Source organism: Mytilus californianus, unplaced genomic scaffold (genome assembly GCF_021869535.1).
Source record: "Mytilus californianus isolate M0D057914Y unplaced genomic scaffold, xbMytCali1.0.p SCAF_89, whole genome shotgun sequence".
NCBI lineage: Eukaryota > Metazoa > Mollusca > Bivalvia > Mytilida > Mytilidae > Mytilus > Mytilus californianus.
This window is the reverse complement of record NW_026262744.1, coordinates 465,853-535,585: the sequence shown is the minus strand read 5'-3', so window position 1 is coordinate 535,585 and position 69,733 is coordinate 465,853. Positions and strand designations below refer to the sequence as shown.

Below are 69,733 nucleotides of genomic sequence, written 5' to 3'. Positions count from 1 at the left end.
CAATCTGGAACAAATGACCGATTTAAGGTAATATCAAATACAATTATCAAAAAAAATGTCTAATTTACAGTAAAATGTGTAAAAATTATCAATACACCGATGGCAGGTTTAGTGTTACAGTCTATACAATTATCTTTAGAATATGGACGATTTAAGGTAACATCTGAATGAATTTCCAAAAAGTGGTAAAGTTAATTGAAAAATGTAGCATTTTTTTAAATAAAGCTGTGGTCGGTTTGTTTACTTATAATACAGTTGTCAATACATATAAGAAAATTATCTTTATCAAATGACCGATTTAAGGTCAAATACAATTATCAAAAAAGTTGTCAAATTTACAGTAAAATGTGGGAAAATTATCAATACTTCGATGGCAGGTTTGGTGTAAATTAATACAAATATCTATAAAATATAGTCGATTAAAGGTTTCTTCTAATTCAATTACACAAAAAGAGGTTTAATTAACTGGAAAATGTAAATTTTCAACAAAGCTGTGGTTGGTTCATGTTTACATCTACTACAACTGTCAGTACAATTTAGAAAATGATCTGGAACAAATGACCGATTTAAGGTAATATCAAATACAATTATCAAAAAAGTTGTCTAATTTACAGAAAAATGTGTAAAGATTATCAATACACCGATGGCAGGTTTGCTGTACATACTATACAAAATCTGAAAAAATATGGTCGATTTCTAAAATTATCAAAAAAGGTGTCAAAGTTACAGTCAAGTGTAGAAAAATTATTATTTAACCGTTGGCATGTTTGGTGTTACAGTCTATACAATCATCTTTAGAATATGGTCAATTTAAGGTAACATCTGAATAAATTATCCAAAAAGTGGTAAATTTAACTGAAAAATGTAGCATTTTTTTAATAAAGCTGTGGTTGGTTTAAGTTTACTTATAATACAATTGTCAATACATCTAAGAAAATTGTTTTGATCAAATGACCGATTTAAGGTAACATCAAATACAATTATCATAAAAGTTGTCAAATTTACATCAAAATGTTAAAAAATAACCAATACACCGATGGCAGGTTTGGTGTAAATTCAACACAAATATCTATAAAATATGGTCGATTAAAGGTTTCATCTAATTCAATTACACAAAAAGTGGTTTAATTAACTGAAAATGTAAATTTTCAACAAAGCTGTGGTTGGTTCATGTTTACATCTACAACAACTGTCAATACATCTTAGAAAATGATCTGGAACAAGTGACCGATTTAAGGTAATATCAAATACAATTATCAAAAAAAATGTCTAATTTACAGTAAAATGTGTAAAAATTATCAATACACCGATGGCAGGTTTAGTGTTACAGTCTATACAATTATCTTTAGAATATGGTCGATTTAAGGTAACATCTGAATGAATTTCCAAAAAGTGGTAAAGTTAATTGAAAAATGTAGCATTTTTTTAAATAAAGCTGTGGTCGGTTTGTTTACTTATAATACAATTGTCAATACATATAAGAAAATTATCTTTATCAAATGACCGATTTAAGGTAATATCAAATACAATTATCAAAAAAGTTGTCAAATTTACATCAAAATGTTAAAAAATAACCAATACACCGATGGCAGGTTTGGTGTAAATTCAACACAAATATCTATAAAATATCGTCGATTAAAGGTTTCATCTAATTCAATTACACAAAAAGTGGTTTAATTAACTGAAAATGTAAAATTTCAACAAAGCTGTGGTTGGTTCATGTTTACATCTACAACAACTGTCAATACATCTTAGAAAATGATCTGGAACAAATGTCCCCAAGGGTGACTGGGGAATAGAAGTATGGTCACCATTGGTCTTCCTCCGACCGGCGGTAAAATCCTCGTCAAAGTGGGGCGTCCGTTTGGCTGTACGGGATGTACAAATTTGCAGCCACGTCCGGTCAGAATGGGGACGTTAAATCCGATGCCTCGTGTAAAGAGAGTGCCACGCTCTTTGCACGTTAAGAACCCTTGCAACAACTCTTTGAGGGGTCCGTAGGTGACCTGTTACAAGGCTAAATTTCTGTCCCTATCCAATATACCCTCATTTCCCATGGCCGTCTAAATTTCTCCGACCTTAATCCCTTAATCTAATACAGAACCTACCTATTGTATTTATTGTGAACTTGTTCTCGTCCTGAATATGCATGAAATATTTGCCATTGGACGTTAAGCAACCAACAATCAATCAATCTGGAACAAATGACCGATTTAAGGTAATATCAAATACAATTATCAAAAAAAATGTCTAATTTACAGTAAAATGTGTAAAAATTATCAATACACCGATGGCAGGTTTAGTGTTACAGTCTATACAATTATCTTTAGAATATGGACGATTTAAGGTAACATCTGAATGAATTTCCAAAAAGTGGTAAAGTTAATTGAAAAATGTAGCATTTTTTTAAATAAAGCTGTGGTCGGTTTGTTTACTTATAATACAGTTGTCAATACATATAAGAAAATTATCTTTATCAAATGACCGATTTAAGGTCAAATACAATTATCAAAAAAGTTGTCAAATTTACAGTAAAATGTGGGAAAATTATCAATACTTCGATGGCAGGTTTGGTGTAAATTAATACAAATATCTATAAAATATAGTCGATTAAAGGTTTCTTCTAATTCAATTACACAAAAAGAGGTTTAATTAACTGGAAAATGTAAATTTTCAACAAAGCTGTGGTTGGTTCATGTTTACATCTACTACAACTGTCAGTACAATTTAGAAAATGATCTGGAACAAATGACCGATTTAAGGTAATATCAAATACAATTATCAAAAAAGTTGTCTAATTTACAGAAAAATGTGTAAAGATTATCAATACACCGATGGCAGGTTTGCTGTACATACTATACAAAAATCTGAAAAAATATGGTCGATTTCTAAAATTATCAAAAAAGGTGTCAAAGCTACAGTCAAGTGTAGAAAAATTATTATTTAACCGTTGGCATGTTTGGTGTTACAGTCTATACAATCATCTTTAGAATATGGTCAATTTAAGGTAACATCTGAATAAATTATCCAAAAAGTGGTAAATTTAACTGAAAAATGTAGCATTTTTTTAATAAAGCTGTGGTTGGTTTAAGTTTACTTATAATACAATTGTCAATACATCTAAGAAAATTGTTTTGATCAAATGACCGATTTAAGGTAACATCAAATACAATTATCAAAAAAGTTGTCAAATTTACATCAAAATGTTAAAAAATAACCAATACACCGATGGCAGGTTTGGTGTAAATTCAACACAAATATCTATAAAATATGGTCGATTAAAGGTTTCATCTAATTCAATTACACAAAAAGTGGTTTAATTAACTGAAAATGTAAATTTTCAACAAAGCTGTGGTTGGTTCATGTTTACATCTACAACAACTGTCAATACATCTTAGAAAATGATCTGGAACAAGTGACCGATTTAAGGTAATATCAAATACAATTATCAAAAAAAATGTCTAATTTACAGTAAAATGTGTAAAAATTATCAATACACCGATGGCAGGTTTAGTGTTACAGTCTATACAATTATCTTTAGAATATGGTCGATTTAAGGTAACATCTGAATGAATTTCCAAATAGTGGTAAAGTTAATTGAAAAATGTAGCATTTTTTTAGATAAAGCTGTGGTCGGTTTGTTTAATTATAATACAATTGTCAATACATATAAGAAAATTATCTTTATCAAATGACCGATTTAAGGTAATATCAAATACAATTATCAAAAAAGTTGTCAAATTTACAGTAAAATGTGGGAAAATTATCAATACTTCGATGGCAGGTTTGGTGTAAATTCAATACAAATATCGCCCCCAAGGGTGACTGGGGAATAGAAGTATGGTCACCATTGGTCGTCCTCCGACCGGCAGTAAAACCCGTGCTAAAGTGGGGCGTCCGTTTGGCTGTGCGGGATGTACAAATTTGCAGCCACGTCCGGTCAGAATGGGGACGTTAAATCCGATGCCTCGTGTAAAGAGAGTGCCACGCTCTTTGCACGTTAAGAACCCTTGCAACAACTCTTTGAGGGGTCCGTAGGTGACCTGTTGTAAGGCTAAATTTCTGTCCCTATCCAATATACCCTCATTTCCCATGGCAGTCTAAATTTCTCCGACCTTAATCCCTTAATCTATTACAGAACCTACCTACTGTATTTATTGTGAACTTGTTCTCGTCCTGAATATGCATGAAATATTTGCCACTGGACGTTAAGCAACCAACAATCAATCAATCAATCAATACAAATATCTATAAAATATCGTCGATTAAAGGTTTCATCTAATTCAATTACACAAAAAGAGGTTTAATTAACTGGAAAATGTAAATTTTCAACAAAGCTGTGGTTGGTTCATGTTTACATCTACTACAACTGTCAGTACAATTTAGAAAATGATCTGGAACAAATGACCGATTTAAGGTAATATCAAATACAATTATCAAAATAAATGTCTAATTTACAGTAAAATGTGTAAAAATTATCAATACACCGATGGCAGGTTTAGTGTTACAGTCTATACAATTATCTTTAGAATATGGTCGATTTAAGGTAACATCTGAATGAATTTCCAAAAAGTGGTAAAGTTAATTAAAAAATGTAGCATTTTTTTAAATAAAGCTGTGGTCGGTTTGTTTACTTATAATACAATTGTCAATACATATAAGAAAATTATCTTTATCAAATGACCGATTTAAGGTAATATCAAATACAATTATCTAAAAGTTGTCAAATTAACAGTAAAATGTGGGAAAATTATCAATACTTCGATGGCAGGTTTGGTGTAAATTCAATACAAATATCTATAAATATAGTCGATTAAAGGTTTCTTCTAATTCAATTACACAAAAAGAGGTTTAATTAACTGGAAAATGTAAATTTTCAACAAAGCTGTGGTTGGTTTATGTTTACATCTACTACAACTGTCAGTACAATTTAGAAAATGATCTGGAACAAATGACCGATTTAAGGTAATATCAAATACAATTATCAAAAAAGTTGTCTAATTTACAGAAAAATGTGTAAAAATTATCAATACACCGATAGCAGGTTTGCTGTACATACTATACAAAAATCTGTAAAATATGGTCGATTTCTAAAATTATCAAAAAGGTGTCAAAGTTACAGTCAAGTGTAGAAAAATTATTATTTAACCGTTTGCATGTTTGGTGTTACAGTCTATACAATCATCTTTAGAATATGGTCAATTTAAGGTTACATCTGAATAAATTTTCAAAAGTGGTAAAGTTAATTGAAAAATGTAGCATTTTTTTAAATAAAGCTGTGGTCGGTTTGTTTACTTATAATACAATTGTCAATACATATAAGAAAAATTATCTTATCAAATGACCGATTTAAGGTAATATCAAATACAATTATCAAAAAAGTTGTCAAATTTACATCAAAATGTTAAAAAAATAACCAATACACCGATGGCAGGTTGGTGTAAATTCAACACAAATATCTATAAAATATGGTCGATTAAAGGTTTCATCTAATTCAATTACACAAAAAGTGGTTTAATTATCTGAAAATGTAAATTTTCAACAAAGCTGTGGTTGGTTCATGTTTACATCTACAACAACTGTCAATACATCTTAGAAAATTATCTTTATCAAATGACCGATTTAAGGTAATATCAAATACAATTATCAAAAAATTGTCTAATTTACAGTAAAATGTGTAAAAATTATCAATACACCGATGGCAGGTTTAGTGTTACAGTCTATACAATTATCTTTAGAATATGGTCGATTTAAGGTAACATCTGAATGAATTTCCAAAAAGTGGTAAAGTTAATTGAAAAATGTAGCATTTTTTAAAATAAAGCTGTGGTCGGTTTGTTTACTTATAATACAATTGTCAATACATATAAGAAAATTATCTTTATCGAATGACCGATTTAAGGTAATATCAAATACAATTATCAAAAAAGTTGTCAAATTTACATCAAAATGTTAAAAAATAACCAATACACCGATGGCAGGTTTGGTGTAAATTCAACACAAATATCTATAAAATATGGTCGATTCAAGGTTTCATCTAATTCAATTACACAAAAAGTGGTTTAATTAACTGAAAATGTAAATTTTCAACAAAGCTGTGGTTGGTTCATTTTTACATCTACAACAACTGTCAATACATCTTAGAAAATGATCTGGAACAAATGACCGATTTAAGGTAATATCAAATACAATTATCAAAAAAAATGTCTAATTTACAGTAAAATGTGTAAAAATTATCAATACACCGATGGCAGCTTTAGTGTTACAGTCTATACAATTATCTTTAGAATATGGTCGATTTAAGGTAACATCTGAATGAATTTCCAAAAAGTGGTATAGTTAATTGAAAAATGTAGCATTTTTTTAAATAAAGCTGTGGTCGGTTTGTTTACTTATAATACAATTGTCAATACATATAAGAAAATTATCTTTATCAAATGACCGATTTAAGGTAATATCAAATACAATTATCAAAAAAGTTGTCAAATTTACATCAAAATGTTAAAAAATAACCAATACACCGATGGCAGGTTTGGTGTAAATTCAACACAAATATCTATAAAATATCGTCGATTAAAGGTTTCATCTAATTCAATTACACAAAAAGTGGTTTAATTAACTGAAAATGTAAATTTTCAACAAAGCTGTGGTTGGTTCATGTTTACATCTACAACAACTGTCAATACATCTTAGAAAATAATCTGGAACAAATGACCGATTTAAGGTAATATCAAATAGAATTATCAAAAAAAATGTCTAATTTACAGTAAAATGTGTAAAAATTATCAATACACCGATGGCAGGTTTAGTGTTACAGTCTATACAATTATCTTTAGAATATGGTCGATTTAAGGTAACATCTGAATGAATTTCCAAAAAGTGGTAAAGTTAATTGAAAAATGTAGCACTTTTTTAAATAAAGCTGTGGTCGGTTTGTTTACTTATAATACAATTGTCAATACATATAAGAAAATTATCTTTATCAAATGACCGATTTCAGGTAATATCAAATACAATTATCAAAAAAGTTGTCAAATTTACAGTAAAATGTGGGAAAATTATCAATACTTCGATGGCAGGTTTGGTGTAAATTCAATACAAATATCTATAAAATATAGTCGATTAAAGGTTTCTTCTAATTCAATTACACAAAAAGAGGTTTAATTAACTGGAAAATGTAAATTTTCAACAAAGCTGTGGTTGGTTCATGTTTACATCTACTACAACTGTCAGTACAATTTAGAAAATGATCTGGAACAAATGACCGATTTAAGGTAATATCAAATACAATTATCAAAAAAGTTGTCTAATTTACAGAAAAATGTGTAAAAATTATCAATACACCGATGGCAGGTTTGCTGTACATACTATACAAAAATCTGTAAAATATGGTCGATTTCTAAAATTATCAAAAAAGGTGTCAAAGTTACAGTCAAGTGTAGAAAAATTATTATTTAACCGTTGGCATGTTTGGTGTTACAGTCTATACAATCATCTTTAGAATATGGTCAATTTAAGGTTACATCTGAATAAATTTCCAAAAAGTGGTAAAGTTAATTGAAAAATGTAGCATTTTTTTAAATAAAGCTGTGGTTGGTTTGTTTACTTATAATACCAATTGTCAATACATATAAGAAAATTATCTTTATCAAAATGACCGATTTAAGGTAATATCAAATACAATTATCAAAAAAATTGTCAAATTTACATCAAAATGTTAAAAAATAACCACTACACCGATGGCAGGTTGGGTGTAAATTCAGAACAAATATCTATAAAATATGGTCGATTAAAGGTTTCATCTAATTCAATTACACACAAAGTGGTTTAAGTAACTGAAAATGTAAATTTTCAACAAAGCTGTGGTTGGTTCATGTTTACATCTACAACAACTGTCAATACATCTTAGAAAATGATCTGGAACAAATGACCGATTTAAGGTAATATCAAATACAATTATCAAAAAAATTTCTAATTTACAGTAAAATGTGTAAAAATTATCAATACACCGATGGCAGGTTTGCTGTACATACTATACAAAAATCTGTAAAATATAGTCGATTTCTAAAATTATCAAAAAAGGTGTCAAAGTTACAGTCAAGTGTAGAAAAATTATTATTTAACCGTTGGCATGATTGGTGTTACAGTCTATACAATCATCTTTAGAATATGGTCAATTTAAGGTAACATCTGAATAAATTATCCAAAAAGTGGTAAATTTAACTGAAAAATGTAGCATTTTTTTAATAAAGCTGTGGTTGGTTTAAGTTTACTTATAATACAATTGTCAATACATCTAAGAAAATTGTTTTGATCAAATGACCGATTTAAGGTAACATCAAATACAATTATCAAAAAAGTTGTCAAATTTACCACAAAATATTAAAAAATAACCAATACACCGATGGCAGGTTTGGTGTAAATTCAACACAAATATCTATAAAATATGGTCGATTAAAGGTTTCATCTAATTCAATTACACAAAAAGTGGTTTAATTAACTGAAAATGTAAATTTTCAACAAAGCTGTGGTTGGTTCATGTTTACATCTACAACAACTGTCAATACATCTTAGAAAATGATCTGGAACAAAATGACTGATGTAAGGTAATATCAAATACAATTAACAAAAAAAATGTCTAATTTACAGTAAAATGTGTAAAAATTATCAATACACCGATGGCAGGTTTAGTGTTACAGTCTATACAATTATCTTTAGAATATGGTCGATTTAAGGTAACATCTGAATGAATTTCCAAAAAGTGGTAAAGTTAATTGAAAAATGTAGCATTTTTTTAAATAAAGCTGTGGTCGGTTTGTTTACTTATAATACAATTGTCAATACATATAAGAAAATTATCTTTATCAAATGACCGATTTAGGTAATATCAAATACAATTATCAAAAAAGTTGTCAAATTTACAGTAAAATGTGGGAAAATTATCAATACTTCGATGGCAGGTTTGGTGTAAATTCAATACAAATATCTATAAAATATAGTCGATTAAAGGTTTCTTCTAATTCAATTACACAAAAAAAGGTTTAATTAACTTGAAAATGTAAATTTTCAACAAAGCTGTGGTTGGTTCATGTTTACATTTACTACAACTGTCAGTACAATTTAGAAAATGATCTGGAACAAATGACCGATTTAAGGTAATATCAAATACAATTATTAAAAAAGTTGTCTAATTTACAGAAAAATGTGTAAAAATTATCAATACACCGATGGCAGGTTTGCTGTACATACTATACAAAAATCTGTAAAATATGGTCGATTTCTAAAATTATCAAAAAAGGTGTCAAAGTTACAGTCAAGTGTAGAAAAATTATTATTTAACCGTTGGCATGTTTGGTGTTACAGTCTATACAATCATCTTTAGAATATGGTCAATTTAAGGTAACATCTGAATAAATTATCCAAAAAGTGGTAAATTTAACTGAAAAATGTAGCATTTTTTTAATAAAGCTGTGGTTGGTTTCAGTTTACTTATAATACAATTGTCAATACATCTAAGAAAATTGTTTTGATCAAATGACCGATTTAAGGTAACATCAAATACAATTATCAAAAAAGTTGTCAAATTTACATCAAAATGTTAAAAAATAACCAATACACCGATGGCAGGTTTGGTGTAAATTCAACACAAATATCAATAAAATATGGTCGATTAAAGGTTTCATCTGATTCAATTACACAAAAAGTGGTTTAATTAACTGAAAATGTAAATTTTCAACAAAGCTGTGGTTGGTTCATGTTTACATCTACAACAACTGTCAATACATCTTAGAAAATGATCTGGAACAAATGACCGATTTAAGGTAATATCAAATACAATTATAAAAAAAAATGTCTAATTTACAGTAAAATGTGTAAAAATTATCAATACACCGATGGCAGGTTTAGTGTTACAGTTTAAACAATTATCTTTAGAATATGGTCGATTTAAGGTAACATCTGAATGAATTTCCAAAAAGTGGTAAAATTAATTGAAAAATGTAGCATTTTTTTAAATAAAGCTGTGGTCGGTTTAAGTTTACTTATAATACAATTGTCAAAACATATAAGAAAATTATCTTGATCAAATGACCGATTTAAGGTAATATCAAATACAATTATCAAGAAAGTTGTCAAATTTACAGTAAAATGTGTTAAAATTATCAATACTTCGATGGCAGGTTTGGTGTCAGTTCAATACAAATATCTATAAAATATGGTCGATTTCTAAAATTATCAAAAAAGATGTCAAATTTACAGTCAAGTGTAGAAAAAATATTATTAAACCGATGGCAGGTTTGGTGTTACAGTCTATACAATTATCTTTAGAATATGGTCGATTTAAGGTTACATCTGAATGAATTATCCAAAAAGTTGTAAAATTAACTGATAAAAGTAGCATTTTTGAAATAAAGCTGTGGTTGGTTTATTTTTACTTATAATACAATTGTCAATACATATGAGAAAATTAGCTTAATCAAATGACCGATTTAAGGTAACATCAAATACAATTATCAAAAAAGTGGTAAAATTTATAGTAAAATGTGGGAAAATTATCAATACTTCGATGGCAGGTTTGGTGTAAATTCAATAGTAATTTCTATAAAATATGGTCGATTAAAGGTTTCATCTAAATCAATTACACAAAAAGTGGTTTAATTTACTGAAAATGTAAATTTTCAACAAAGCTGTGGTTGGTTCATGTTTACATCTACTACAGCTGTCAGTACATCTTAGAAAATGATCTGGAACAAATGACCGATTTGAGGTAATATCAAATACAATTATCAAAAAAGTTGTCTAATTAACAGTAAAATGTGTAAAAATTATCAATACACCGATGGCAGGCTTGCTGTACATACTATACAAATATCTATAAAATATGGTCGATTTCTAAAATAATCAAAAAAGGTGTCAAATTTGCAGTCAATTGTAGAAAAGCTATTATTAAACCGTTGGCAGGTTTGGTGTTACAGTCTATACATTTATCTTTAGAATATGGTCGATTAAAGGTAACATCTGAATGAATTATCCAAAAAGTGGTAAAATTAACTGAAAAATGTAGCATTTTTTTTTATAAAGCTGTGGTTGGTTTAAGTTTACTTATAATACAATTGTCAATACATCTAAGAAAATTGTTTTGATCAAATGACCGATTTAAGGTAACATCAAATACAATTATCATAAAAGTTGTCAAATTTACATCAAAATGTTAAAAAATAACCAATACACCGATGGCAGGTTTGGTGTAAATTCAACACAAATATCTATAAAATATGGTCGATTAAAGGTTTCATCTAATTCAATTACACAAAAAGTGGTTTAATTATCTGAAAATGTAAATTTTCAACAAAGCTGTGGTTGGTTCATGTTTACATCTACAACAACTGTCAATACATCTTAGAAAATGATCTGGAACAAATGACCGATTTAAGGTAATATCAAATACAATTATCAAAAAAAATGTCTAATTTACAGTAAAATGTGTAAAAATTATCAATACACCGATGGCAGGTTTAGTGTTACAGTCTATACAATTATCTTTAGAATATGGTCGATTTAAGGTAACATCTGAATGAATTTCCAAAAAGTGGTAAAGTTAATTGAAAAATGTAGCATTTTTTTAAATAAAGCTGTGGTCGGTTTGTTTACTTATAATACAATTGTCAATACATATAAGAAAATTATCTTTATCAAATGACCGATTTAAGGTAATATCAAATACAATTATCAAAAAAGTTGTCAAATTTACATCAAAATGTTAAAAAATAACCAATACACCGATGGCAGGTTTGGTGTAAATTCAACACAAATATCTATAAAATATCGTCGATTAAAAGTTTCATCTAATTCAATTACACAAAAAGTGGTTTAATTAACTGAAAATGTAAATTTTCAACAAAGCTGTGGTTGGTTCATGTTTACATCTACAACAACTGTCAATACATCTTAGAAAATGATCTGGAACAAATGACCGATTTATGGTAATATCAAATACAATTATCAAAAAAAATGTCTAATTTACAGTAAAATGTGAAAAAATTATCAATACACCGATGGCAGGTTTAGTGTTACAGTCTATACAATTATCTTTAGAATATGGTCGATTTAAGGTAACATCTGATTGAATTTCCAAAAAGTGGTAAAGTTAATTGAAAAATGTAGCATTTTTTTAAATAAAGCTGTGGTCGGTTTGTTTACTTATAATACAATTGTCAATACATATAAGAAAATTATCTTTATCAAATGACCGATTTAAGGTAATATCAAATACAATTATCAAAAAAGTTGTCAAATTTACATCAAAATGTTAAAAAATAACCAATACACCGATGGCAGGTTTGGTGTAAATTCAACACAAATATCTATAAAATATGGTCGATTAAAGGTTTCATCTAATTCAATTACACAAAAAGTGGTTTAATTAACTGAAAATGTAAATTTTCAACAAAGCTGTGGTTGGTTCATGTTTACATCTACAACTACTGTCAATACATCTTAGAAAATGATCTGGAACAAATGACTGATGTAAGGTAATATCAAATACAATTAACAAAAAAAAGTCTAATTTACAGTAAAATGTGTAAAAATTATCAATACACCGATGGCAGGTTTAGTGTTACAGTCTATACAATTATCTTTAGAATATGGTCGATTTAAGGTAACATCTGAATGAATTTCCAAAAAGTGGTAAAGTTAATTGAAAAATGTAGCATTTTTTTAAATAAAGCTGTGGTCGGTTTGTTTACTTATAATACAATTGTCAATACATATAAGAAAATTATCTTTATCAAATGACCGATTTAAGGTAATATCAAATACAATTATCAAAAAAGTTGTCAAATTTACAGTAAAATGTGGGAAAATTATCAATACTTCGATGGCAGGTTTGGTGTAAATTCAATACAAATATCTATAAAATATAGTCGATTAAAGGTTTCTTCTAATTCAATTACACAAAAAGAGGTTTAATTAACTTGAAAATGTAAATTTTCAACAAAGCTGTGGTTGGTTCATGTTAACATCTACTACAACTGTCAGTACAATTTAGAAAATGATCTGGAACAAATGACCGATTTAAGGTAATATCAAATACAATTATTAAAAAAGTTGTCTAATTTACAGGAAAATGTGTAAAAATTATCAATACACCGATGGCAGGTTTGCTGTACATACTATACAAAAATCTGTAAAATATGGTCGATTTCTAAAATTATCAAAAAAGGTGTCAAAGTTACAGTCAAGTGTAAAAAAATTATTATTTAACCGTTGGCATGTTTGGTGTTACAGTCTATACAATCATCTTTAGAATATGGTCAATTTAAGGTAACATCTGAATAAATTATCCAAAAAGTGGTAAATTTAACTGAAAAATGTAGCATTTTTTTACAAAAGCTGTGGTTGGTTTCAGTTTACTTATAATACAATTGTCAATACATCTAAGAAAATTGTTTTGATCAAATGACCGATTTAAGGTAACATCAAATACAATTATCAAAAAAGTTGTCAAATTTACATCAAAATGTTAAAAAATAACCAATACACCGATGGCAGGTTTGGTGTAAATTCAACACAAATATCAATAAAATATGGTCGATTAAAGGTTTCATCTAATTCAATTACACAAAAAGTGGTTTAATTAACTGAAAATGTAAATTTTCAACAAAGCTGTGGTTGGTTCATGTTTACATCTACAACAGCTGTCAGTACATCTTAGAAAATGATCTGGAACAAATGACCGATTTAAAGTAATATCAAATACAATTATCAAAAAAGTTGTCTAATTAACAGTAAAATGTGTAAAAATTATCAATACACCGATGGCAGGCTTGCTGTACATACTATACAAATATCTATAAAATATGGTTGATTTCTAAAATAATCAAAAAAGGTGTCAAATTTGCAGTCAAGTGTAGAAAAGCTATTATTAAACCGTTGGCAGGTTTGGTGTTACAGTCTATACAATTATCTTTAGAATATGGTCGATTAAAGGTAACATCTGAATGAATTATCCAAAAAGTGGTAAATTTAACTGAAAAATGTAGCATTTTTTTTTATAAAGCTGTGGTTGGTTTAAGTTAACTTATAATACAATTGCCAATACATATAAGAAAATTATCTTTATCAAATAACCGCTTTAAGGTAACATCAAATACATTTATCAAAAAAGTTGTCAAATTTACAGTAAAATGTGGGAATAATATCAATACTTCGATGGCAGGTTTGGTGTATAAATTCAATACAAATATCTATAAAATATGGTCGATTTAAGGTTTCATCTAATTCGATTACACAAAAAGTGGTTTAATTAACTGAAAATGTAAATTTTCAACAAAGCTGTGGTTGGTTCATGTTTACATCTACTACAACTACCAGAAATTCTTAGAAAATGATCTGGAACAAATGACCGATTTAAGATAATATCAAATACAATTATTATAAAAGTTATCTAATTTACAGTAAAATGTGTAAAACATGTTAATACACATATGGCAGGTTTGCGGTACATACTATACAAATATCTATAAAATATGGTCGATTTCTAAAATTATCAAAAAAGATGTCAAATTGACAGTCAAGTGTAGAAAAATTATTATTAAACCGATGGCAGGTTTGGTGTTACAGTCTATACAATTATGTTTAGAATATGGTCGAATTAAGGTAACATCTGAATGAATTATCCAAAAAGTGGTAAAATTAATTGAAAAATGTAGCATTTTTTAAATAAAGCTGTGGTTGGTTTATGTTTACTTATAATACAATTGTCAATACATATAAGAAAATTATCTTTATCAAATGACCGATTCAAGGTAACATCAAATACAATTATCAAAAAAGTTGTCAAATTTACAGTAAAATTTTGGAAAATATCAATACTTCGATGGCAGGTTTGATGTAAATTCAATATAAATAGCTATAAAATATGGTCGATTTAAGGTTTCATCTAATTCAATTATACAAAAAGTGGTTAAATTAACTGGAAAATGTAAATTTTCAACAAAGCTGTGGTTGGCTCATATTTACAACTAATACAACTGTCAGAACATCTAAGAAAATGATCTGGAACAAATGACCGATTTAAAGTAATATCAATTACAATTATCAAAAAAGGTATCAAATTTACAGTCAAGTGTAGAAAAATTATTTTTAAACCGATGGCAGGTTTGTGGTTACAGTCTATACAATTATCTTTAGAATATGGTCGATTTAAGGTAACATCTGAATAATTTATCCAAAAAGTGGTAAATTTAACTGAAAAATGTAGCATTTTTTTTTAATAAAGCTGTGGTTGGTTTAAGTTTACTTGTAATACACTTGTCAATACATCTTAGATAAATTATCTTGATCAAATGACCGATTCAAGGTAACATTAAATACAATCATCACAAAAGTTGTCAAATTTACAGTAAAATGTGCACAAATTATCAATACACCGATGGCAGGTTTAGTGTACATTCTATACAAATATCTATAATTCACTGAAAAATGTTGCATTTTTTTAATCAAGGTCTGGCTGGTTCAAGTTTATTTCTAAGACAATTGTCAATACATATTAGAAATTTATCTCTATCAAATGACCGATTTAAGGTAACATCAAATACAATTATCAAAAAAGTTGTCAAAGGACAAGGTATGATAAAGACCATTGTTGGCTCTCTCTTGAAAATAATCCACATTGGCAGTAATTTAAGCTTGTCAAATTTACATCAAAATGTTAAAAAATAACCAATACACTGATGGCAGGTTTGGTGTAAATTCAACACAAATATCTATAAAATATGGTCGATTAAAGGTTTCATCTAATTCAATTACACAAAAAGTGGTTTAATTATCTGAAAATGTAAATTTTCAACAAAGCTGTGGTTGGTTCATGTTTACATCTACAACAACTGTCAATACATCTTAGAAAATGATCTGGAACAAATGACCGATTTAAGGTAATATCAAATACAATTATAAAAAAAAATGTCTAATTTACAGTAAAATGTGTAAAAATTATCAATACACCGATGGCAGGTTTAGTGTTACAGTCTATACAATTATCTTTAGAATATGGTCGATTTAAGGTAACATCTGAATGAATTTCCAAAAAGTGGTAAAGTTAATTGAAAAATGTAGCATTTTTTTAAATAAAGCTGTGGTCGGTTTGTTTACTTATAATACAATTGTCAATACATATAAGAAAATTATCTTTATCAAATGACCGATTTAAGGTAACATCAAATACAATTATCAAAAAAGTTGTCAAAGGACAAGGTATGATAAAGACCATTGTTGGCTCTCTCTTGAAAATAATCCACATTGGCAGTAATTTAAGCCTAGGAACGGGGCATTTGAAATATGGTAATTTTTTGGTGCTATGCGCATGCGCTTCACTGCATGTGCATATGTAAATTTAGTTCTGTATGTAACCTTTTATATCATAATTCCTTCTGTAGTGAGTTACTGGAATTCAACTTCTGTTCTACTGTTCAGATTTTTGCCAAATTTTAACACAATTTATATTAATAGAAGTAAAAGACTGTGTTGAATTTATGTTGGGATCAGACAACTTTTTTGGGGGGTAAAACTTGATTTTTTTATATGAAAATCACTGATTTTGAGAATTATACCATGTATGGCCTGAACTTCGGTACTACTCACCAGTTCTTCTCAATATCTTATAAGAATGATTTGTTAAATATATTACAGACATCTTTCAAGTTCTATAAATACTTGGTAAGTATTTTGGGTGAAAAGGTTGTTTTTTTATACGAAAGTTAATGATTTTAAGAATTGCAATATTTCCAGACAATGGCGATATGGCATCTGTTTAACTTACAAAAAATCTCTGCAAAATACCAGAATGTGTGTTTATATGAAATAATGTCACCTTCTTTGAGTAATGTAAATTGAACACAAGTATTTTCTATGAAATATTGTTTATATATACAAAAATGAATGATTTTGAGATTTGTAAGATTTCGAAACATTAGCTTCTGTTTGACTCGCAAACAACCTCTGAAAAATATCAAAATGTTTATTTTAGGACTTTATAACTATTTAGAATAATAGAAAACCAAAGGATATGATACATAAGTACAACAGCAAAAAAATGTTTTTATAAAAACTTTAACTGACTGTTTTGTTTTCATGTACGAAAAGAAAATGGCTGAATAGAGTAACAACAGCAGATGGAAAAATAATCTGGTATGGAAATTGATCCTTCATTGTAAGCATCCTGATGTAAAAATTCAAAGACAATACTCCCTTATTGTCTGCACCATAAGATTGATTGATTGTTGGTTGCTTAACGTCCAGTGGCAAATATTTCATGCATATTCAGGACAAGAACAAGTTCACAATAAATACAATAGGTAGATTCTGTAATAGGGGCGTCCAGGATTAAGGTCGGAGAAATTTAGACTGCCACGGGAAATGAGGGTATTTTGGATAGGGACAGAAATTTAGCCTTGCAGCAGGTCACCTACGGACCCCTCAAAGAGTTGTTGCAAGGGTTCTTTACGTGCAAAGAGCGTGGCACCCTCTTTACACGAGGCATCGGATTTAACGTCCCCATTCTGACCAGACGTAGCTGCAAATTTGTACATCCCGCACAGCCAAACGGACGCCCCACTTTAGCAAGGGTTTTACTGCCGGTCGGAGGAAGACCAATGGTGACCATACTTCTATTCCCCAGTCACCCTTGGGGGGAAATGCACCATAAGATGAATAATTATTGCGTCTTTGACAGGTAAAATATGTGCAATGTTGGGACTTTGTATTAACCTCTATTATTTTATTTTATGTTATCAATAATTCAGGTTTGTAAAATATTTTATACTCCTCCGTCAGTGTTGTTCTTGTCATAGCAACTCCTCTTTAACAACACAACATTATTTTATGAATTTGTGTGGATAATTTTAACATACTGTGAAGATGTCTAAAGGTTATGAACCTTTAAATTTAGAATTTTGGCCTAATATACTACGCCTCTAAAACCAAACAACAGAATATCATCAAACTTTGCAGATAATTAGGACATTCTAAGTAGATGTGCATAATGGCAAACAAAATTTTGAACATATTGTTATTCTAGGAATTATGACCCTTTGAACTTAGAATTTTGGCCTTAATACACCACTGCAATAGTTTGTCAGTGCATCTCTGAAACCAAACAGCAGATATGTGGATAAAAGTACCTTTGTAACACCACACCTATCAAGTGTTATCATTTAATATGACATTAAAATTCATTGGTTTTCCTGTATTTCAATGTAAACATTTTAAATCTATGATCTACAAATGTTTAATGAAAATTAACTAGTCTATATTGTTTTTTTTTATATTTCTAGCATGCATTTTGATACATGGGTAAGGATGTACAGATTAAAAGAAGTAGCAGAAAAGGAACCAAGGCTCCATATATAGAAAGCAATATGTCGACAACTCTTAATTGAACAATGATTCACATTTAAACAATTTAAGATCTATAATTTGTATATGATTGATTGATTGATTGATGGTTGCTTAACGTCCAGTGGCAATTATTTCATGCATATTCAGGACGATTTTGTATATGAAGAAATACATTTGAATTTAGATTTTTAAATTAACTTTAATGAAGATTATAATGTATTTAATTGATCTTAGTTCAGTTGAATTGTCCAACTATTTGCTAAATTCATTCAGCCATAGCTGAACCATTGCAAACATTTAACATGCTTGCAGCTCTTGAATATTACATACTCAAAAGGGTATATCATAAAACACATTTCATAGTGTGTAAAAATAATTAATGCATTTAATAATGCTTCTGCCTAGAATCCTGGTATACTGCTTGACAGTAAAGCCAGGCAGATTACCTCAAAAGATTATAGTTCATTGGGTAGCTTTGATATTCTTGAATATTATTTTATTTATTATTATTTATTTATCGAAGGTACCAGGATTGTAATTTAATACGCCAGACGCGCGTTTCGTCTACATAAGACTAATCAGTGACGCTCATATCAAAACAGTTGAAAAGCCAAACAAGTACAACGTTGAAGAGCATTGAGGACCCAACAAGTTCTTGCAAGATGTTGTACTCAGTAAAAAAAAATTAGAAGACGATGGACCTAATTTGATTGATTTATGTTGCAAATAATTTTTATTGGTTAAGGTGGATCATCGGTATATATTTCTTCGGATATTTTTTTTTGTTTGCTCTACCTAAATGAAAATTTTACTTTGTTTTTTTTTCAAAATAACAACAAGTATGGGTCATTGTGCTTTTATCAAGCTACAAGGCATGCTAAATTGCACAAATCATCATAAATTATTCATGAAAACACATTTTTTTAAAAACAGAAATCTATGTTAAAGAATTTTGAGATAAAATATGAGAAGAAACTTTCTTTTCTTCAGGAAAGGTTTAATTATGTGCTATTTTTGCTTTACAATCAATTATTACTAAATATTTGGGATTGAAGAAAAAAACTTCATTGTTGTTTTATAGATTATAAAAGTTCTTTTGACAACTTGAACATAATTTTTTTATATTATAAGCTTGCAAAATGTGGTATTATGGTTAGATTTTTCAGTTATTAAATTTTTATATGATAATTCTATGAGCTGTGTAAAACTTGAAGGTGAATTTTCTGACATATTTTCTGTAGAAAAAGGAGTATTACAAGGTGAACCATTATCACCCATACTTATTTCAATGTTTTAAACGATTTTGAAAATGAGTTTATTAATAGCTTATATCTGCCAGTATACATAAAAGAATTTTCGTTGTTTTTATTGATGTGCGCAGATGACACTGTTATATTTTTTAGAGACTATTGATGGGTTGAAAAATATGTTGAATTCACTACATAATTATTGTAAAAAGTAGAAACTTATTGTAAACACAAGCAAAACGAATGTCGTGGTTTTCAGAAACGGTGGTTAATTAAGAAGCGATGAAAAATGGTTGTATAATGGCGAAATTATTGAAGATGCTGATCATTATTTGTATCTGGGTGTTATGTTACATTATATTGCAAAGTTAAATCCGACTCAATTAAATATTGCTGCCAAAGGACGAACATGTTTATCAATGCTGTATGGTAAAATAAAAAAATATGTGTTTAAATGTACAAAACAAATGTATTTCTTTGATGTCTATATATCACCACTTTTGTTTATGGAAGTGAAATATAGGGTTTTATAATGCATCTGATATAGAAAAACTAAATATAGAATTTTGTAAAATTATTTTGACTGTTAAAAAATCCACTGCTACCGCAATGGTTTATTCTGAGTTGGGAAGATTCCCTTTATTGATATCTCGTACAATAAAAACATTAAAATATTGGATTCGTCTATTACGGACGAGAAATTGTATTCTTAGTGTTATATATAATGATATGTAGGATGAGTGTGAATCAGGAAATAATGCATAATGGGTCAATAATGTTAAACGTATATTACTTAGCTTAGATAATGGGCATGTGTGGTATGCACAAAATGTTTTTAGCGAAGAAGCATTTATAATTTTATTCAAACAAAGGATACTTGATGGGAACCAAATTATAGCCTTGCAACATGCCATCTACAGACCCCCCAAAGAGTGGTTGCAATGGTTCTTAACGTGATAAAAGTGTGGCACTCTCTTAACACGAGGCATCGAATTTAACGTTCCAATTTGAACGGACGTGACAGCTCTTTAATACATCACGGAAAGCCAAACGGACGAACAGCCCACTATGACAAAGAATTGACTGCCGGTCGGAAGTGACCATATTTCAATCCCCTAGCCTCCCTTTGAGAGACTAATTTTATAATACATTGTTTTTTCCCAGTTAAATACGTATACTTGCACCTCTTCATACTACGTACGACAGATTTATTACTTTACCTGTGTGACGTACAAAAAATAATTGTCATGTCCGGTTTATACATTCGATTACCACAAAAACGATAGGGAATGTCGTATCCGCGTGCTACCGACGAGTTAATAATTGGAATTGTGCTTGGCATTTGTGGAATAATAAACTTACCGATTGAGAGAGTAACAAAATTAAAATTTAAAACATTATTCAAAAATGTATGCATTATTATTGTAAAATCTCTGTAATTCACTTCGAATTCGTCAAACAACAAACTAAAATATGACTTCCACTGTTCTTGAAACAGTCTAATTTTAGCCGCCCCCACCTTCAGCATCTTCACAACGTCTGTCTGGAAAAAAGCAACACTTTTCATGAAATGAGAATAAACGAATGATGTTCTGGTGCTAGGCATATTCATAAAGCCTTCTTTCTTACTGCATCACATGCCTTACTTGACTTCTGTCGAATAAAAGACACCAGTGACTGATCATTGGATGCCATCACATTCCATTACCAGACCCGTTGAGCCTCATCTGTTGCTCAAAGAAAAGTCTTTGAAAGGAATTTTCATTTGGATATGCCTTATATACCTCTTCCTGACAAGTAGCCATCAAATCTTTCACTTCGCTGTTTCGAATATCACCAAGTGTGACACCTTTCTAAAGAATGTCCCTTTCAACTGTTCTTTTCATCTTTGAATTTTCACTGTCAAGTGTCTGAATGTGTTTCTTTTGTTGGCGAAGTTTAGTGGTTAACATTTCTTGACATGTCTGTGTGTTTATACGTCGAATGCATAAGATTTGTACCTTGGATTTGTCTGTTTTTTTGTCTGTTGGTCAAGACGTTGCTTTCTTAACTTCAAAGACTTTCTATATTGTGAGCATGCCTTTCAACGGTAATGTTGAACAAGCAAATAAAAAGATGCATCGTTGAATGGTACAAAATTCACCCTCTATACCTGCACCAACTACTGTCGCATCTTGAAGTTCTTCATCTGGATTTCCTATAGAAACTTTGTATGTTGAGAGTTTATTCAGAAGCAATACTACATCTTTAGCAGAGGTGAAACTTGATGGCATTCCTTCCCATATCTCGTGGTCAGCCGACACTATGATCTGATGTACACTTATACTGACTTGAAAGTTTCTACAAACGTTAATAGCAGATTTAATGACAGTTTTTTCTAGAGTTGTTGTAAAATGAAAGGATCTGAATATCACTACTTGTAGAGTTCAATATATACGGTGCAGGTAAACTACATCACAGTGCCTCATAACGTATATCATATGTACTTTGTGGTGTTTCTAATTCACGTTGTTCTAGCAATGTTGTCATTTGTAGATGGCAATCAATTTGTCTATACTGATCACTTAAAAATTATTCCATTGCCATTTTTACACATGTAAACCTGATTGCTGCATAATGTCTGACCATTGTTTTCGGTGTCAATAGTGTTCAAAAATTTATAACGAAATATGGTCACTTGGTCTTCTTCCGACCGGCAGCAAGTCGCTTGCCAAAGTGGAGCGTCCATTTGGCTGTCCGGGATGTATCAAGTTCGCAGCCACGTCCGGTCAGAATGGGGACGTTAAATCCGATGCCTCGTTTAAAGAGAGTGCCACGCTCTTTGCACGTTAAGAACCCTTGCAACAACTTGAGGGGTCCGTAGGTGGCCTGTTGCAAGGCAAAATTTCTGTCCCTATCTAATAAACCCTCATTTCCCTGTGGCAGTCCAAATTTCCCCGACCGTCATCCCAGATGGCCTCTACTATTACAAAACCTACCTATTGTATTTATTGTTAACTTGTTCTCGTCCTGATCAAGTATGAAATATTTGCCACTGGACGTTAAGCAACCAACAATCAAACAATCAATCAATCGATACAGTTGTAGTACAGGTAGCGACCGGTATTGAAAACACCTCGTTTTCAAATTCTTCCTTTGTTTTCCTAGTTTGCAATCATGTTTTTCTTTATATATTTGAAATCAAAGTTGGATTAGTAATTTATATTTTGTAGACCATGGACCATTTAGCAAAGTTTCCAATAACAAAATATCTGTTTGCAATCTGCTTCTATTAAATATGGCCCCCAAGGGTGACTGGGGAATAGAATTAATCACCATTGGTCTTCCACCGACCGGCAGTAGAACCCTTGCCAAAGTGGGGCGTCCGTTTGGCTGTGCGGGATGTACAAATTTGCAGCTACGTCCGGTCAGAATGGGGACGTTAAATCCGATGCCTCGTGGAAAGAGAGTGCCACACTCTTTGCACGTTAAGAACCCTTGCAACAACTCTTTGAGGGGTCCGTAGGTGATCTGTTGCAAGGCTAAATGTCTGTCCCTATCCAATAAACCATCATTTCCCGTGGCGGTCTAAATTTCTCCGCTCCATTTTTAAGTTTGTATTTCAAATGCCCAGACCTTTCATAATATCAAGCTTGCACATCCACACAATATCACTAAGGGGCCGATTTTGCTTCATTATGGCATGGGCATTTCTTATGGCGTTTCGAGTCTATTCCTCTCAGCTTCCCTCAATTTCTGAAGAGCTTTTCCTGCATTAGTTACACAAAGAACATCAGTATCGGTCATTTTTGCAGCATTCTCCAGTTCCAACAGCTTTCAGGTCCGACGGACCTTCGGAAAGACCTGTACAAGTCTGTATTTGAGCGGGGGAGGCGGTGTGTCACCGCGGCTACTAGCCTGTACCTCGAGAACCGATCTCCGTTCTTATTTTTTCACCTTTTGATGAAATGCCAATTGTTTGGTGTTCCCTCCCTACAGTTGTATTTCAGCTATGGTTACAACCAGAAAAGAAGAATAAAAACGAAACTTTACCCGTTGTGGTAATGATCATAAAAGTTGAATGTATAAATATAAGAATGGCGTTTTAAAAAAAATATACATCTAAAATATAAAGGTTTGTTTTTAATATAAAAAAAAAATATGAATAACCGATTCTCATAACTATTCTATCATTGTTGATTTTGAAAGAGTTATAATAAATTAGCATTTCGGTTTGAAACACACACACATTAAGAGAGTGTCGTAAGTGTCCGCTCTAAGAATTGATGGAGATATTTTGAAGTAACGCCGGGTGCCGAAAAGTTTTTTGTTTACCGTGGTGTTGATATAAAAGGGTGTATCATCACTTCTCACCATGTATCATATCTGCCCAAACATTCCTTTTTGAGTGGAAGGCTCGGGCCAGGATGATGATGATCACATTGCAGTTGGCCTTATAACAAGAACCTTTCTAGTAAACAACCAAGATACCCTTTCGTCCACTCGTCATCTAGACCTTTGTTTGGTATAACTGTCCTCTAACATTACAAATATAGGATTTCAATAAATAAAATTAGATATAATATCTGATAACTTTAAATGAACAATATTTATTTGAATTATTAAGGAATTATAACATCAGCTCTAACCAATAAACACAGACAAGTAAATAAAACAAGAAAAGGTACCAAAATCAGTGGGACCGCTTCCTGGTCATGTACTCTGCTTGATAGTTATTCACCTGTCAGTGAAATCAAGTATATTCCAGCAACTAAGTAGCGTCATGTGCCTTTGTAGATGCAAACGAAAGGTTGGAAAAACTAATGTTGAATATTGGAAAAAAGAAATGTTTAATATTAAAAACGGATGTTGAATGTAGAAAACAAAAGGAGAATTATGATATAGAATGTAAAATGTTGACAAAGAATATTGACTGTTGAAAATTGCATTTTCAATGTTGTAAAACCAAACGGTAGACACTCGGGAATTTCTGATAGGATCTGAGTGTTTTGGGGTAGAATAAGAGGCGTGTCTATCAATAAATTGGTTGTTGGTTAGAACGTGAAAAACTGTTACTGCGGCACATGTTCATTTCTATATAGAAATGTCTTACTATTTCAGGAAAACCTCTTTTTTACTGCTTAAATGTACCTGATGTCAGCTTTGTAGGTGACCTGCAGTAGATCAATCCTTGCCTGTAAACGTCGGTTTATAAAGCCGTTTAGTCCTTCATTTGATGGCTTTAATTGTTGTTCGTAACTATAATATTGAAATAGTCTTCTAATCGAAGCTGTATCATGTAAACGGTGAAGTTGATGAGGATTATGCTGTTCGAAACTATTCCTGATTCTTTAGTTTTCTCTTTAATGTAATACATTTAGGCTCTGGCCTTATCCTCTTTTGAATTTGGTTTATACACATCGTCTTTTTCTGCTGGTGGATGGTCTACTATATTAGGGCGTTCATTTGTGTCATTAAAGGTTAAGTCTACAAATTAGTTCATACGCTTATATACTTCGGCTTGTGTATTTTTAATGATGGATCCGGTACTTATCTTCATCCCGGAAACGGCGTGTACACGATGATCTTTGTGGAAGTGACCACTTCCCACTCATTCTTGAACAACTCTTTACTTCCGCTCAATAAAGAATCCCTCGTTGGAAACTGGACAAGGCTGATTGGCCTTTGTTTGAAATTCTTTCCAGAGAGGAATTACAGTCAAAGTTGTTTGAAGCTGTTGAAGATTCAATTTTAACTTTTATACAGTTTGCTGACATAACAATACCTAAGACCTCGACAAATCCGAAACATCCCAGCAAACCATGGTTTGATGACGCCTGTGATCAAGCCATATGTGACCATAGGAAAACCATATATATCTGTCACTTTCTTCATTGATGATTATAATACACTTAACAAGATTCAACAACTTTTATAGATAACTGGTTTAGATGTAACCTTTACTCAGTCACTTTCTGTATTGATAACTTTACTATATTTTTACAATGAATTCAACAAACTTTTCTGCATAGATGTAGTAGATTGATTGATTGTTGGTTGCCTAACGTACAGTGGCAAATATTTCATGCATATTCAGGACGAGAACAAATTAACAATAAATACAATAGGTAGGTTCTGTAATAGGGGCATCCATGATTAAGGTCGGAGAAATTTAGACTGCCACAAGAAATGAGGGTATGTTGGATAGGGACAGAAATTTAGCCTTGCAACAGGTCACCTACGGACCGCTCAACGAGCTGTTGCAAGGGTTCTTAACGTGCAAAGAGCGTAGCACTCTCTTTACACGGACATCGGATTTAACGTCCCCATTCTGACCGGACGTGGCTGCAAATTTGTACATCCCGCACAGCCACACGGACGCCTCACTTTAGCAAGGATTTTACTGCCGGTCGGAGGAAGACCAATGGTGACCATACTTATATTCCCCAGTCACCCTTGGGGGTTAGATGTAGTAGATGTTACCTTCAACCAACCATAGGTTTATTGAGAATTTTACAAATTTTTCAGTATATTTTATCTTTTTTTTAAATTTGTATTATATGTAACCTTATATCGACCCTTCTATAGATAATTTTGCTGAATGTAACAGCAAACCTGCAATTGCTCTATTGATAATTTTGCTACATTTTACAGTTGATTTGAACATCATTGTATTAGATATTACCTTAAATCGGTCATTCTTTATTGAGAATTGTATTACATCTTACAAGATTTACCACTTTTAAGATAATGAGTCAGATTCTACCTTTAATTGGCATTTTTATAAGACAATTTTATAAGATGTAACCTTAAATCGATCACTTACTTTATTGATAATTATAATACAAGATTCAACCGCTTTGATAGATAATTTTTGAGATGTACCCTTTAGTCAGTTACTTTCAGTATATTTTATCTTTTTTTTAAATTTTATTATATGTAACCTTAAATCACTTTCTTCAGATAATTTTGTCGAATGTAACAGCAAACCTGCAATTGCTCTATTGATAATTTTGCTACAATCTACAGTTAATTCGACCATTTTTTATAATTGTATAAATATTACCTAAAATTGGTCATTCTTTAGATAATTTTGTTGTATGTAACAGCGAAACTGCAATTGCTCTATTGATAATTTTGCTACATTTTACAGTTAATTTAACAACTTTTTTTTATACTTTGAGAATGGAAATGGGGAATGCGTCAAAGAGACAACAACACGACCATAGAATAGACAACAGCCGAAGGCCACCAATGGGTCTTCAATGTAGCGAGAAACTCCTGCACTCGGAGGTGTCCTTCAGCTGGCCACTAAACAAATATGTATACTAGTTCAGTGATAATGGACGTCATACTAAACTCCGAATTATATACAAGAAACTAAAATTAAAAATTACAAGACAAACAAAGGCCAGAGGCTCTTAACTTGGGACAGGAGCCAAATTGCGGCGGGGTTAAACAAGTTTTTTTGAGATCTTAACGCCCCCCCCCCCCCCTTTATACCTCAAGTCAATGCAGAAAAAACAAACGCGCCACAATACGTACAGTACAACTCAGTTTAAGAGAAGTCCGAGTACGATGTCAGAATATGAAACAAAAGAAAATAAAAAAGGACAATAATACAAAATATAAATAACAACAGACTACTAGCATTCCAGCTCCAGACCTCAATTAAACTGCATGAAAGATTATGTCTTCATCATATGAATATCAGGTACAATCCCTCCTGTTAGGGGTTTAGTATTATACCATCATGAAATAAATGAGAAGAGCATAACCCGTGTCATGCAAACAACTGGTTTTAGAATAAATGGGTTTAATTCCGACGCAAAGACCCTATAAGTGAATATATTAAAGCCAAAACATGCAATCTTTAATGACCTGACAATGGTATCGTAACTATCCCTTCTAAATAAGTTTGTTTAAAGATTTTGTTAGCTTTTGAGGTGAATACTGACATTTTTGTGCTTTGTAAAGAACATTACCATAAAAGATTGAATGTGAAATACCTGAACATATAAGATGTCATAAAGTGAAAGAGATGGCGGTAGTTGTTAAATCTCATATGTAGTAACGTAGTACTAGTATAACGATATCGGAGATCTATATTTTAATTAGATTGCAGATGGTCATTTTTCTAACGATAAACTCTCACAAAAATTGACTATTGATGAACACTTCCAAAAGTACAAATTGAACAGAAAACAAACAGATTTGTTTATTTTAGATGAAATATCAATGCTTTCAGCTAAACTGTTTAACCAGATTGAATTTATTCTGAAAAAAATCAAAGATAGTGATCTTTATTTTGGAGGTAAACAAGTAATAGGCGAATTTTTTCAGCTCCCTCAGTTTCATATTTACTTAACCAAGACCCTGGAGAATTTTGTTCAAATTTTACCCCTTTGACACTCAATATAAGTACACTATTTTCTTTTATCTTAGACTTTGTTACACTTGGAAACATGGCTTTAAGCATTTTGAATATGGAGGATTACAAATTTCCATAGCATTTGGGATTTCACTGGACGCTTTGCTGTATATTCTCTGTATGGACATGTTGGGACCTCAGTAATTTATTTTCATTACTATCCAGATAGCCTACAAAATGTTTGTTATTTGTAAAAAAAACAAATCTAAAATATTTCTTGGTTAAATGTAACCTTAGAATAGGTGTTAAATATTACATGCATATTCAGGTGAAAATCTAATCTGGTATATCAATGCATGAAATTAAACCACTGCACTCTTAGAAATATGTATATAAATTGGACATAACCCCCCATCCCCACCTCCACACACACTTTGCCTTAAATACCCAATTTACGAATGTCTATTACCTGACATATTTTATTAAAAGGAACCTGACAGACTCTAATACAATGTAACTGTTTGAAATTTTCAAAACCAGGTACAAAGATTGCATGCAAATTCAGGACTAGAGATTGGTTATAACACATAAATAAGAATTCCATATAACATTTAATTTAATAAGGCTATAATGGAAATTGTAGCAGTGGAAATTGCATCAGTTATCATTTGCCCCCACAAAGCACAAACATCAACCAAATGTCAACGATATAATATATCATTGCACCAGCTTACTTATATAGTCAATAACATTGGGTCAATCGAAATTTCAGTCACAGTCTGTACAGAAGAAAGACCAAGGAAGAAGCACAGAATATTCCATAATACAAACACAAATGTTTGCCATCATATAAAACTTTATTATAATCAAAGGTTTTGCCCGTTTAGTATTATGCGAGCTTTTGACTTGATCTGGTATAGTTGGGAGATTGAAATCATTGGATTGATATTGACGAATGATTGGTAATCATGATACACGTTCTCCTATGTGTAACATTATTGAAGATCGGGGCGCATACAAGAAAACGTAAATTGAAAACAGAATAATAAATGTATGTACAAAGAAAGTTTGGTAGGGTGTTGCAGGAGCTGCTTTAATGATCAAGATCAAACTGACCGTGTAAACGAAGCCTTTGACCAGAAACATTTAACAGTGAAACCCTGAAAATAACATTGGGTATGATTACTAATAAACTCATCGTATGTACCAGGATTAAATTTTGTATAAAGGATACATCCCTTTGTCCAATCCTATTAAAAGAAAATTGTAAAATGAAGGTTTTTTCCGTATGGGTGGGATTAAACCATGATTATATATATATACAGTTTTAATAAAAATGAATTTATATATTTCTTCATTTTTTACATCATTTTGGTTTTTATCATGGTTTATTTAACATAAAACATGGTATTTTTGTATTTTATTGATATCTGTACCATTTTATTAAACAGACATAAAAGCAGTAACAAAAAATCCCACGTGGGACTAAACCATGATTATGTCGTTTACAGTTTATCTTTATCTATAATAATTTTAAGATAACCAAAAACGGCAAAATTTCCATAAAATTAGAAAAAAGGGCAAGAACCCAACAACGGGTTGTCTGATTTATCTAAAAATTTAGAAACAGATGATAGATCGTGACGTTATAGACAATTTTACCCCATGTCAGATTTGGTGTAAATGCTTTCGTTTCAGAGATATAAGCCAAATTCTACATTTTACATTTTCTTCATCTAAAACAATGTGATATATTAGAAAATCGATTTTATACCGTAAAGATATAGCTCAACTTTATAATCAAACAGTGGTGGCCGACAAAGAGCAGAGTTAGATTCAAAATTTACAAAAATTGCCATATTCGAAAATGACTTTCTTTCAGAGCTCACTTCGTCGTTAGAAAAAAATGCAGAAGAAAACGTATCACTTGCCGATTAATGTAGGGTTCGATCAAAGAATCCGAGGAGCAATGAAAATTAGACAGTTCAGCAGCAAATATCTCAAAACCTCATTAAATATACCCTATTTTGATTAATCATGGAAAGAACTTTCTAGAAGCTGGTAAAACTCAACGCTACGAAAAAATCAAAACACTCACAAAGTCGACAAGGCTTCATGGTTTTTCGAATCTTTTGGACTGAAACCTTCTAGTTTGAAACTAACCACTGTATCAGGGGAACCAAACAGTTACATCTAGCGAATAAAGATGATGCAACCCGTGGGAGCATGGATCTGGAGAAAATGAAGGCAGTAACATTCATTTTAGACAAGTTTAAAATCAGTGACCAGGCTAACCACGAAATAGTAAGGAAAACCAAAGATCTGCCACGGCTTCATTCAATCGTGCGTTTGACGAGATGACGAATAGTACGTTCGCAATATATCGTACAACAGGCAATATTCCAGGTGCATATGTCAGTCTAAAGTCAGCGCTGGGGAAATGTTATAAGAAATTTGAAACATTGCCATCAGAGACAATAAAAATTAAAATATCAGGAGACGGTACACGAGTTACAATATGCAATAAGCAATAGTTTAACTCGCAATTTAGTCTATTAGTAAAAAAACGCAATTATAAATGCATTAATTTCTGAATTTACAGTAGGTAAAAAGGTTGTCAGTTAATAGTGAGACACAAGTTTTCCCAGACAATAAATAATTCTTTTGGTTGCTGTCTCATTGAACAAAACTGTATTTTATTTCTCCTTTTATCCAGAAAATATAACTTTTGAAATAGAAACTGAATAGTATATGGATGGAAAACAAATGCCAAATCATGTAAAATAATTCAAGTGGCCATTTAGGTCAGGGGTTGGTGAGGTAAAAGATGAGGCAAAGGCATGAGCATTTACCACGACTGCCACTTGGTATTATGATTTCCAAAATTTACAAATCTCATAGCTACCTTCTGTATTAAAGACAACTGCATATATTGCAGTTTGCATATCATGAATTGTGTTTGCAGCAAAATTCACTACAGACAGTAAAAAAAAAATTAATTCAGCTCTATTAAAATTCATTTTCTGAAACATTTTTTATTTTTATTCCTCAAATGTCTATGAGATCAAATTTATAAAACATTTATTAGCATTGTTAATTTCAATATACTAGTAATTGTTGACATGTATACATCATGTACATGTACAATCATCATGATCATTAGCTGATCAGCTTTATATTTTCATTATTTATATATTAATATTCTTCTTCGGTGTTTTTTTTATCTGTATTCATCATTTGGACAGGTAGGTAAAGTAGGTCCTTTTGATCTTGGATTTTTTTTATGGATTTTGACAGCACTAAAGCATATAGTTCCAAATTATAGTTGATCTTGGCTTCTTAAGTGGATTCTGACAACACATTGCATATAGACACCAAGTGTAGATGATCTTGGGTTCTCTCATTTGGATTCTGACAGTACTTTGATTATACATGTAGTTCCAAGTATTGTTGATCTTGGCTTCTAATGTTGGTTGTTCTTAAGTTTCAGCACTTTACATATAGTTCCCAATTGCAAGACAAGATAATACTGGCTTCTCCTGTAAATTCTGTCAGTACTTTGCCAATAGTTTCCAAGTAAAGTTGAACATTCCAGGATCTTTCACAACAAATCACTCCTTCCTCTTACATGTACTTGGAGCCTGAAATTAAATGTCAGAGTAATTCTGTCAGAAAATCAACCATGATTGACATTTAAAAGCATAATCTAATTCATATTTTAAATAAATGGGGAATGTGCCCATGGGATACAGATGATGCCCCCGCTTGCATATAAAGTTATAAAGGAACATAACTAAAGAACGGTAAGAGTGACACTACCCAACTTTTTACTTGATCTGAGTTTTGTTGTAATAAGTAATGTGTATAAGTTTCATAACATTTGGATGAGGCAAACTAAAGTTAGAGAACGGAAACAAAAAATTCAGCAATTTTTCCATTTGTAAATTTAAAGGGCATAGTTCTAGAACAGTAAAAGTGACACAACCAAAAATAAACTGCTTTGCTGAGCGCAGCCGGATACTCCCGCAGAGGTCCAACCCTAAACAGTTGGGGCAAAAATGGACACAATATTCAAGCTTGATACAGGTCTGAATTTGGATTGTAATTAAATATTTGACATATTATAGGTTTCTGAATAAATGTAGTCAAAGAACTTGAAATTGGTTTTATGAATTGAATTTATATTCAATTAAAGATTTCTTGCTGTTGTGCAATACACTATGCTGTTGCGCAATACTTAGTAAATCTGTTGTCAGACTATAAACAAATACAATTTATAAAATTCTAAAGGGAGCTTACATCAATAGATATAATCAATTCACCAAAGTTTCATCAGAATTGCTGAAAGCATTTTTGAGTTATTGTCTGAAAACTGGAAAATCCCCCCTTTTTTAATGAATAAAACCCCATAACTCGGACATATAAAATTTAAAATTTATAAAATTCTAAAGGGAGCTTACATCAATAGATATCAACAATTCATCGAAGTTTCATGAGAACTGCTGAAAGCATTTTTGAGTTATTGTCCGAAAACTGGAAAATCCCCCCTTTTTTTTATGAATAAAACCCCGTAACTTGGAAACGTAAAATCTAAAATTTATAAAAATTAAAGGGAGCTCATGTCAATAGATATAAAAAATTAACCAAAATTTCATGCAAGTCGGTGAAAGCATTCTTGAGTTATTGTCCGAAAACTGGAAAATCCCCCTTTTTTAATGAATAAAAACCCCATAACTCGGAAACGTAAACTCTAAAATTTATAAAAAACGAAAGGGAGCTCACGTCAATAGATATAAACAATTCACCAAAGTTTTATGCAAATTAGTTAAAGCGTTTTTGAGTTAATGTCCGACATGTTGACGACTGACGGACAACGGTATACTATAATACGTCCCGTAAAGGGGCGTATAAAAATTCAAATTTGATCTGTGTTTGTTGGTAATAAGTATTTTGTATAAGTTTCATAACATTTGGTTGAGCCAAACTGAAGTGAGAGAACGGAAACCAATTTTGGGACGTACGTACAGACAGACAAGGGTAAAACTTAATGCCCCCTCCGCTACGGCGTAAACAAATGGTGAATTTGTGGCAACAATAATGAGCAAACAAAATAAAATTACATGCACAGCAAGTGTAAATAGTGATTTTGTTTTTATATGTTGAATACAGACTTTTCGGGCATGCTGTTTCGCTGCCAGGGACAAGTTATTTCTCTGCCTAAAAATTCTGAAATGCAGCTGAGCTACATTTGTACTCCTCGTCAACCAAATTATGCTGAGGTGTCTTGTACCTTGTTTGGAATATGGGATACACAAATTTTGTATTTAAAAATACTAAGCACAAAACAATAATGTATGTGTTATTTGGGTTTAATTGTAAACAAATTGTGATCAAGACGAATCCATCAATAAAATGTATTGCCTCGTACTGTAGTGGTTATAATTTACAAATTAGGCCATTTATATTCTCAAGAAAACAAACAAAACAATCGAACCCCTTGAGCGCGTGGACAGGGGTGAGGGATCAGGAAGCGAGAAAAGGGGGTATCATGTGCAGGTCCGTTAGTTAGCCTGGTCTGAAGTGAAAATAAAAGTAACTAATTTGGTAGAAGTAAATCTTATGACGATTATAAATAGAAACACCCTTTGATCTCGTGTCAGTCACTTTATTTTTAAACAATAAAAATAAACTTAATATATCTTTATTTTATTGCGTTATACTCATGCTTATTTGGCGGCATTTTCCTTTGATCTATTGTTTTTTCTCTTTGATCTTTACGATTTGGGCCAAATCTCACGCATTTGCATTATAAAAAGTTGGCAGAACTGTTATAGAACTATACTAACAAAAGCATGATTTAGATTAAAGGAAGGGTACAAACAGACTCAGGGTGGGAATGTAAAAGGGATGAAAGTGAATTGGAGCGAACATGATTTTGGGTGAAAGGACTAGAATTCGAAAAGAGGGGGGATGAATAATCTGGGAAATATATTTTGCCATTTTTTTGTCTGGGAGCAAGGGGGATGGAAGTAGAAGTTAGGGGAGAAAATTTTAGAGTAAAAGGGAAGAGAAATGGGAGTTGGGGATAGGGAGTGGGAATCATATGAACCCCTGTCCGAGGGAAGATTTTACTATAGTCATTATAGACGTTAACGATAAATATTTTACTCTATTTGACCCTAACGTGGCTACGAAATTAGATTTTACGAATGACTCATTTGACGCTAACGGTAGCGCAGATGCTGAAAATGACCATCCTCCCCGCCCCTTTTGACTGTTCTTCTTCCTGGTACGGGAAAGACTCCGGTGCTGGAGTGTGGAATATCCCGGAACTGTGGCGCTATGTACATGCAAATGGATGTCAAAAATTGTGTTATAATAAAATAAAAATATTTGCCACAGTTCAATTACAATTTAAAATAACATAGTTGTAGCTTAATGTTAAACATATTCACATTATTTCTGAGGGCCCTGTATCTGTTTGACACGGATATTTTCAAAACAGGCTATAAATGTTCACAACTTGCCAGTTTACAGGTTAAGGGTCAAGTAAACACATAAATAAGATACCAGCCATAACGATTATACATAGAACAGAAATTTAGCCCATGCAAGGTTTCAGCCGCAGTGATTTTCTACAGTAGCGAGTATTTTGAGATAACCCTTCACTTTGTATTTTTCGTGATACTGATAACATTTGGCTGTCTAATATATTAAAATCTATGTTTTCTTATGTAATGACTCTACCTTCATCGTTGTCTATTCGCCACTATGTCTGTTATTCATGCACATGGTCGTATTTATCAGTGCAGTATGCTGATCAGCAATGGCGACCCTGAAATTTCTATTGTCCGATTATGGCGCCAAATTAGAGGGAAGCAACTCGCGCCAGACAAAATTACCGTATTTCACCAAAATAATCAAATTTCGTTTTTTTATAACAAACAGTAAAATGTTAATCACATGTATATTCAGCTATCGTCCATTGATATAATTACAAACATTATTATTTAAAGACATCAATAAAAAATTCACAAGAAAGTAATTAATGGAGTGCATTGAAATCAGACCTCATGGGGTAGAGGGGTTAAACAAAAGCTCGTAACTTTTTTAAAAGCCTGGTGACCCCTATTTTATTTTACCTTAAAATGCTCGAAAAGTTCATAGCTTTGACATATCCGTTTTTAAAAAAAACTACCGGGGAAATTTTACGAAAAATCGATTTAACCAATATATTTTAGCCTTAAACTGAAATTTGAAAATGCCAAATTTAGACATAAATCTGAAAATAAAAGGATTTTTAAGTCTAAAACAACCAAGGGGAACGTTTACATTTCAATTTTAATTGTGTTTTCACATAATAATCATACTGACATGGTTCTAAAAGTCTTTGAATTTGATGTAGTCGTTATTGTTGAAAGGGTTGAAAGTTTGGAAATAGGGTCAAAATCGCACATTTCGCTTCCATTTGAGGGGAAAACGAGCCTGGTGACCCCCTTTATTCTTTGCATTTTTTGCATAAAAAAATCTACAAAATATGTGAAAATAAAAAAAAATCTACCGGGGGTCCTTATTGGGGTGAGCCACCTTAATTAAACCATGGAAATCGTATAATTTGAGTGCAGAATAGATATAAACCAAATCAAATTCTATCACTGGGCTGAGGAAAATGACAAAAGAGGGCAAAGGCACCGTCACACGACCACGAGGCTAAATCACTCGAGGATTTGAAACTTTATGAGCATCCATTAGTATTCAACACTTCTACTTCTCAGGGCCTCATTAATAAGACTAAATTTGAGACAATCTTATAATTTAAAACGGAAAGTCCCCAACCAAATGACAAAATCAAATGATAAAACACATCAAACGAACGGACAACTACTGTCATAATGACGTGGTACAGGCATTTTCAATTGTAGAAAAATGGTGGATTTAACCTGGTTTTATAGCGCTAAACCTCTCACTTGTACGACAGTCGCATCAAATTCCATTATATTCATACCGACGCGTGAACAAACCAGACATAATAGGTAAAATTGTCAAAATAGGGGTACAGCCATCACCGTGTATCAATCTCAATCAGAACAAAAACAAACAAATATTTTACAAAGACACACCAAAAAAAATGTGTAAAATTTAACAACCACATTCATTGCTTACTTATATATGTATTTAAAATCAACCTAATTATTTGAAGTCCTGTGACTGAATGGCAAGGTTCACATCAACTATAGTGTAGAGACGCGTGTTTGACGTCAAGACACGTTGCAATACTGCCTCACACAACATCACATCTTAACACCTACACTACATATACAAAAAGAAGATGTGGTATGATTGCCTATGGGACAACTCTCCACATGATACCAAATGACATATGAATTAACAACTTTAAGAAGAGATCGTGACAAAACCTGAAAATTTGATGAGTTAAACTGGTGTATTGTTCTGCCCTGAAACACAAGCTTCTCCAAATACATACTTTAGTAAAAACGCATGGCAGCTTGTTTTAAAAAAGTATTATTGATTTTTTGTTGGTTGCTTAACGTCCAGTGGCAAATATTTCATGCATATTCAAGACGAGAACAAATTAACAATACATACAATAGGTAAGTTCTGTAATAGGGGCGTCTGGGATTAGGGTCGGAGGAATTTAGACTGCCACGGGAAATGAGGGTATATTGGATAGGGACAGAAATTTAGCCTTGCAACAGGACACCTACGTACCCCTCAAGAGTTGTTGCAAGGGTTCTTAACGTGCAAAGAGCGTGGCACTCTCTTTACACGAGGCATCGGATTTAACGTCCCCATTCTGACCGGACGTGGCTGCAAATTTGTACATCCCGCACAGCCAAACGGCCGCCCCACTTTAGCAAGGGTTTTACTGCCGGTCGGAGGAAGACCAATGGTGACCATACTTCTATTCCCCAGTCACCCTTGGGGATTAAAAAAGCATTAAAAGGTAACCATTCTGTATATCGATTACATGTCATCGACATCTTCTCTTGGTACTAATTTTTCCAAGAATATAAAAATGTTTGTTGTTGTCTCTTTGACACATTCCCCATTTCCATTCTCAATTTTAATCATATTATTTCAATTCTTTGAAAAAATTACAGATTGGGAATTATGATCCACCAAGGCACAACCTAAACAGATTCATCATCCGAGTCGCCACCAAATTCACCTTCCAAATTACGCAAAAGAAAAAGAATATTTCGTCCCGCATCTAGAGCTGAATAGGTCTAACATCTGGACGTTATTTTGAGCACTGGAGAGGGTGTCAACGACATGATCTAGTACAGGTCGCAGTCAGCTTGTCCTGAACTACCACCTCGTATATCTGCTCCGACACCATCGTCACCAACAACTACGTCAGCAACTCCGCCACCAATGTTTGTAACCACATCAACGCAAACACCAACACACAAGGACCTGCCGGCATTTTTACTTCAGCAGTCTCTACAAGCATTTGAAAAATATCTGAGTCATCAATGAAAAATTTAGCACTGCTGTCAGCAACAAAAGGAAGATGGCAGTTTGGACAAAAAGTTCAATGATGGTGTCGGTTCTTGGTGTTGCCCATAGATCTGTAAAGGAGTGCAAAGATAAGTGTAAAGTCGGGGAAACACCAAGAAAGAGGCTAAGGAGATTTTTGTCAACAAGAGAGACCAGGCAAAAACTGGGGATGGACCGCAGGCCAAACCTTTAAGTATGGCAATTAACAGGACAAAATTAATTAATTAACTCATCCTAACCGTTGGAAAAGCCAAAACCCTAGTATACACTTCGGATAATACTTAGTTTTTGATGGACCTTGGATCCTACGGCAGCATCCCAGATTTCAGACGATTTACCGTTTTTGACTTTTATATTTATTAGTCAGCTCTCTTGGATTTGAGTTTATTTTTGCTCGAAGCAGGCACAATAGAACGTACAAAATTATATATTATAATATCAAACCACATTTAGTAATTTTAGTAAGGAACAGAAAATGGGATTTGAAAATCTCTGCATCCAGATCAATATTCTGATACATTTTCATTCAGGCTTTATTTTGTTTTGTAGATTTCTCTCTTCTAGTGACTCCGTTGCTATCATTCTTTGTGATGACAGAAGGGTCCATATTGTTTTTAACACATAAGTGTCACATTTTCCCAGTAACTCATGGAAATGGTTTATCAAACGTTGATAGGATTGATTGATTGATTGTTGGTTGCTTAACGTCCAGTGGCAAATATTTCATGCATATTCAGGACGAGAACAAATTAACAATAAATACAATAGGTAGGTTCTGTAATAGGGGCTTCCGGGATTAAGGGTTCTTAGCGTGGCACTCTCTTTACACGAGGCATCGGATTTAACGTCCCCATTCTGACCGGACGTGGCTGCAAATTTGTACATCCCGCACAGCTAAACGCCCCACTTTAGCAAGGGTTTTACTACCGGTCGGAGGAAGACCAATGGTGACCATACTTCTATTCCCCAGTCACCCTTTGGGGTAACGTTGATAGGACATTGTGCTCATAAATTTTTCAAGCTTCACACATTATACCTATAAAAAAGCCTGTAACACATTTGTTTTATTCATTTGCCTTTTACGTAATGAATGTTTGTTTACACTGTAGTATTATTATTCTGTTATTTGTATATATGTCAATTGCTCTTTAGTTTTCACAAATTATTTTTATTAATGTGTATTATGTTACAATATGGCAGCAGGAAGACCTGTATTCCACAAGGGGTATATTTGCCCAGTACCGACATGTGGACGGGTCCATTTAATGGATTCCGTCAGTACCAGAGACACTGGCACACAAAACATGTGAGAAGTATACGGGAATTCAGCTGTATCGATACTTTTTTACGAAGGCATCCAGTGAAGAAGCATCTCTTGAATTTTCATCACTTCACATCCCATCATGCTGTTTTAACCATGACATCCTTGCAAACTAAAATAATGGTGAATCTAAAGTTCATTAATCCAGGGAAATGCTTACCACAACTATATAAGGATTAGGAAGTGTATGAGGATGCCCGGCAATACGTCCAACATGGTGAAGGTGTTCCCCGGGACATGGATTATGAGTTAGTAGAAGAAAATAGAGATATTGTCATGAAATTGGTGCCAAAAAGAAAAACTTTTTATTTTGCACTTTTTGTATTTATATTTATTTGTATTTACAATACTAATGATATGGAAAATTGCATTGTTATGGCTCTCATGTGTACAATTCTTACCAGATTTATATGAAACCATTGTGTTTTCATTCAAATTTCAGTGTATTTTCTATCAAGCAATTTTTTTTCTCAAGATAATTATAAAAAGTGTTGAACAACACAAAAAAAATATGTATTTGTTGTTTAAGTCTTGACCGGTTTCAGTGAGTACTCAATCAAATATACTGTTCCACAAGCAACATGATACAAATTATTGAACTAATTTTGAAGTACATATATTTTATGTTATGAAGACATACTGTTATTTTTTTGTTTCAGAAACTATAAATGTGATCTTTTGCAACTGAAGTTGAACAAGTATTGTTCAAATGTTGAGGAAAGCATTTGCAAAAAGATATTGCAGGAGATGAATTTATGGAAATGATCATAGTATCCTAGTATGGGGAAAGTAGATCAAATGAAAGGAGGCAGTCAGAGCAACTGGCACACAACTTGGAAAGTTTTGTTTTGTGATTGTGAAGGTAAAATTAATAACAGTTTTATAAGATAAAGGTAAACTTTGAAAGTAATGTTTGTCTGGTATTGATTTAGTATTTTAATGAACCTCGAATTACCGTAGTCTCAATGGTGAAACTGTCAAAACAACACTTAGGCAATCATATAATTGATTGATTGATTGTTGGTTGCTTAACGTCCAGTGGCAAATATTTCATGCATATTCAGGACGAGAACAAGTTAACAATAAATACAATAGGTAGGTTCTGTAATAGATTAAGGGATTGAGGTCGGAGAAATTTAGACTGCCACGGGAAATGAGGGTATATTGGATAGGGACACCAATTTAGCCTTGCAACAGGTCACCTACGGACCCCCCAAAGAGTTGTTGCAAGGGTTCTTAACGTGCAAAGAACGTGGCACTTTCTTCACACGAGGCATCGGATTTAACGTCCCCATTCTGACCGGACGTGGCTGCAAATTTGTACATCCCGCACAGCCAAACGGACGCCCCACTTTAGCACGGGTTTTACTGCCGGTCGGAGGAAGACCAATGGTGACCATACTTCTATTCCCCAGTCACCCTTGGGGGGAATCATATAATTACCGTCAATCCAGATTAAAAGACAAAGACGATTAAAAATAAATTAACGAAAAACAGAACAAAATAATTGTTAGATAAATTAAATAATTTTAAGAGAGTCTATACTCGATCCTGGAGTGTAACAACCTCTCGTGTACAAGGAACCTATAAAACTCATTTAAACATGTGATCGAATATTTCATATCTAATACATTTTTTTTATGTAGAACCGGTATAATTGCACCTCTTGATAGAGGATTGCTGCTCACATGGAAGCTATTAAACCAAGAGTTCCAAATGGTGAAGTTGAAGTCATCCCTTCGTAAATTTTACGGACGCCACCACGAGTTGGTTGACCGTTATGGAATAACTGTTTCACAGATGATATCGGATATGTTCATTATGTCGTAACTACAATATCCTCCCTTTTCACTATTGTGACTTACCGAATTAGACTATTTACCGGATTTGTAATAACATAAGCAACACGACGGGTGCCACATGTGGAGCAGGATCTGCTTACCCTTCCGGAGCACCTGAGATCACCCCCAGTTTTTGGTGGGGTTCGTGTTGCTAAGTCTTTGGTTTTCTATGTTGTGTCATCTGTACTTTTATTTGTCTGTTTTTCTTTTTATTTTTGGCCATGGCGTTGTCAGTTTGTTTTCGATCTCTGCGTTTGACTGTCTCTCTGGTATCTTTCGTCCCTCTTCATACTATACACGACAAATTTATTATTTTACCTGTGTGACGTACAAAAAATAGTTGCCACGTCAGGTATATTCACACGATGAACAAATAACAAATACGTAAAGGGATAAATTCTCTAGGTGTAAAGTTGACTTGTGCCACTTCGGTCTGCTAGCGACGGGTTTATAATTGAAATTGTTTATGTCATTTGTGGTATGTTAAACTTATCGATTGAGAAAGTGACAGAATTTGAACATAATTGCATTATTCAAAAAATGTAGGTAATGTTGTTATTGTTAATTCTCTATAACATGCTTAAGGGTTATGACCCCTTCTGCAGCCATGTGAATTACGATATTTTCAAACTGTTAAAGTATCAAAACAGCAAAGATAATAAATAATAAGAAATTGGCCATTTTGTACAACTGAAAAACCAAGCAAGTGATAAGTAGTACATCTTAACATTTACCAAAATCTGATTTAACAATACCAGTTATGACGAAACACTGAAAAAATATGGAGAATCTGTCCATCCCTATTGGTAGGAGTAATACAATCTGACCACCAAGGGTGACTGGGGAATAGAAGTATGGTCACCATTGGTCTTGCTCCGACCGGCAGTAAATCCCTTCCTAAAGTGGGGCATCCGTTTGGCTGTGCGGGATGTACAAATTTGTAGCCACGTCCGGTCAGAATGGGGACGTTTAATCCGATGCCTCGTGTAAAGAGAGTGCCACGCTCTTTGCACGTTAAGAACACTTGCAGCAACTCTTTGAGGGGTCCGTAGGTGACCTGTTGCAAGGGTAAATTTCTGTCCCTATTCAATATACCCTCATTTCCCGTGGCAGTCTAAATTTCTCCGACCTTAATCCCAGACGCCCCTATTACAGAACCTACCTATTGTATTTATTTTTAATTAGTTCTCGTCCTGAATATGCATGAAATATTTGCCACTGGACGTTAAGCAACAAACAATCAATCAATCAATACAATCTGATACAAATGAAAATAGAGGGGTCACAGCTGATAAAAGAAAAAGAAGTTGCCACAAAGAAAAAAAGTTAATATTAAAAAACGTCCATCATCAGCACAGGATAGACTTTTTGCACTATGTGAGAAAATGGATAAGAAAACGAGGAGTTCAAGAAATTGTTACTCGAACAGGGAGAAAGAAAATTGCAAAAAGGTTTTTCAAGTTTTCCGTTACCAGACAATGACTCAACGATCAGACTTTCTGCACATCTACCGTTCATGATAGTGCGCCCAGCGCAAGATGACATAGTATACTGAATGGCTGATGTATTCATACCTAATTGATCGAACAGCTCAGTCTTAGCAAGAGTCCAGTTACTTTGGTCGTCCAATATAGCGTACACATAAACGGCTTTATCTGGAAAGTTCTTTGGGTACACACGGACCTGAATGGTTTTTCCACATGATTTACCACTAAATCCACATAATGACGTGCAGTTGGATGACACTGTATGATCATTAGCATTTTGCGTTGTTTCAGATGATTTCTCCCCGCCGTCAGGAGAACTAGATTTTGCAGATAAATGCATAGCGGTTATATGATAATTACTTCCACAATGTTCACATTTTACCGTTACGGTACAATTTCTTGACATATGTGTTGTCGAATGGCAGCATTTGAAACAAATCTTATTGTCCTTCAGATACTTTCTACGTTCTTCATAAGTCATTGCTTTAAAGGCTCGACAAGTATTCAAATGATGATTGGCTTTATGAATAGGACAACGTACAGCCTCTTTCTCTTCTTTCTGTTTAATATTAACATCCGTTTTTCGGTTAAACACTGACGTTGCGCCATGGTTAACTTTCCGTGTATCATTTGTTTTTCTAGAATATGATGCTTCAGTATTACTTTAAATAAACGCAGGATCGTTTTTGACAGCACTAACCTCTCTGATAAATTGCACAAAATACGAAAAAGGTGGAAATGGTACGTTGTTTTTCAGTTTGTATTGTGATGCACGTGTTGTCCACTTCTCTTGTATATTATACGGTAACTTGTCCACGATTGGTAAAACACCAGAAGAAGAGTCGAAATATGAGAATAAATTCGAAAATGTCTCATTCTCTTTTGAAGATTCAATTTGTGTGAGAATATCCAATAGCTCATAAAGTCGGCTATGATCCTTGTTCGTTAATTTTGGAAAACTTCTGTAGTTTTGTTTTAATTGCCGCTTCTACCATCTCAGGTCTACCATAGCGTTCGTCAAGACGCTCCCATATACGACGAAGACCAGTATTTGGATTGTTCACATTTGACGCACGAATAGTTTTTCGAAAACTTAGAAGATTCACGGCCGAGCCATTTTACTATTAAGTCCATTTCTTTGAAAGCCGTAACTGAAAGTTCTTCTGTAATACTTTTAAAAGTAGCCTTCCATGAAGCGTAAGTTTCCGCACAGTTCTCAAAATTCTGAAACCTAGTAAGTAATAAATCTTTCTTTAATAACAACTCGGACACTACAGACTGATCATGTTTTGGTTGCAGTGGTGGCTGAGTAAATTCAAAATCAGCTGCACACGGATTTAATGTTTGTTTTTGCCGAATTTCTGGTTTAATACCTTCAGCTATCGATCGATCCAAAGTATCGACTTCAAATTTAGGCAAATTCCTTGGCGTAAGATTCAAGTTAAACTGGTTCCGAGGTGCCGGAGTATGTGAACTGAAATTGTCATGATTGTTCGGAATAACTTGTGGAACATTGTTATTCTTGTCTTGAGATTTGAGTTGTTCTACTTCTTTAAATTGTTCATAAACATATTTCTCTGTAAGTGTCATTTTTACTTTTTCTAACTGATCTTTGTCATCTTGTAACGACAACGATCTTTTATCACTCTCAGCTTCTTCTAAGACTTTGACCTCGGCCTCTGCGACAGCGGTATCTGTCTGTTGTTTTAGCAGTGCTAAATCCGCATCAACTTCAGCCTCTTCGCGATCCCTTAGAGCCTTAGATATTGCTTTTTGCTTGATTAGTTTTGTTTGTTGTTTAGCATATTGTAACTTTGTTCGCTGAACTTCAGCATTTACACGCTTCTGCGCCATAACTGAACTCGAAATTGAGCCACTTCTACCACTATTGTTCGAACGGACAGACTTAACAGGAGCTACCGACATTGTTTCGGCAGCTGTTAATTTCAATGTCTTAATTTGTTGTATTGTATTGTCAATTATTTCAGTGCACTTTTTAAACTCTGTTTTAAAGGTGGATAAGGTTTCGTTACTGTCTTCAGTGTTCTTGCGTGTCAAAAACTGAATATAATTATCTGAGTTTTCACAGTATTTTTCACGAGACTTCAAAATGTTTTTCTTTAGTTTGTGTAGAGGTTTTAACTCCTTTGAGCAATCTGTAAATTCTTCAAGTAAATTTTCTACAATTTCCCACGACTCGTCAATTCGATTAAGGTATTTTACCTTGTGTGTATCAAAGTTCTTGACCTTTCTCTGTCATCTTATGTTCATGGGTAGTTTCAGGCGGAAGTGGTTGTGATTGCGCCATTTCATAAAATTGTTTGTAGGAACTACAATGTCTGCATATTATTCTGTATCAAACTGTGTCTTTACAATCTTTTTACTGTTCTGCCTCAGTGCATAGTATAACCATAAGCCAAAAACAGGTATAATCATTTATTCCGAAAACCATGAAATAGTATGAGTCTACATATATGTGCTGTGATGTTGGTAAAAAGCTACCAAAACAAAAACCTTAGCTAACTCATCATACTCATGACTACAAAAATCATAAAACTAACAGTTCAAATCTATGTATCAAAATGAATTTTCAATCAAATCATTCAAAAATTATAGCACCAAAATGGCTTTCCATACTTTTGTAAAAACCGTGACAAAATTAACAATCATCATATTTCACTTTTGGCTGATATACACATACACAATATTTATTTTGATGTGAAAACATATTAACTTTCATCATACAATCATTAAAAACTATAAATTATAAACTTACATTGTGAGTCGGCGAAGTTTATGATACTTTTAAATGCGTGTGACCACGTTCATGCTTTCAATTTAGGAAACAAAAAAGTGAGGAGGAAAGTAACGAACTTCAAAGTACAAAAAATCTAGCAATCAAAAAAGTCCGGGAAAACGTATGAAAAATCGATATAATTTCTTTTAAACAATAAAAAATCAACACTGGTAACAGTACAACGTCACCAATAAAAGTTAAGTTAGTGGCAAGAAGTCAGCAGATTGCATCGTAAGCTGGAAACCAATATACGACCATGTCAATGGCCGACACATCTGGTATTAAGAAGGCTGTCTTGAATGACTTGTCTATGGTTGAAAAATTGGCTAAAGGCAAGTCGATACTAATCAGAAATTACAGTGTCAGTAATGGCATAAACAACAAATCCAAAGTATCGAATACAAGTGAGGTGCTAGTAGACCGAGAAAAGGAAAGGCAGGCCAGAGATTTAATATACCCGCCAACAGCTACATTCATGACGATAAGAGAGGCAGCTACAATGCCAGATTGTAGCATGCTATCAATTAAAGGACTGGTGGTAGAGGTATGCTTTATGTTTTCTATCTAAATAGAACCATGAAAAATGTGTGTTCATATTTCTGTATCGCTGTTGTTGTCGATTTTATTTACGAAATTAATTGTTTCATTGCAGATTGCACACACTCCGAGAATACCACGCTGGCAAGGCATGTTAAAGACGAATTTCTCTATAAAGATGCATCTGGGACAGAGTGATTTTCAGAGACCATAAAGACAGGAGGATCCGAAATCATTTCAACATCAAAGGACACGGACAGCGAGTGGGAAACAAAACACAGGGACACTGTCTGGTGTCATTGTAGAATCGTCAAAAGTCTGACATGGGAATAAATCATTTATTAATGTAAATATTAAGTCCGTAATTCAATCCAACACGCAATTTAGGACGATTTCGATCTGTATAACATTGATTAATAATGTGTAAACCTTACCTTAGCCGGTGGAATAAGCCCAAACTCTAGTAAACCTGAGATTATCATACTAAGACTTCTTAGGATAATAGTCCCAGAGTAAACACGTCGGATAGTACTTCATTCGTATAATAAGTAAAATCTCAATTATACTGAACTCCGAGGAAAATACAAATCGGAAAGACCCTTATCAATCATGACAAAATCAACAGCTCAACCATATCAAACAAATGGACAACATTTAATAGATCAGGCGTAGTAAAAGTTGGATTTAAACAGCACCTTTTCATACTATAAACTACAAAATTATTTTTCCTTACCTGTGAGACGTAACAAAAAATTCTTGCCACTTACTGTACTGTGACATGCTGTCGTCGTCAGATATAGTTACAGTACATTTAAAAAATACTGTAACTGTCGTTAGACACATAATATGCTATTTTTGTCATTCATATAGACTCCTGGGCCTACTTCGATTGTCTAACTCGGGTAGACTCGAGTTAAAAGATCAGTGTTCATGCGCATGTGCGAAACCTTTACGAATCGAAGTCAAAACTCTTACACCGAGTTGTATCATAAGGGAAGTGAAAAAAATTAGTATCTACTGAGCTTTAAAATAAAAAAAAATACATATTGTTTCAGAAAGAAAAGACCTGATCCTGTATGCTTTAGAAAAAAAGTTTGTTAGTGAAAAAAATTGTGAGAAAAAAATTTGTTCTTAGAAAAAAAAAATAATTTCTGTTTTATTTATAAACATCACCGACAGTTGATACACACACGAACAATATTTGTTTTTTCCAAAATAGAGGCAAAACTAAATTCCCCTTGTCAGTCTCTTTCTTTGGTTGTATTATGTCAAAAACCAGTTATTTTGTATCAATGTTTATTGTTGCAATTACTTGACGCCATCTTGAAACTCGACTAAATCTGCCCCGACCCATGGTTGATGTCGAGTTAACTCGGGTAGAATCAAAAGGTCAAACTCGGGGGGTTACTAAGAAGCAGTGGCAGAAAACCAAATGAAGGTAAAACTATCAGCACCTATTGTAAAATTTATTACAAATTTCTATAAACTGAAACAACGCGTTTTCTATGTTGTGTCTTCTGTACTATTATTTGTCTGTTTGTCTTTTATTTTTAGCCATGCATGGCGTTGTCAGTTTTATTTTCAATCTATGAGTTTGACTATCCCTCTGGTATCTGTCGTCCCTCTTTTACATTATGCACCACAGTCCAAAATTAAGTTAGAAATACGTTATTGCACTTATGGTTGAAGCCTCTCGTAGATACCGTTCTAACCTTAACCGCTTTCCGACAAAGGTAACAAATATTTAACCTTTTCGTCTGTATCTTATTTCAGTATCTTTCACTGAGATGCATTCAAATTTCATTGGATCCTATGCAGCAATGCTACACTGAACAGTAATGAAACTGCCCTAAAGATATTGCACGCCAAAGGAGTATATCAAATGAGTTTTTCAGGAGAGTGAATACACCTTGTTCTAACTGAGAAAGTGAGTAAACTGTTTTGCACTTCTTCTGATTTCCTATATTGATCAATAAGTCCAATTTTAATTACTTCTATTCCTTGACCTGTATCAGATAGATATGGTGTGTTAAATATGTCATCACAATCTAAATTTAAAGCAGTATCAATCTTGATAATAGTGATTTTATATGCATGTTACAAATGTTCAGTGTTCGACATCCGTCGTCATTTACAGTTGCGACCCGTTAAATATTTTTTTTCAGTTAAAAAGTATTTAAGTGAATAAGATTTCAATTGAAAAAGGTAGTTCGGCTTGAACGAAAACATGTGTTAGATTACGATTTTTGTTTGCGCCTTGAGCCAAAAAAAATATTCCGACTTACAATTAAAAACACAGCATCCCAACTTACCTTTTTGAAGATAAACGGTTGCTCCCTAATGGGGGAATAAATATATTCATTCTTGTTTTCCTTCCAATCTTTTATTTTAGTATACAAAATTGATGTGGTATGATTGCCAATGAGACAAATCTCCGTCAGAGACCAAAGGACATAAAAGTCATAGCGACTGATATGGTCTTGCCTTGTCGGGTACAAAATAAGTCTAGTCATTTCTAACTTCACTTTATTCATCTTACTGCTATTGAAACAAAAACAATATAATAATATTATAAAAACAAATAATCACTCAATTAATTCAAATTTTGGTGGGTAAAAACCTCATTTCTGCATTTTTATCTGGAATTCTTTATATATACTTATATTTGCTTTTTTTAAGCGATTGGTGAACTGTTTTCGTTCTGACATGTCCAATATAAAGATAAACACGCCAAATGGTTTAGAAAAAATGCTTTGATTGATTGTTGTTGGTTGCTTAACGTCCAGTGGCAAATATTTCATGCATATTCAGGACGAGAACAAGTTCACAATAAATACAATAGGTAGGTTCTGTAATAGATTAAGGGATTAAGGTCGGAGAAATTTAGACTGCCACGGGAAATGAGGGTATATTGGATAGGGACAGAAATTTAGCCTTGCAACAGGTCACCTACGGACCCCTCAAAGAGTTGTTGCAAGGGTTCTTAACGTGCAAAGAGCGTGGCACTCTCTTTACACGAGACATCGGATTTAACGTCCCCATTCTGACCGGACGTGGCTGCAAATTTGTACATCCCGCACAGCCAAACGGACGCCCCACTTTAGCACGGGTTTTACTGCCGGTCGGAGGAAGACCAATGGTGACCATACTTCTATTCCCCAGTCACCCTTGGGGGTAAAAATGCTTTGTGATTTAAAATCGAAATACATGAGAAACATACAGGATAGGAAATCATTATCTTCAATGGTATCAATCATAGTGAATGAAATGATGCCCTAGAGTAAAATCACGTATGTATTTTAATAAAGATTTATTGCTAAATCAAGATATTTCACCTAAAGAATATAGGCATGCATGGCTACAGTTATCATTCTTATGAGTAGTGAAATAAAAAAAGAAAGGTGGATTTCTGCATAACAATTGATGAAAAACAGTACAATGGATTAAAACCTTTGTAAGATGCCTTGTCTCTCAATTTTTCTGTAAAGTCACATGCCTTTTCAAAATAACAAGTAGTGACTCGCCTGGTTTATTCATATAATAATGGTCATGAAGGACTCTCTCTAATATACATTATTTATATTTAGTCTAGTCTAGTGTTTATATAAACCCATTCCATATTTAGAAGACTCGCATCTCAAGGTCACAACGATGATTACGACCTCAATTAGTCGATTAAGTCCTGTATCAAAAATGCAAAAGATAAACTCCCTATACTTCCTATATATAAGGTGATAGGACGTGCCGCTGGAATAAGTCACCTTTTCTAGCTTGAATATATGTGAATAGGTCGGGAAAACTATCAGAAATATATGATAAGGTCAATAAAGTTCCCACAACTTCGTCTGCCATCTTTCTTGGTGTTCCGGGCTGTTTTTTTATCAACCAATGTTTCTCTTTTGACACTTTGGTATTCCACTCTTACATTACACACCACATGGAACCCAAACAATATGGGAAAAGGTTACATTTTTACCTACGCAATATATGAAAAGGTATACATTTTTAAAATCTAAATTATATGAAAAGGATGAGGTAATAGAACCCCAGCGGAACCCCCTATCAATTAAGTATTGAAGTAGCCCCCCCCCCCCCCCCCCCGAGATTTTTATACAATATTATATAAATAGGAATTGTACTATCAAAAGAAAAGGGTGCATTTTTAACCGGATATCCCTAAGAACATTCAATTATTGATTAATGGATGTATGGCGGCTGTATGTTATGATACACATGTCACTAAAATAATTAATTTACTTACTTACTAACTTAGTTATTGTCAGGCATTTAAGGCATGACTTGGGTTTTAGATATCAGCTTGCACCGTTATGATTAATCTAAGAAAACCCCTCGTGAACATGTCAGCATTTGTTTTCTTAATTTTTCAGATAAATAAGAAGAATACCTCCTATATGCATGAGAACAGGTCATATTCATCTAATATTCCATCATTTTTACAAGATAGACCTAAATAGTCTTTTGACACACTGTCTGGATAGAATACCACCGAGTGAATTAGAAATTCCACCTGGCAGTATAATAGTTACAGAAGATGGCTTTAATGTTAGAAGCCCTGACTCCGACTCGGTACACTATGTTGATCAATACTGGTGGACCATATTGTTCCTGTTTTAACTGGAAAAGGAATCACTGGCGTTGCAAACATCTGCTGGCCTTATTCACTCAATACCATGCCTATGGATCGATTTCTTGCCATCAGAGTACAAAAATCGACCTTTATTTAATATGGATAGTGATATAACGGACAAAGCAGTCTCCTCGGACAATAAAGTTAACATCATGGAAGAATGTATTGCTTTAGAAACAGAAGACCATTTTGAATTTCAGATTTGGTACAGGAAGAATGTCAATCAGAATTGACAGAAATGACAGGGAAAAATGCATCATTGCCATTAGAGACATAAAAAATGCAATGTATAGTGTTTCGTCGCCATAAACTCTTCACAATATTCACAATATGCTGATGAATGTAGATTTATTTCTTCAAGAACAAATTCCCAAGCTTTCTGGACTGCCCGTAAGGACAAAATTCCTGGACAAAAACGCAAAGTAATGAGAAATGTTGTACAGAAAAAACAAGTTAATAGAAAAAAAATGTACCTACCAAAAAAGGAGTATTAGAAGTAACAAGTGAAAGTATGGAATGTGGGTTTCGTTATCAGAGGTATTCTAACATGCCTAATTTGAAAACTGGGAGGAGTATAAACAAGGTAAGTTTAAAATATCATTTTTTTTCTGGATACTTTCCTCTAAAGTGATTATATTTCCAGTGTAAAAGTTGAACTTGCAGGACATGTTCATTTAGATTGATTGATTGTTGGTTGCTAAACGTCCAGTGGCAAATATTTCATGCATATCCAGGACGAGAACAAATTTACAATAAATACAATAGGTAGGTTCTATAATAGGGGCTTCCGGGATTAAGGTCGGAGAAATCAAGACTGCCACGGAAAAAAAGGGTATAATGGATAGGGACAGAAATTTAGCCCTACAACAGGTCACCTACGGACCCCTCAAAGAGTTGTTGCAAGGGTTCTTAACGTGCAAATAGCGTGGCACTCTCTTTAAACGAGGCATCGGATTTAACGTCCCCATTCTGACCGAATGTGGTTGCAAATTTGTACATCCCGCACAGCCAAACGGACGCCCCACTTTAGCAAGGGTTTTACTGCCGGTCGGAGGAAGACCAATGGTGACCATATTTCTATTCCCCAGTCACCCTTAAGGGTTATTAAAATTAAACATTTGTATATACTATTCAATACCTGTATTTCGATTTATAGAAATAATTAGATATAAAACATTGAACGATGATAATAAAATCATTAATGTATTTATCATCAGAAAGCAAAAAGGAGACTAAGTGCACTGGACAAAATGGAGCTGAGTGTGACGAAGAAGGCTAATATTATGGAGGTCACGAACCCTTCATTCATGTCATATTACGAGAATGGCCAGGATGGGTTCATAATTCATCAGCCATCCTGGCGGCCCAGTAAATTTTAAGACTATAAATTGAAATTGGACATGCATTTAAACTGTTTGTTCGATGGCCAGTTTAAGGCTTCTCCAAAAAAGGACAATTTGCAATCAAAGCCAAAAGGATGTTCCCGGCTGAACATTGCCAGTGGATTGTGAAAGATCTAAAGCCACTAAATATTGAAAATTTACTAAAACTTTAAAATCCAATTGTATTTTAGAATTGCTCGAATGATTGATTGTTGGTTGCTTAACGTCCAGTTGCATATATTTCATGCATGTTGAGGACGAGAACAAGTTAACAATAAATAACAATGTACGTGTTGTATTAATCCAGGCAATCCGGGATGGTGGACATTGGTCGGGGAAATTTGGACTGCCACTGGAAAATGAGGATATATTGGATAGGGACAGGAATTTCGCCTTGCGACATGTTGTTCACCTTTTGTGAAAACAAAAAACGTCATTTGTTGACTTTTTGATGCATTAAGATGTGAACAAAAGATAATCGGTTATATCTAAGTTTTTTAAAAAGGTCTAGAAAAGATAAAAAAGGTGTATAATATGTATTTGCATTGTTTTTAATCCCCCAAGACTGCAGATACACGGGTAATGATAAAATATTTATGCCATTGTATGTCTTTAAAAACAACACATTTACGAAAATAATGTTTACTCTCTTCAGACTTTAATTAGATTATATAAGAAATACCACCATCCAGTTTAAAACAAGAAAACACTAAATCGGAAAATTTGTGATATGCTTGTCCTTTTTCTCTTAGACGATATTACTGTTTTCTTCTTTGAACTAAGTGACGGGCTTCTCTAGACCGCTCAATTGGTTCAATCCACAATTTTCTACATTTGAAAATGCGTGTACCAAGTCAGGAATATGTCAGTTGATGTCCATTCGTTTGATTTTGCCATTTGATTAGGGATTTTCCGTTTTGAATTTCCCTCGGAGATCAATATAGGTGTGATTTTACTTAGGCCCAAGTACAGTGAAAATCGTTTTGTAAATAATTTTGTCGTTGCATGTCTCTCAAGTTATAAATAAATTCAACATAGATAGCAGGATCAAGTTTTGTATTTAAAATACGAGTATTTTAAGTTAAGGTAACCATTTGGTCGAAATTAAAAATGAAACCATTAAAACTGTAACTTACCTAATAGATAAATAGATCATCGATTTAAAAAATTCTTAAGAATAACCAGTTGTTCTATTCAGACTAATGGAAAGTTTTCCAAAGGGCGAGAACAAAATCAGAAACTAAATATGCTGGTATAGCATACCATATGAAAATATCGTTCGGAGGTTTATACAGGTAGTTTTTAAATAATTTTGTCGTTGGTAGTACGCTCAGATTTTTGTGATTAAGTGATGAAAATAATATTTCAATGTTGTCTGCTGTGCTCAATTTTCAAACGTGTTACATAATAAGACTGCTTGTTTTGATTACAAATTGGTGTTGGAATCCATGCGGAATTCGGCGCGACTGTAGATAAAATGCATGCGTAAAAACATCAGAACTGAAGATAATGGAACGACACAAGTGGCATCATCAATGTATAAATCATCAAGCAGATAAAGCTGGTGTATAATTTATGTAATACTCGAGATGTCATTTGAACTTGTTAAGTTGCGGTACGTCTAAACACCGCTCAGGACCTTCTGAGTGCACTCAGGACCTTCTGAGTGCACTCAGGACATGAAATAGTTGTTTTAGTGAGTAGTGAAGGTATGCATTCGATAGTTAATTTAATTGTCCATCTTATAATTTTTGTTTTGATAAAATAAATTTATTATTTAAGAAGTTATTGAAGTTTTCATTGGCACGCGCCGATTTTAAGAAATATGTCAGGCATGACCGATGATTATATTGAATATCAATTATCATGTTGATTAGGTCGTTTGATCTTTAATAATTAGGAATGATTAGTAATGGTATTAACCTCATACAAGTAAGCTTGGCAAACAAACAAAACCAAGATGTCTTTTGAAAAATAAAGAACAATGAAGATATATTGTTTTAGAAAAAAATGTTAAATAAACTTTTCGTTTTGTTTGTAATAATTGAAGCCATTTGAGAAATATGAGAAAGATATATTGTTTTAGAAAAAAATGTTAAATAAACTTTTCGTTTTGTTTGTAATAATTGAAGCCATTTGAGAAATATGAGAAAACTACATATAGTTGGGAAATTTTAATTCAATTCATTTCATTTGAAAACGTTCAAAAATATAGATATAAATTATTGCAAAATGTGGCGGTTATTTCTAAACAATTTCATGTAGTAAGATTTGGTTTTACATTGAGTTCGTTCTTGTCCAGTATTTAGATTCCTTGAGCAGTTTTAATGTAAAAGTAAATTCTGAAGAATGATTTGTTGTAAAACAGTGAAAGAAAATGTCTAAATTTTATTTCTGAGTAATACGAATGTTTAACAAATCAGCATTTAGTAAGATTTTATTTCTCATTTAAATCGTTCTTGTCCATGCAGTAATACAAGCCTAGAACGAATTTCAATATGTAAATAAATTCTGAAAAAAATGAATTTGTCTCCGTTTTCTGAAAATTATCATATTTGGGTATTATTTCTAAACATTTTGTAAGTAAGATTGTAGTGTGATTCTAAACTAAATTAAAAAAAAATGATTTTTTTATTGTAAAACAAATAAAATTTAATTTTCTTTCTCAGTTCTTCCCTTGTTAATTTTTGTCAGTCTACTGTCCTAAATAAGTGCTATCGTATATCGAACTCACGCAATTTATCATATTTTGGTATTTTACTGTAAAAAAAAATTATGAACATTTCGGTCCGTACAGAAAACATGATGTATCATTTCAATGTTGGTTTTCGAAAACAAAAGAACAGCGAGAAAGACTATTTCGGAGACTGTTGATTGACACGAAATCCGTTCAAACCACGACTAAGTCTTCGTGCACATATTTTGAAGTGCCAAAATCCCAGAAATTTGCTCGTAAGCCAAACCAAAGAAAAAGACCAAGGACAGCATGTACGCAGCCAAGACATTAGACTTAGCAAATCATATAAATAAATTCATCTAAATATTGTCATTGTAAATATTGTACATAATTGTCTTCTCTATACCTATGTATGGTTTATTGAGAATAATAAAGATATACAAATTCAATAAAATTTGATATTCAGTAAACATTGTTTTGTGTTTATTAAGTTGATTTTGGAGAGAGAGAAAAAAAATCCCAAAGAAAAACAAAAATCGAACTTGTTACAGAAAAATGGCAACTATAAAATAAACACGATTTTTTTAAATTTTCTTTATGCATGAACTGCAGACCACAACAAAATTAATTTAGCCGTCATCATGAAAAGTACATCGAATAATACCCAAATATGATAATTTAAATACAATTAAATACAACAATGATGAAGTAGAGCAGAATATAATGGTACAACAGTGCCAGCGTTCTGAAGATCCATAGGTATCCATAGAAATGTTTTTTTTTTAAATTTTGTTCTCCATAAACGTAAAATTTACTATGCATAATTTAAATTTAACTACATTAAACAATCCCTAAAAACTTAAAACATCGTGTTATTAATTTTAAACGTAACACTGTACTAACAACACAATTCATAAATAACAATAAAGATAATCCAATCAATTTTGTTGAATGAATAATTCACGGCTCAGTAGTTGTGTAATCAGTGACACGTGCCCTCACTATTTTATAAGAATTGACATATCTATCTAAGTTCGATTTCAAATTCCACCAAAATTTAACTCTTAAACAAGTAGCGTGTAACGAATATATACAGCCATCCTGTGTGCAAATACGATGCCTATAAAGGGTCCTGAGTGCACTCAGGAGGTTCTGAGCAGTGTTTAGACGTACCCGTTAAGTTGAGCAGCACAAACGACAAAATTATTTAGCATTATTTACATGTGTCACATGAAATTGACTAGTATGCATGTTGCATGCATGATCTTAAATTATTTCTTTTACAATTTTTGTAAAATTGGAAGAATTTTTAATTTGTCCTTATTTGGATATATATATACTTTTTGTAAAGTTTCTGATCAGTCATCGTATGTTCACCTTTTGTCTTTGACATTCATCATGGAGTTTGCACTTTTATCAATATCTGTCTTTTAATTAAAGTTTAAAATACTGTCAGTGAGCTTAATTTGTAAACTAGTTATATCTTATCTCTCATAAGTATTTAATTGCTGACAATAATTTGCTATTTTAAAAGTGTTGAGATTACTAATTATTTGTTTTCATGTAATTTAGCAGACTGACCTATTGACCGTAAAATTTAGTGTATGGTGCAGCTGTTATGGTTGTGTTTCAACTCTTATCATGTCTCATTACTAGCCCTATAATTTACGACCTCTTTGTTTTTGGTGGAAGAAGACTTCAAGTCTTCTGAAAGCCTTTACTGCAGGCTGTAAAATCATTGAACCGTTACCAGGTTGTATGCCGCATCCCTTTCTGTGTATTACAATTTTATAACAACTTTCGTGCCATTTCTTGATACCGATTTTTACACATATTTAAGCATCTGCATCATTTATTTTAATTTATAAGTTAGGCTTGAAAAACAATCACTATCAATAGTGTTATAGTTTCTCATGTTTTAATGTAACAATATATACCCTTTTTTATTTATGTAAATTATTAGATTTCATTTCATCTTACAGGAACGTTATTTGTTTACTTGTAACCGGATGTTTTTAGAGTATATTTTTGTAGTACGCATGCGTGAATTTGGTATTGGGTCGGTTTGCCCTTGGTCTGTTCGACCTGAGTTCTTTCGCCCATAGAGTACGTTCACCATGGGTTCCTTCTCCTTGCTTTCATTAAGGACGTATCTATTAAAAAAAAATTTCATTGAGGGTATTCAAGTTTAATAAACTTATGCAGATATTTATATGTTTTTTTTATAAATTCTCGAAATTCATGAAAACACATAAAAAAAAAATAATTAAAAGTTGATGGCTTGTTTTGGAGCATCAGTAGGTCATGATAATAATTCTCTGATTGTTCTTATAATTGTCTTTAGTAGATTAATGATCGGAATTATCGGAATAAAACAATTATTCGGGTTAATCTAAACCATGATGGTTACATATCTGCGCATGTGCACAAATGGGAAATTAAATTGACAATTTGTGCATACGAAAGTTTCAAAATATTGTTAAACAGAATTGCATATATTCATACAATCCGTCTTGTGTTAAAGTCAAGTATCTACGTGGAGAGTACGACTTCATATCAATGATGCTTGAAAAAATACACGGATTGAGTTGTTCCGTCTACGTTCAGATCTTTAATGCAATCAAGTCATACTCCAGTTTTAGACAACATGTGTTTTTTTAAAACGAAAGTTAGAATATTTTAGTATGTTTTGGCGACAATAAAGAGTCAAGCGCACACGTGAATCTGCTGGTGTGTTACACATCAAACGATGCACCGTAAGTTGACAGAAATATCAATGAACAAAGTAATGTCAGTTGACGGATTCCATTTCGAAAGTACGTAGTTTTCATGTCAGTCATTGTCGAAATGTCCCCAATGGTTGTCTTTATTGCCTTACAATTCAAAGTTTTATAAGTGATCGAAACGGGATCTTAACAACCAAATAGTCCATCTCTTAACCGTTATTCGTCATTTAGGTACACCCATTATCGAGGCTCGAGTACGGAACCAGTTTGAAATGCTAATAAGTGCCCAAACAATTCTTGGCCTGACACATATCTGCATTAGATATATTTATAATTTTTCAATATATATTTATAATGAAAACCATAGTTTAAGCAAACTAAAATCTTGATAGCCAGCTTTTTTAAGGTCAACTATCTACCTTTGTAAATTGACAGAAAACTTTCAAGTGAAACCAAATCAATTACTGTTATAATTGCTTGGCGAAGTTGCATTCCATCTAGTTGACCATGCTGAGTCGAATGTATGGAATCTAGTTGGAAAATTTAATTTGAATCAACAGTATTTGCAGATTTTTATGTTAAGTATAGCGAGTTTTGATTGAGTTATGAGTCTTACTATTTTTTTAAGAAAAACATACGCCAAAAGCAATATTGGGACAAAGCCGGCTGGGTTGGTGGGGCTGCTTTTATGGTAATTCAAGTTACCTTTTATGCATCTTCTTCAACCTCAGAGCAATCAGCTCTTTGATTATATCCTGTTCCTCCAGTTGTGTGATCTGTAACTTTATATACCTATATGGAGTAATTTTCTTTCAGAACGATAGGTCATTCTTTCGAAGAAACAACCCGGACGATACCATGTTTCAATGAAATATACTCCAACGCATAAAATAATGACCTGTGTGAGGTCATTATTTTCTTTGATAAAATGCAAACTATAAAAATTACTTCAAAGTTATAAGCGTCTGATAGTTTTTTTGTTGCCGACTGGGAATTTATATCATATTTGTGAGATGAATTTCAATTTAAAACTTTCCATAACACTTTTTTAAAATCCAGATTTAAAATATTCGTGTGTAAGATTTTGAAAATCTTATTGATTCACACTGAATAGGAAATCATACATGTATTGACATTCGTTTTCGTGTAACATGTCCCCCAAGGGTGACTGGGGAATAGAAGTATGGTCACCATTGGTCTTCCTCCGACCGGCAGTAAAACCCTTGCTAAAGTGGGGCGTCCGTTTGGCTGTGCGGGATGTACAAATTTGCAGCCACGTCCGGTCAGAATGGGGACGTTAAATCCGATGCCTCGTGTAAAGAGAGTGCCACGCTCTTTGCACGTTAAGAACCCTTGCAACAACTCTTTGAGGGGTCCGTAGGTGACCTGTTGCAAGGCTAAATTTCTGTCCCTATCCAATATATCCTCATTTCCCGTGTCAGTCTAAATTTCTCCGACCTTAATCCCGGACGCCCCTTTTCCTGAACCTACCTATTGTATTTATTGTTAATTTGTTCTCGTCCTGAATATGCATGAAATATTTGCCACTGGACGTTAAGCAATCAATCAATCGTGTTACATGTACATGCATCACGAGTACGTGCTCCCTTCGTGTCAGTTCTTAACTTGTTCACATTTATGTTTACCTTTTACTTTACCAAATAATCAACTAATAAATTATTTTTATATTCTATTGAATAACGTACCTCAAAATGGGGTTGGGTGGGGTGGGGGTATAGAATTATATCCTGATTATTTGTTAAAAAATGTATTGCTATTCAAAGAAAATTATTCTGAATATTTCATTCGATTCAATTAAAATTGTTGAAAAAATAATCACTCTGCGATAGAAATGTAATTACAAATAGGGAAAAAAAAAGGACAACATAGCACCCCCTTTTCCATACACTAAGTTGGTACAATAAATTACTTACAAAATGTCTTGTATGTTTCATACACCGTTATCGGATGGTAACAACAATTCATTCGTGTCTTACTTCCTGCAGTTACAGTCATATTTTTATTGCGCATGGATAATAATTTCTAAAGTGTATATCTAGATGAATTCTTGAGTTTTATTTCACATTCTAAATAAACCGTAGGGCGTATTCGAACCTGAACGCATTGGAAAGTAATATCCCACTGTAGTGTGGTCGGTATAATAGGATGCATAATTTTGCAAATTTTTATAAAAAATAATATTTGTCTGACGGTAATTAATTCAGGTGATGCATAAGTTTTTCTTGTCGTAGAACACACCCAGGTGTGTCAGAATCGATCAAATGAAAGACCGACCGTCGGGAGCTTTTTTTTGGGCAATCCTGACACCCCGACATGCTTAAAACAGGCATTATCTATGACAGATGCTGCCTTTAATTGATGCCTGTTAAAAAGCCTTGGTCAATATTAACAATAAAGTTTTGAATGTTAAATGTGAAAAAAGTTGAGTATGTATAGTGATGACTTTCCGAAAAGGGGGCTGGGGGTGGGGCAGGCTCTCTACATTTATTAACCTTAAGTTGGAAAACAGAACAACATTTTACCCCAAAATCCTGATTCTAAACATATTTCCAAGATTAAGACCCCACACTTACAGATTAAAAGAATAAAGCAGGCTACCCTCCTTTCGAAAAAAATGGACCCGCCTCTGAAAAGCTATCCCCATTTGATATTCTCTTTAACTATGTATTTGTAAATATGATAGAACTTGTAGATAACAAATATGTATATACGAAATTTGTATCAATTCAATTCAATATTTTATTTAAGCCTCATCTCTCTCAACAAGTTATAAAAATTACAATGCAGCATCAAATTGTGAGTACCTAGGAAGAGGTCCTCGACAATTCATGTATAAAATCATCAAAACTATTCATGTTTATTGAATTCAATAAAAAATGCTGTAAATAAACTACTTTTAGGAGAGAATGAGGTAAAAGATTTTAAAATTTATCCTTGGAATTTTTTGTATGGTTTCTAAGTTTAGAAATGATCCGTCGTGTTGGTAAGAATACTGAAGTAAAACTGTATCATCATGAAGAAACCCAATTTCCAGAAGAACAAATAATTTTTGTCTGCATGGATATTTCTTTTGTCTTATACAAAATTTCCTGCGATTTTGAGTATGGACAGGAACATGTCGTTGTTTGGTTGAACTTACCATTGTAGAAATCCCCATCTTTTGATTTTTCCGTAACACAAGCTTCAGTAGGTGAATATTGCTCAACGTCAACAATTTTGAACTGACCGTATCTGATTTTTTTAAGAGAATTATTGAAACTAATACTTTTAACTGTTCTCTTTCGACCCCAGATCGTTTGTAATGATTTCCCCCCTTGTCTGCTCTTTTTGAGGATGATTCATTTAGCTGAAATGATGCGATTGATACTCTACTAGGGCCTTGCTCTCCAGAGTGGTATTGTCCATCTAATTCAGACATTAGTTCATCAAAATTTTAAAAGTCCTTTCTCCATTCGAGATGTTTTGAAAGCTTTGGATGGTCCGGTTCCGGATTTGACAAACCCAAGGCAATATCCATATATGCTCTTTTCAAACTTAAAGCATTCACTTATATCATATATGTCAGACTAAACAATATTCAAACCAGCCCCTCCAGATAGCTTCATCGAGGCATGGGATGCTTCAGCTAGATTTGTTGAAGGTGCAGAGACAGATTGAAATGCTTCCATAATATGATTACGTCTGTTATCCCACCAATTGAGCCATTTAGTCAAATGCGTTTTTCTTGAGCATAAAATAAATTCTTCCATCGCTGAAAATACTCCATTGTATTTGTTAACAGTTTCTGGATATACCAATTTTTTTCTCTTTTTAAAACGTTGAACCATTTCATTTTTATCTTGTTAACCCGTGTGTACACTACTTCCATGACGTATTGCACACTGTTTTAGGTGAAATTGACATGTGACAACATTTGTGTTGTAATTTTTGTCATCATACTTGTTTTTTTTAAAAGATGACTGCATTTCACCGCCCACATGAAACCAGCTTTAGGTTTAAAAATGGTGTGCCCTAATGTACAAAAAATATCATTTAACTTTATCCTCTAAGTCAACATACAACACGCAACATGCAAAATAGCAGTACCCGTTTCACATGACATTGGATGTAAAAAAAACGTAACGATATCTGCTTTTCTTTCACCAATAAATCATGGCCGTAACTGCATGGAGACATTCATGTTGGAAATATCAAAAACAAAAATAGAAACAAAAGCTTTAAAATTCGAAAAAGTGATGATCTGCTTAATGGTTGTGAGTCAGTTTTATCACAATGTTTTCGTACTCCAGAGTTTTGTCTTCGTTTATTTGTCCGTTAAACTTTTTAATAAATGAACTGTTCCGTCGGGAAATGTTCCCTTCATTGTTCTTTAAAGTAAATCGAGATCCTTCTCTCTTGATAGCATAATACGGATCGTGTTCAAATAATGTTGAGTTTCTTGGATTTGATGAAAAATTCTGTATAATACAAATATAACACAAACACAAACATTTCTCAGCAAATTTTATGAGCAGTATAGTATATGATATCATGTTCTGTTAAGAAACATGTTATTAAAGTACAGTTACAATAATAAACCCCCAAGGGTGAATGGGGAATAGAAGTATGGTCACCATTGGTCTTCCTCGGACTGGCAGTAAAACCCTTGCTAAAGTGGGGGCGTCCGTTTGGCTGTGCGGGATGTACAAATTTGCAGCCACGTCCGGTCAGAATGGGGACGTTAAATCCGATGCCTTGTGTAAAGAGAGTGCCACGCTCTTTGCACGTTAAGAACCTTTGCAACAACTCATTGAGGGGTCCGTAGGTGACCTGTTGCAAGGCTAAATTTCTGTCCCTATCCAATATACCCTCATTTCCCGTGGCAGTCTAAATTTCTCCGACCTTAATCCCTTAATCTATTACGGAACCTACCTATTGTATTTATTGTGAACTTGTTCTCGTCCTGAATATGCATGAAATATTTGCCACTGGACGTTAAGCAACCAACAATCAATCAATCAAACATTTGTCAGCAAATTTATGAAATTTGGACTGCCACGGGAAAATGAGGGTAAATTGGATAGGGACAGAAATTTAGCCTTGCAACAGGCCACCTACGGACCCCTCAAAGAGTTGTTGCAAGGGTTCTTAACGTGCAAAGAACGTGGCACTCTCTTTACACGAGGCATCGGATTTAACGTCCCCATTCTGACCGGACGTGACTGCGAATTTGTACATCCCGCACAGCCAAACGGACGCCCCACTTTAGCGAGGGTTTTACCGCCGGTCGGAGGAAGACCAATGGTGACCATATTTCTATTCCCCAGTCACCCTTGGGGGCAGCTTTATTGAAAATTTTACAACATTTTTCAGTAAATTTTACCACTTTTCGGATAATTCATTCAGATGTTACCTTAAATCGACCATATTCTAAAAACAATTGCATAGAATGTAACACCTAACCTGCCATCGGATTATTGATAATTTTTCTACATTTCACTGTAAATTTGACCACAATTTTGATGATTGTATTAGATGAAAACTTAAATCGACCATATTTTATAGATATTTATATAGAATGTACACCTGACCTATCATCGGTGTATTGATAATTTTTGAACATTTAACTGTAAATTTGATAACATTTTTTGATAATTGTATTGGGTATACATCCTTCAATGAAAGTAAGTTTGATTATTATATATTTAAAGTTAGATGTAAATGTCATTTAAGCATTCTACAAATATCTTTATAGTTGCTGTGCTTGAAAAGCCATTGCCTTAGATTTATGGCAGTGTAATGTATGTGCCAGAGGATGGGAAAGTTCATTTTATTTGAAAATAAGCCGTAAAATCTGATGAAATATTAGTAAAAGAATGGTGTGACTTGTTGAATGAAACACATGTGGTTGGTGAGTCTGAATCCTCCGTTTATCAATTTGACTAATGTATCTCTATTCATTTGCCCTTTGAATTATTCTGCACTTTTTTGTCTGTTATTCTCTAATCCTAGACCCAATCCAATAATATATCTGAGGATCCTTGTATAAAAATAATAATAAAAATATGTAGTCAATTTGTTTCGGTAATATAAAATTTGTTTTTCTTTTATATTTTAGATTCAGAACGATGAGATTGTTATTTTATTTTGTTTTGTTTAATTTTTAAATTGATAGGTGCTGTAAGATATAAATTGAAACTGAAAGTAAAGTCAAAGACTTTGTCTTGTACAAAAAAATCTAATCTGGTAAAGATATACAGACCGCTTCATTTGTGAATGTAAATGCAACACCATGTAAACTTAAGTAGAGTTTACATCTTTGTGATGGATTTTGAAGATAATGTGTTTATCAAAATGCGGTTTTATACCGCAATTGGAAAATAGTATTTATTTTTTAATTTAAAAGTAAGACCAATGTGGCAGTCCATTGATTTCCTTGTCTTTCAGTATACAACGGGAATAATTATCAAAGCGCTAGAAAGAGTAAAGCTAAATGCAAAATATCTCCTCAGTAATATTGACCACCTGAAATTGAATATGATTTGAGCGAACTCTTTTCTCTTTAAGTTTAACGGTAGTTCTTTCACGAATGCTGAGCAGATCATCATCTCGCCACACTTTCCAGAATCTGTTTAAATGTTTTTGACCCTTTTTCCAAAGTTCCAAAAGATTATCGGTTGAACTAAACTGTGGTTTATATTCTGGATCGTCATCATTATCGATACGCTCTGGTATTCCTGTGTGTTTATTTAGAGTGAGGAAACAAGACGGTGTTAACACAATTATAGAGCCAATATCCTCACCAATGTATGCTAACGGTCTACTAATTACCACGGCCTCAACGTCTGTTAAAAGTGTTCGTAATTGTTCAACGCTCAAACAAACCTTTCCTATGGTTTTTCGCAATGAACGCTTTGCAAGTCCCACTAGTCTCTCGTAAAATCCACCCATCCAAGGGGCTAGTTCTACTATGAATTTCCAACTTATGCCCTTGTTAGAAACATAGTTTTGAATGTCCGAATCGTTTAGAACCTTTTCCCATTCCTGTTGTACTACATTACTTGCGGCTTTAAACTGTAGAGCATTATCTGAAATAATTTGTATTGGAGTTCCACAACGGGCAACAAATCTTCGGAATCCAAGTAAAAATTGATCGGTAGTCATGTCAAGAATTAGTTCCAGATGAATTGCACGCACAACTAAGCAGGTGTATAAACAGACCCACACTTTTTTAGATCCATTCACAGTTTTTACATAAAGCGGACCAAAGTAGTATATTCCGGTGTACGTGTACGGACTAGATTCAGTTACTCTTTTCTTGGGGAGTGGAGGGATGAGCGGCATCTTATACGGCCCTCCTTCATAACGGATGCAGTTTCCATAAGTTCGTAAAACATGTCGGACTGTTGATCTACCTTGCGGTATCCAATATTTTTGTCTAATTTGTGATAACGTTTGAGCAACTCCAACATGTAACAAGTTCCTGTGGTAGTTGCAAATCAGAAGTTTTGTGAATGCTTCTTTCTTCGGTAACAAGATATGTCGTTTTGCTTTTAGGAAATGTCTGCATGTTCAATTCTACCTACACATCGAATTAATCCGTTGTTGTCTATTGTAAGACCTAATTGACGTATAATATTACTTGACTAGTTTTAATTTATATCATGTATCTCCTTCGCAAAATGTTTCCTTTGAATGTGAACAATCCACATGCATTTTGCATCTTCAATTTCCTTTGCAGTAAGCGGTCTAGAAATAGTGTCCTTTTTTAGTTTTCTAATAAATCTTTGTACCCAAGCAGTTATTCTCAATAGTCTAATCAAACTCGAAAAGTTTTCGCATTTCAAACCATACGGTGATTCTAATTTTCGATCGCAATTAACTCCTGAAGGGGCTCCCCAACAAGAAGTTCGGTCTGTTGGTAACTGGTGCTTGGTTTAATTTCTGATTTATAAAGATTAACTTTTTCAGTTGTCAGATTATAAGACCAAGTTGGCCATTGATCGTTGGAAAACAGGAGCCAGGACGGTCCATTCCACCATTGATTGTTCACATAGAATGTTGACATTTGTTTTTTGACGCTATCCAATGAATGACACACTGCGAATCTGTCCATAAAGTTTTCTTCTGTACAATGATCTTGAGATTGCTTTCAATAAATGCTAAGCATCTTATTCCAATGATGACGGCAAGAAGTTCTAATCTCGGTATGCTGATTTTCTTAATTGGAGCAAGGCGGGTTTTTGAATAAATCAAGTCGACTCGGCATGATTCATCTATTTCATGACGCAAATAAATTGCACAAGCATAAGCCTTTGTTGATGCATCACAAAAACAAAGTAACTGATATGAACACTTGCCATCTAATCCTATGTATCTATCAAAGGTATGTGTTTGTATTTGTTTAATGTCAAATGCAATTTCTTTCCATAATTCGCAGTCATTTTCGGACAACTTAAAATCCCATTCAATTATTTTATTCCATAATGTTTGTAATAATAATTTCCCAAGCAAAGTAACTGGTGAAAAGAATCCTAATGGATCAAATATTGATGCAATTGATTGCAAAATTTCTCTCTTGTACTTGACAATTCTAAAGATTCTAATTTGGGTCCAGACATTGAAAGTTTATCATCTTTGATAGTCCAAGTAATGCCAAGCACTTTCAATCTCTCTCTGTTTGCTTGATCCTGCTTCGGTATCTCGGACATGAACTGTGCTGAGTTTGAACACCAATCCCTAAGGTTCATTGAAGTTTCTTGAAACATGTTTTTGGATTCAGTATACAGTTCTTTCAATTCATCGTTAGTATTGACTCCTGTAAGCAAATTATCTCCATAGATATTATGTTGAATCTTTGTAGCAACTGGTGTATTATACTTCCGCAAATGCAAGTCAATTGTTGCGGCAAAGAGAAAAGGGCTTGAAATTACCCCAAACGGGACACGGCAAAATCTATATATCTGAACGTTATTGATATTAAATAACGGCATTTTTCTGTCTTTTACCCAGAAAAATCTGGTCACATCTCTGTCTGGGTTTTGAAATCCGAGTTTCAAAAAGGCTTTTTCGATGTCAGCAACAACAGCATATTTGAACATTCGGAAACGGAGTAATAATTCACAAAGATCTTTCAACATCACGGGTCCTCTGTATAAACAGTTATTCAGACTTTTATTATCATCTCTTGTTTTCGCTGACGCATCGTACACAATCCTAACCTTTGTTGTCGGCTTTGTTGAATCTACAACTGCATGATGTGGTATATAGTGAGTTATATGATCCTCATGTTTATTGTTCACATCAACCTTTTCGATAATCCCTTTTTCACATTGCTCATTGATAATTTTATCATAATTTTCAAACAGTTCCGGTTTGTTTCTCAATCGATGCAACAAGGACCGACATCTTCCATAAGCCAGTTCCTTGTTGTCATTAAGTGTTTCTAGGTCGGATTTCCACGGCCAGCATACCAAGTAGCGTTCATTCATGTACTCAACAGAATTGTTAAATTTTTCTAATGCCTTCGTATCATTAGAATTTTCAGACGGTTCACTGATGCCTATTGTTTCAAGATTCCAAAAATCTTCGAACGGTGGTTATACAGGCATTGATTTATCAATAGCAGTAACAGCACATGAGTCTAATAATGGGAGAGCATTTGTTCCATAGTTTAAAATCAACATGCTAGGCTCCTCAAAGCCGTCTGATTTTTCTGAAGTTCGACCGGTGATGATCCAACCAAATTTAGAACCTAGCAAGTATAGTCCTGGTTGTATTTCAAATTTCTCTGGTAAAATTAAGTCTAAGTAATAATCATTACCAATGAGCAGCTCAATTGTTGTTTCCTCATTTTCTGTCGGAAGGGTGTCAGCAAGACTAAAGTTATTCCACAAATATTCATAATTTTGACACCTTTTAAATGAAACAGGTCTCCTATGTATACTTCCGGTAATTTTGGGCACTACATTTGCACTTAATTTCATTCTAGTCCCATCGGCTAATTTTATCTGAAGTGTGACCTTTTCTGTTTTCACTAATTTCGGCTTATCGGACCCAAAGGTAATAACGGATACTTCTTCGACGGATTCAACTTTCAATTTAAGTTTTCTAGCTAACGTTTCAGAAACATATGTGCGTTGACTTCCGGAGTCCAGCAACAGTCTTATTTCCTCGTTACAAGTATCTGACGTATTCGTTATAACAGTTTTCGTAGTCTGCATTAACACAATGTCGCCCGACGAAAGAAAGGAGGATTCAGTAGTAAGGTTAACGGATTCTGTTGTTTCGGCAGATTCGTCTGCTAAATTAGACATTTCGGTTCTACTCGTGGAAAATTTCTTCAAACACAAACTTCTGTAGTGTTTTTTCGTTTTACCACAATAAACACATTTACGGTCACTGGTACGATCACGTAATCTATGTCCAGACTTCAAACATATATAGCACAATCCATTCAGTTGGGCCTTTCGATCTTCAACGGTTTTGTACATACTGCACTCGTCTGACCAGTGGCTGCCTTTGCAGTAAATACACAATTTCTTCACCTCAGTTCGGTTCGATGTAAACTGCCTACCGTTTGTTGCGGAAAATAATGCTTCACCGGAGGTTCTTACATTTTGGGGTTTACCATATGACGGTGTATATCTAGATTGCATGTATGCATTTGACAGCTGTTGCGGTTTAACATCCTTTGTTTTTTCCTTCGACTGACTTTCTGCGGCTTCACGTGCGGCTATGTAGGATTTAAGTAAATCACGCAGTTTTTCAACTGGCCATTTATCAGAACCTTTCTGGATTTCATGCTGAACTAACACCGGTTCGGGATTGTTATCATTGAAATAAAAACATCTTGATCTATATTAGTCTTCAAGACTTCTCAAGTTACGTTCAATTTTGTCGTAAATACATCTTAGATCTGATGTACGGTTTGACGCGCATGATAAATTAATAAGTTCAACGTAGTATGCATTAACTGCATTCTGCACACCACCAAATCTGTCTGTAAGAATGTCTATCGCAACCTCATAGTTTTCATTCGACAACAGTAACCCGGATATTGCACTTTGAGCTGAACCATGTAGTTTACTTTTCAAGTATGTGAATTTTTCAACATTTGACAGTTTTGTTTTTTTGTGAACAGTTACTTCAAATTGGTCCCAAAATTCTTTAAACTTCTGTTTATTTCCATTATAACCCATTATTTCTAATTTTGGTAATTGTACAGCTGCTTGATTTTGTTCATCATGTTGAGGTTTAGTATTTTGTAATTGCATTTGTTGCATCATTTGCATTTGAATTTCTATCAATTGTTCAAGTTTGGTATCTGGTACTGGTTTTGAAAAGTTTTTAAATTTTTCTTGTAGGAAATTATCAATTAATTTGAGTTCTTCCTTGCGGCTTGTTACTTCTGTTGTTAAATTAAACTAGACTTCACTTTCTTTTTGAAATGTTTTCAGATCTTCTTCGGCTTTAGCACTTTCAAGTGCGAGTGATAACCTTTCTATTGTCTCTTCATCGAATCTGCAATATGATTTGTTTACCTTTCTGATATGCGATTCAAGATCATAATCGGACACTTCCCTTGTCAATAGTTCCTCAGATTTACCTAGTTCAACCTCTAATAAGTTTTTATATCGTGTTTTTAGACCTTTCAGATATGCGAGAGACATTTTGAATGTTTACGTTTTGTCGTTTGTATGTATAATCAGGAATTATTGTCAGTTTCTATCACTTACTCCCGGGTTTCGGCACCATTCAATGTGGCGAAAGAATAAACCATTCGTTTCTAATCTATGTTCTATTAATAATATAGATATTACAACAATACAGTCCACATTGATACTGAGTTTAAAGTTCTGTATGTTTTTGTTTGGCCCACGTTTTCAGGGGAGATAATTTCTGTCTTAAAAAACTTGCTAAAATAAGTATCACAAATTTTCGATAATAAATGTAAAGTTAAACTGAATTGAATTATAAAAAAGATTGAAATTGAATAAATTGTCCATAAAGAAAAATATTGTTCACAGAATGTCAGTTAATAAAAATAAACTCGCGTTCTTCGCGACACTCCCAAGGAACAGAAAGTATTTAACACAAATTAAAGTCAATGTTCACTATCAAGACGTCCACTCATGGATTTTCTGTTTTGCTTGTTCCGCAGCACGTCTCTGAGGTCTAGTAGATGATGTATGCGTCTCACACTTTGAGTTCTGTTCAACATTATTAACATTGTCAGTTTGGTCAACATTGTCAACGTGACATTCCAAAGGATATAAGAAGTTTAATGTTCTGTTTAAAGTTTTCTTCGATGGCAATAATACCTTTGCTGATCTACATTGTTCGTCACTACTTTACCATTATCCATATAAGTCCTTGTCATGGATTTACCCCAAATGGTGACTGGGGAATAGAAGTATGGTCACCATTGGTCTTCCTCCGACCGGCAGTAAAACCCTTGCCAAAGTGGGGCGTCCGTTTGGCTGTGCGGGATGTACAAATTTGCAGCCACGTCCGTTCAGAATGGGGACGTTAAATCCGATGCCTCGTGTAAAGACAGTGCCACGCTCTTTGCACGTTAAGAACCCTTGCAACAACTCTTTGAGGGGTCCGTAGGTGACCTGTTGCAAGGCTTAATTTCTGTCCTATCAAATATACCCTCATTTCCCGTGGCAGTCTTAATTTCTCCGACCTTAATCCCAAAAGCCCCTATTACACAACCTACCTATTGCATTTATTGTTAATTTGTTCTCGTCCTGAATATGCATGAAATATTTGCCACTGGACGTTAAGCAAACAACAA

General features: G+C 33.2%; 1 pseudogene; it reads right to left on the bottom strand.

Moving 5' to 3' along the window:
- Positions 1 to 21,427: 21,427 nt before the first annotated feature.
- Positions 21,428 to 44,018, bottom strand: LOC127713919 (uncharacterized; annotated as a pseudogene).
- Positions 44,019 to 69,733: the final 25,715 nt, after the last annotated feature.